The following is a 72089-nucleotide window of genomic DNA, read 5'->3' on the forward strand; positions in this document are numbered from 1 at the left end:
TAAAACGATTTGCATGTGTAGGTCAGAGGTGGGAATCCGAGTCCAGCTGTCTTACATGTGATTGGTTGATTCCCCACTAAGTTGGACTTGCTATTTATAGTAAGTTCCACAATCAATATTCTGAACCGACTTCTGTTGCTCGTATTTGTTTGTTATAGCTTCACTTTGCGAACGGTGTTTGCCTACGCGCTCGTGAATTTGAGCTCTATTTGTTATAGCTTCACTTTGCGAACGGTGTTTGCCTACGCGCTCGTGAATTTGAGCTCTATTTGAAAACACTAAGTCTGACCCCAAAAGGTCTACGGATTTTAAATGACTGTTTACAAAAATTCTGACTTTGTAACTAAGTAATTAAAACTAAAAAAATTAACAAAAGTAAAATTAAAAATAAAATCGTGCAAATATGATATATGAAAATTAAATAGTGAAATTTGGGAACAAGATTTCACATGTTGTCTGTGGTTTAGCGAGAGAGAGAGAGAGAGAGAGAGAGAGAGAGAGAGAGAGAGTGAGGGTGGGGAGAAGGTGAGAAAGAAAGTGTCGATGGAGAGAGAGAGAGAAAAAAGAGACAATGAGGAAGATATAATAAGTGGTCATGTTCCCTTGAAGAGAAGACTGGATAAATAACCAACTTACCCCAAATAGAAAACAATAAAAATAAACTTTACATGCAGACTAGAAGGTTCCACTCAATCTCATAGGTAGAAAATTACCAAATTGCCTTCGACCTTAAAACACACATAACTTCTTCGTTATACGTCCGATTTATGTCCAGTTGAAATGTCCCACATTGACCGTATCAATGACAAAAGAATAGTTTAAATACCCTAATCACACTCCAACTAATACCGAGACCTTTTTTGATAAAACCCCACACCTAACGGATTGTGCAGGTGGTAATTACCAAGTTGGGGACAATATCGGTGTTGTTGGAAGTGGGCCGTATAGCCCGTCTCTCTGATAATTCTACATGGTATCGGAGCCAGGGAGCGAGCCCGTACCGTACTACCACGTGATGGGTGGGTCCACTTGGCCCCACGCGATGATGGTGGGTCCCTTGGCCCCGCGTGTAGGGTGAGTCCCCTTGATTCCACGTGGTTGTCGATGTGTGGATCTCCCACGTATGACCCACTAATTGGGTCCCACGTGAGGGGGCATGTTGAAATGTCCCACATCGACCGTATCAAAGACAAAAGAATAGTTTAAATACCCTAATCCCACTCCAATTAACACCGAGGCATTTTGTGATAAAACTCCACACCTAACGGATTATGTAGGTGGTAATTACCAAGTTGGGGACAATATCAGTGTTGTTGGAAGTGGGCTGTATGACCTGTCTCTCTGATAATTCTACATGTCCTATTTGCGCTCATGCGTTTGTGGTGACAAATATTACAAGAATATTGCAAGAAATGAGATAAAATAGGAAATGAGCTTAAAATTTCCACGTAGGATTTCCACTTAGCTCTTCCAAGGGCATTTTAGTTATTCACAACTTCAAAAAATATAATTAGGGATGGATCAAACAATATATCAACATATATGTTAGTTTTGCGTTTACCATTATCATGGTGCTATTTTTTGAAGTAATATTGTGGCATATAGTAAGTAAAATTATATTAATATCAATTGAACAGAAATTTGCCATCTCAAACAAGCTTTAGTTACAACAAAATTGTCGTACACTTCCAATGTAATATCCAAACCTTCGAATATTTATGAGCACAAAGGAAAAATCATTTTTTCTTATTATTTATGGAGAAGAAGATACGATCGGTGATGGTGATAAACATGCAAGGGAAGTCTTGCTTTTCCAAGTTCTACAAATTTTAGTTTTTAAGGTCAGCTTATGGAGAAGCAACATGAGCTTATACACAACGTCTCTGGAGTGTTATCCAGTAAAGCTGAGAATGTGAGCAATTTCGTGGATGCTGAGTCTATTTTCGGCCTAGATACTAGCCTTGTGTACAAGCACTTTGCAACTTTGTACTTGGTCATTGTATCCGATAGTTCTGAAAACGAGCTTGCCGTGCTCAACCTCATTCAAGAAGACATCGGGAGTCTAACCTGAATTTAATTCGCCAAACAACTTAAAGTGCTCTGCCATGGTTCTTCTTCCTCTTCCAGCTACGAATGTTATCCGCCCTCATTCAGTAACCATCTAAACACTGTTGTTTTGGTGGTGCCACTAGTACCTTTGGATTCATTTTCTGCAGCCGTTTAGTGTTGATTTTTGTATCCAATTTGGATATGTTCTCCGGTTTCTATGTCGTGAGTTAAAATATTTTATTTTCAAGATTTATGTTATGTTTAAAGCTTCCTACTTTGTTACACCATGAACGTCGGCAAGGAGGAGCGGGACTGTTTGAACATCACCCTTGAAGACAGTCTCGACCTCGAGGAAAGATTTGATAATACCATACATCTGGTGGGCAGACTTATAGCTAACCATGAGCCATTCCAAATTGTAGTCAAGGAAGTCTTTAGACCAGTTTGGAACAAAATGGGAATTGACCAGGTTCTCATACGAAAGCCAACGTTTATGCAATACAGTTGGAGAAGAGGCTGTAACTAGGAGGAGTCGATGAAGCTGTGACTTACCTATCATTCTCTAGAGTACATTGAGGCTAACCGGGCTATTTACTGGTTCAGGTGCAATGTATACCAAGGAACTATTGTATGGTGAAAAATGCTAGGTACCTGGTATTAAGGGTACAAGTGTAATACAATTAGAAATACTTAGTAATATAGTTAGTATGGTTGTTAGTATTTGGTTAAAGTAGTTAGGATTTCTCTTGTAAAAACATAGTGTGTAATATTCATTGGTTGGTTAATACAAAACATACTTCTCTCTCTCTAAAACTCTTTGTGTTCATCTTTTCTCTCTTAATCTTTTTTCTTGATTTTCTCTCTACTTCTCAAACATTGCAATATAGTTAACATGGTATCAGAGCCACCAGGCTCACGGATCCTGGTGGTCGATTCCTTTTCCCTTTTGCTTTTCATTAGTTTCTTTTTCTTCCTTTCTTCTTCATTTGTTTTTCGGATTGAGATTATGACTATTGGTGGTGTGATCTTTACTGCTTCCGCTAGTAATCTGTGATTCTAGAGATGAATTGTTTATGGTTTTCAACTATATCGCCTAAGGTTTCAAAATCAAGTTTCATAGGATTCCCATATCTTAGAGGGTTCAGATCTGGCAGTAGTAAGCAAGAGAGCAAGAGTGATTATGTTGGTGTCTTGGTGCAAGATTAGGCTTCTGAATTCTTGGTGGTGTTCCCAGATCAACTCTCTGAATTATATTTTTTGTAGCTTTGATCAATGCTCTGCTCTCTGCTGTGGAGGACATCTCAAAACTTTGTGCAGTCCATATGTTTGACAAAATGCACAACTCAAGATTTTTTTGTGCAGGTTATGTTTTCAGTTCCTTTTCTCTGAATTCTGAACAATTAGAATGAATCTTTTTTGGGTTTTTTGGTGGTTGTTAATGGTTTCGTGAGCAGCCGGTATGCCTATCTCGACATCAGGTTCATCATTTTCACAAATCATCTTGAAAAATTATGAGCGGTTGTTTATAATGAGGATGCTTCCGACGATTCTTGGGAAAGTCGTGTAGCAACCTTGTTGACGACAACCTTGACGTCGAGCCACTTGGTCTTGGCTGTGATCCGTTGGGTTTTTTGTGAAGGTTATGTTTCCTGTCACCTTATCTGAATTCTTTGAAGAATTGGAATGATTTCTTGCTGCAATTACTCAAAAAAATAAATAAAATAAAATAAAACAAAAAAAATCATAAATGTCAAATTATGGAAATTGAAGGCCGTTTAGGCATTTCATCGTGCAAGCTCAACTGTGAGAGTTCTACAAAATGGTTCTAGTTGAATACCAAGATTTCTAAGGCAATATGTCATGTCTGATATCCTTTGGATGTTCATTGTCGTATGACTCAGAAAGTTTTGCAGTATCCAATTCTTGTCTCTCTACTTCGCTGATATTCTGCAATTCTGTTGAGGAGTTTGTGCAATATGTTTTCTTATCACAGCCTATAATTTCAGAGTCTTTGCAACTCAGTTGTTAGCATGAATCTACAGTAAGTCCGGTTATACGATGAAGTTTGAAGAAGTTGTAAACGGTAAATCCCACGAAGGGTAATCCCATGTTTTGAGTAGGTAAATCCCACGAAGGGTAATCCTACATAGATGTTGATTTTCAGTTGTTGAAATTGTGAAGGCCAATGTCATTGTTCAAAGAAGTTGTTTTTGGTAAAATCCACAAAGGGCGATCCCGTGGTGCTATAGTTAAGGCCGATGCCACACTATAGTTTGTTAATTTTCTGTTTTTGTAAATATTAAAGGCCAAAGCTAAGTTGAATGAGAGTGTTGACGGTAAATCCCACAAAGGGTAAACTCGCAAGAAATTGTTATAACCGGCATGAGGGTGTGCTACAACTTTATAAGAGGTTGTTCTTTGATTGCAGCTCCTGCGAAATAAGGGTGGTGTTTCTGTTTGTGATGATACTGTGAAATTGGTTGATTGCATTTCTGATTGTAAGAATGTCTCTGTTGAGAAGAAAGTATTTTTTGTTGGATTTAGCGAAATTAATTCTGGGTTTGCAAATGATGAATGTCGAAATGGAAGATAGGTTCTTCAGGGGTGTAGGATATAAAAGGCCGAGATTGGATGAGGAGTCTGTATTTGGGTTGTGTCACACGTGCTCCATCTGCTTAAAGGTGTTCGCAACAGGCCAAGCGTTGGGTGGCCACAAGAGAGTTCATTTCGGCAAAGACCCCGAGACAGGTGCAGAAGAGTCCAGAGTGCTGAAGCAACAGATTTCCGACATCTGCGATGCATTTTATCTTAGATATCCAATAGAAAATGGTGTCCTGAGATGTGATTCCATCAAAAGTAGCTTTTGAAGTTTCAAGTGATTCCAAGATTGCAGATGGTTCAACTCTGTGTTCTGTTTTATGATTTAATAGCAGTGATTCCAGATGTTCTTGCAATCTCAAACTGGGTTTCCCCAGTTGAGCTTGAGGGGGAGTATTAAGGGTACAAGTGTAATACAATTAGAAATACTTAGTAATATAGTTAGTATGGTTGTTAGTATTTGGTTAAGGTAGTTAGGATTTCTCTTATAAAAACATAGTGTGTAATATTCATTGGTTGGTTAATACAAAACATACTTCTTTCTCTCTAAAACTCTCTGTGTTCATCTTTTCTCTCTTCATCTTTCTTCTTGATTTTCTCTCTACTTCTCAAACATTGCAATGTAGTTAACACCTGGGAGCTAGAATGGGTGCAGTCTTAGAGGTGAATGATCCTTTGGAAACTAGCTTCAGGGGTTTTCTTCTGATAAGGGTTGATTTCAATGCAACCAAACCATTGCTCAACAGTTTCTTGGTGCCTTGTCGCATACTCGGTTCTTACACTATCCAACTGTTCTATGAGGGGTTCAGGATATTTTGTTACAGGTGTGGAAGGTTGGGTCACTCTAGCGATTGTGCTCGCCCTGCCCCACCACTGTCTTCAGGAGAAAGCCGGTTTAACCAGTAGTTGAGGGTTGAAGGAGCTTCAAGATCTAGTTCCTTCCTGTTTCCTACTGCTAAACATACTCTGAAATCCGGTGCTAACGAACGTCATTGGGGGCGTAAATGGGAGGTTGGAGAGGGTGGATTATATGGTTTGTTAGATGGCGAAATAGATATCCCAGCAAATAATTTCTTGGCATAGACGAGGGGGCAGGGCCGGCCTTGAGATTTCAGGGACCCTGTACAAAAGTCAATTGTAGAGGTGGGCACTTGAAACCGAAAATTGAAACCGAAACACGAACCAAATCAAACCGCACCAAATGGTTCGGTTTTGCGGTTTTAAAACTGTTACGGTTTTGAGACCAAACCGCATTGTAGGAAACGGTTTGGTTTTGGTTTTGGCTTTTGAAAACCGCACCGAAACCGAAACCGCACCTTAAATTAGATGTCCTGTTTTGATTAGTTGTTTGTTAGAGTCCATACATTTAGTATGTACATGTCATAATAATGATTATTTTTTTCCAAATTATACCCCTCATCAAGCTTGGCATCTCAATGTTTCTTTACAAGAAAAGACGAAATTTTTATTATCAGTAAAACTAAAAAAGAAACAATGAGCATCAAATAAGAGTAGTCACAGTAGGAAAGATACAAGGACCGAATCTCTAATCAAGTAATAAGCCACAACACTCCATTTGGGTACTTTTTCCTGCTCACAGAGTCTATCATCTATGCAATTAGCTAGCTAGAGTAAAGAAAAGAATTCTCATGTGGGTTATTACTGTATTGTGTGAAAATGAAACCGTGTTATGTGTAGATAAGTATAAATTTTAAATTGTACATATTTTCTCAAAAACCAAATCAAAACCATTTGAAAGCACACCGAACCGAACCAAACGGTTTGGTTTCATTTCGGGTTTGGCTTCAAAACCGCACTGAACTGCACCGCAAAAAGTTGCGGTTTTGGTTTTAGTTTTAGTTTCACTCAAAACCGCACCGAACCAAACCATGCCCACCCCTAGTCAATTGGAGGCCCTAAAAAGTACTTAAGAATTTTTATTTTTTATTTTTTTGTTTAAAAAAATAATTTTAGTTTTCATTTGAGTTTCTTTAAATTCTAATAGCACAAACAAATTCAACAAATAAACAAGTGGAAAGGTGGCGTATTGTTTTTCCTTAACTATTTAGAGGGTCAAGGTTTGAATTTTCATGTTATTATGTGAAATTTTTATATTATTTTGTGGAAGCTTATGCATTTAATAAAAATAAACTGAAAAAAAATATGGAGACAAGTTTCTAACCCATCACCTAGGCCAATGTAAAGAAGCGGTAATACCACTTGCGCTTAGACTTAAGTTTATAATATTCTACATATACTACTATATATATGTATATACATGCAAATTTGAAAAATTAGGGGCCCTTCTGATTTGGAGACCTTGTACAGTTGCACCACTTGCACCAAGGATGAGACATGAGCAGTCTGGCGTCTCTGGGATTCCTATCAACCCTTCCAACCCTAGGATAATTAACATTTTACGCTCTCATGATCCGTTTGTCTTGTTGGGATCAGGTACGGATATCTCCCCAGCCACACGTTTCGAATTGTAACCTAATTACAATCACATATGGCATCCAAATAGTTTTGGCACTTAATTCTCAAACGACACTTTAACTATTGTTGTTAATAGCCTATCTCTTGAGAAAAAAATGGTGTGACCCTAATAGGTTTCCACCTTGGGCCCTTGATAATGTGCAAAGGATATTGTGAGCCTCTGATCAAGTTCGGGCCAGCCCAATTAGGTTCATGGTCCAGGACTATTTTCCTCTAGGTACAAATATTCTAAACACCAATGAACCAGAACTCATCTAAGCGGCCAAATTGATTGCTGATTCTAACGGTGTTGATGAGGACCTGATGATAGCCACTCCTTATTCTAAAAAAGCGAGATTTTCCATCAGTCCAAAAAAGAGGCGTCCTCTCCACTTCTCCAACCTGAACTGTCGTGGTTCCAAACCACGGGGTAGGGGGCTCGGGGGACTGGGCTCTTCAAGGTCCGGGGTGGAATAAGACAGTGAGTGCTCGGGTTATTCCAATCTCTGCGATGTCGTTATCAATCCGTTCAAGAAATTGGAAGATGTTGATGAATGGGGTTTGCTGGGCAGGACCTATTGAATTTTGATGTATATTTGCTTGATATCAACAATTACAAGATGAAACATATATATAGGGAAGAAAAAGATCATAAGCCTAATTTTGCCTAACTTACCTATCTTGCTTGACTACCTAACTTGCCTAACTTTGAACAAGAAAATTGACTAGCCTACCATTATTCCAACATGTTTATTTCCTGCATTTTAACACTCTCCCTCAAGTTGGAGTGTGAATGTCGATGACACCCAACTTGCTAATTAAGACCTCAAATTGTGCCGAGTTTAGTGGTTTGGTGAACAAGTCTGCAGGTTGATTCGAGGTCCGTATGTAAGCTGTTTGCACCATTCCCATTTGAATCTTCTCACGTACTAAGTGACAGTCTATCTCTATATGCTTCGTTCGTTCATGAAACACTGGGTTCGAAGCAATGTGCATGGCAGCTTGATTATCACAAAACATTGTGACTGGTTGTGCATGATTTACTTGCAAGTCCTTCAAAATGTTTCTTAGCCATATAACTTCACAACAAGTAGTAGCCATAGAACGGTATTCTGCCTCTGCACTGGAACGAGATATTGTGTTTTGTTTCTTCGTTTTCCAAGATATCGATGCTTGTCCAAGGAAGATACAATAACCGGTTATTGACCTTCTAGTGTCTTTACACCGAGCCCAATCAGCATCACAAAAGGCTTGTAGTTGTAGTGAACATGTAGAAGGCAAAAGAATTCCCTGTCCAGGAGATTGTTTGATGTACTTGAGAACCTTATGCACCGCTTCAAGGTGTGGTTGTCGTGGCTTGTCCATGAATTGGCTCAACATATTAACCACATAAGTCAGGTCAGGTCGCGTGATGGTTAAGTAAATCAGCCTCCCTACGAGTCGCCTGTATAAAGAAGGATCATGTAGGAGCGTCCCATCAGTTTGTGTAAGGGACAGGTTTGGTTCCATTGGTAATCGTGAGGGCTTCGCACCAAGGAACCCAGCATCTTCTAGTATCTCCAACGCATATTTGCGTTGGCACAAGGCAATCCCTTGTTTAGATCTTGCAACTTCTATCCCTAAAAAGTATTTGAGTTTTCCCAAATCCTTTAGTTTAAAATGTTGGGAAAGGAAGAGTTTAGTCTCTTCAATTTCTCTCAAATTGTTACCTGCAAGTATCACGTCATCAACATACACAAGTAATGCCATGAAACTGCCTTGACGGTTTCGGACGAACAATGAGTAATCTGACCATGATTGATGAAAACCAGCAGTCTTGAGAGCACTAAACAGCTTGATAAACCATTGTCTCGAGGCCTGTTTTAAACCATAAATGGATTTGTGTAATTTGCATACTCGTGTCTCCCCCTTTCGTCCGAACCCAGGAGGCAGGGACATATAAACCTCCTCGTATAAGTCACCATGCAAGAATGCGTTGTTCACATCAAGTTGATGAAGATGCCAGCCTCGTATGGAGGCAATACTTAGGAGGACGCGGACGGTGGTGAGCTTGGCAACTGGAGCAAAAGTTTCCCGATAATCAAGCCCCTCAATTTGACTGTAGCCTTTAGCAACGAGACGAGCTTTGTAGCGTTCAACACTGCCGTCAGGTTTAAGCTTCACCTTATAGATCCATTTGCAACCGATGGGATGTTTGTGAGGTGGTAAGGGCACAAGAGTCCAAGTGCGATTGTCATGAAGGGCAACAATCTCTTTTTGCATGGCGTCACGCCATTTTGGATCCTGAACAGCCTGCGAAAAACTGGTGGGTTCTTTGATAATGGTGAGGGTTGTGAGAAAGGTTTTGTGAGTGAGGGATACATGGTCATAAGATAAATAATGAGATATGGGGTGAGATGTACCTGATGACTGGACCATGCTTGTGGAAGATGTGGGAGCAACACGGGAAGGGAGGGCCACCTCAACATGAAAGTCCTGCAAAAATGTGGAAGTTTTGGTTGGTCGAGTGCTACGACGGAGTGGAGGTGGTTGGTCTGGTGATGGAGTGGTTGGAGGTGGTGAAGAGGGTAGAGTATGTGTAGGGTATGTGGAGGTGGGTAAGAGTGGTGAAGGTGTTGATAAGGTATCTGGTGGTGGAGTTGTAGTAGGTAAAGGAGATGAGAGTGGTGTGATGTCGGTAAGTGTGGGAGAGGTGGTGTTTATGTCTTCGGGTGCAAGGCTTGAGTGCGACTCAATGGGAGAGGTCAAGTCAAACGTGATGGATGAGGGTGTAATGTTTGATGGAGACGGGGCAGCGGAAGTGGTATGATTTTGGAATGGAAAATGATTTTCAAAAAAAAACAACATCCCTAGAAACAAAAGTCTTATTGTGTTTTATATCAAACAATTTATAACCCTTTTGACCATAAGGATACCCAAGAAAAATGCATTGGATTGCACGGGGGTCGAATTTAGAGGGCCTTTGGGCGTGTGTAGAAGCAAAACATAAACTACCGAAAACCTTTAAATGGGAATAGTTAGGTGCTTTGTAAAACAGTTTTTCGTAAGGTGTTTTACCTTGGAGAAGTGGAGTGGGTGTTCTATTGATGAGGTAAGCTGAGGTTAAGATTGCATCCCCCCAAAAACGTTTTGGCAAACAAGCTTGAAAGAGCAAAGCCCGAGCAACATTGAGCAAATGTCGGTGTTTACGTTCGGCAACACCATTTTGTTGTGGTGTGTTGACACAACTAGATTGATGTATGATGCCTTTGAGAGCATAAAATTGCTCAAGCTTAAACTCAGGGCCATTGTCACTTCGTATGATTTGAACTCTGGTAATGAATTGAGTCTCAATCATTTGAATGAATCCGACTAAAATGTCTTTTGTGTCAGATTTATGTTTCATCAAATAAACCCAAGTGCTTCTAGTGTAGTCATCTACGATGGTAAGGAAATACTTGGCACCTGAAATAGAAGCAACTTGATAACCACCCCAAATATCAATATGCAATAATTCAAAACATGATTTGGTAGAAATAGAGCTCAAAGGAAAAGGTGATCTTGTTTGTTTGGCCAATGGGCAAATTAAACATTTTTCCAAATCACAAGCCTTATTGTTAAATAAAGGTAATAACGAAGTGGCTTTATGAGATGGGTGTCCTAGGCGTTGGTGCCAAAGCTTTGGTGAGACGGTTTGAATATTGTTGCATGTTCCTTTCTTTGATGGGTCGAGGTAGTAAAGTCCATCCCTTTCAGTTCCTGTCCCAATCATCTTCCCCGAGCGAAGGTCCTGAATGACACAAAATTGGGTGAAGAAAATGGTGACATATAAGGAATCATAGGCTAGTTTACTGATAGATATTAAATTCAACCTAAAGAACGACACACATAGGACATTTTCAAGGATAAGATTATGAGAGAAAACAACTTGTCCAATGTGAGTGACTTTGGCAACGGAACCATCTGGCAGTTCAACTGTATGATTTTCAACAGCTCGTGAGTGTGTAAGGAGACTAGGACTGCAAACTATGTGATCCGTGGCACCACTGTCCAGGATCCAAATACTTTTGGTTCCTTTACATGGAAAAGAGAAGGCTTTACCTGAAAGTTCTTCATGACTAGGAGGATTACTGACTTGATTGGCAAATGATGATTTGTTCTTGTTCAACATCTGAAGGATTTGCTTGCAGTCCTCCTGAGAGAACGGGAAATTAGGCACTGTCTCTTGCTTGTTACTTTGTGAAACTTGATTGCCCTTTGAAGAAAAGAGACGATTGGATTCGGTCTCTGTGGCTGCTTTCCGTTTTCGACAGAAATCGAAGGTGTGGCCTTTCCATCCGCAAAAAGTGCACTTGAGATGTGCACGACAATTTTTGGTGATGTGATTGGTTTTATTGCACTTTCCACATCGCATCTCCTTGTCTTCAGGTGTAGGTTCTCGCGACAGATTCTTCACTGCAAAGACAGCAGTTTCTAGTTGTGTGCTTTTTCCATTGGAAACCTCTGCCTGGCGTTCATGTCGAAGGACCAATGCATATGCCTTGTTCACCGTAGGCAGTGGTTCGAGAAGAAGAGTATTGTTTCGAACCGTAGCATACGATTCGTTCAGTCCCATAAGGAACTTCATGGTTTTCTGAGTTTCAACATATGAGTTCATCTCATTCTTTGTTCCACAACTGCATGCTGGAATGGAACACAAAGTATCACGTTCATCCCATAAACTTTTAAGTTTAGTGAAGTAAGAACTTACACTCATATTGCTTTGGACGCAATCATGAATCTCGTTCTCAACATGGAACAGCTGAACTATATTCACATGTGAGAACCTCTCCTGCAGATCGGTCCACATTTGTCGAGCATCCTTGTAGTTGATGACACTCCCTGAAATCTCCTTTGACATGGAGCCTAGTAGCCATGTCTTGACCAAGTTGTTGCAGCGATTCCATTGCTGTAGCTCCTCAAAATTATCCTCACTTGGTTTGTTGATCGTCCCATCAACAAAACCAAGTTTGTTCTTGACCGTTAAGGCCATACTCATGGATTGAACCCATGTGTTGTAGTTATCTTCCACCAATGGTTGTGGTACGAGGATTGCACCAGGTTGATCCGAGTGGTGGAGATAGAGCGGGTGGTTGGGACTTTCCCATTTTGAATGAGAGGCCATGCCTAGAATGGTTGACCTCGTGGCTGCTTTAGAGTTGTGTTTTGTGGTTTTTTTTTTTTTTTTTTTTTTTTTTTCAGATCACAGCTCTGATATCATATTGAATTTTGATGTATATTTGCTTGATATCAACAATTACAAGATGAAACATATATATAGGGAAGAAAAAGATCATAAGCCTAATTTTGCCTAACTTACCTATCTTGCTTGACTACCTAACTTGCCTAACTTTGAACAAGAAAATTGACTAGCCTACCATTATTCCAACATGTTTATTTCCTGCATTTTAACAGGACTAGACGTTCAATCTTCATTGGTGGTTCAGAGGCTTCTACTGCAACCCTATTACGACTGATTGCATTTACTCCTAGAATCTTCTTCAATCTTTGGCATTTTCATGTTCCTTACCATGGGTGGTGGGAGGAGACTTTAACAAGCTGCTGAGTGTTAGTGAGAATAAGGGTGGACCTACACGACCGATCAACCAAATCCTTGAGTTTAGGGAGACGGTTAGTGACTACAATCTTCTGGATCATGGGTTTACTGGTAACCAATTTACCTGGCTGACCACTCATTCGGGGGGAATTAAAGAATGATTGGACCTGGATTTGGCCACTCTTGATTGGAAATCCCTGTTCGCTAATGCTACGACATTCCACCTTGATCCTAGCAAATCGAATCACATTATAATTATTCTCTCCATGGATAGGTAGCCAGCGCATAGGAGAAATGTCGTTATGGTTTCAGATTCGAGGAGATTTGGGCTAGCCATAAGGATTATGAAGCTATTATTAGGGATGCCTAGGATTGTCTGGTGGTTGGAGTTCCAATATTCCAAGTACTCCAAAAAATTTAAGCTACTAGGGTTGCCCTCCTCAAATGGCAACATGTGGTTTTCAAGGGGTGTCAAGATGAGATTAATGTTGTCCGCTCGAAACTTGGCTTCATCTTAGCCCAACCGTTATCAGAAGCTACCATCGCTAAGAAGGCTCACTTGGATCATTTGGACGTCTTAGTAGGTTTGGAAGAAACTCATTGGGGTTAAAGGTCTTGTGTATTATGGCTACTATAAGGGGACATGAATACTTGAATTTTTCATCAGAGAGCTAAGAACAGAAAGTTCGACCAATAAGTGAAAGCACCCAAGGATGTAGCTCAGTTCCGACCCATAAGTTTTTGCAATGTTTAATTTAAGATTGCATCGAAGGTCATGGCTAATCGGCTTAAGTTCATCCTTACCCGTATCACTTCACTGGCCCAAAGTGCGTTTGTCCTGGGAATACTTATCTCGGATAATTTGTTGCTTGCCTCAATGATTTCTAACTTTCTTTCTAAGAAATGGCATGGAAAGAAAATGTTCTTATCCTTGAAGTTGGATATTAGTAAGGCCTACGACATAATTGAATGGCACTACCTCCGAAGCATCCCAACTAGACTAGGTTCTCGTTAAAATGGATTGATTTGATGATAGAGTTCGTTTCGTCGATTTGATGATAGAGTTCGTTCCCTTTCGTGGCCTCCATTAGGGGGATCTTATTTCCCTACTTATTTTGTTTATGTGCAGAAGGTTTGTTCGCCCTCATTGCTAAACGGGAAATGGAAAGTAAAATTTAGGGCGTCTCTATTTGTTTCGATGGCCCGATTGTGAACCATCTTTTATTTGCTGATGATAATCTGCTTTTCTATCGAGATAATGAGGCTGAATACGTTTAAATTGCTAAGATCCTTAATTCATATGAATGTGCTTCGGGCCAGAAAGTTAATCTCCTCAAAAGTGAGATTTGTTTTAGTCAAAACATCACGCGTCCGGTGCAATCTAAGTTGGCATACCTATTGGGTGTTCAAAGAGTGGACTGACATATCTGGGATGACCAGTAGATTTCATTACCGACTCGATTTCGGATTTTCTCACCCAAACCGGTGGACTGCTTTCTCCAGACGATTAACCAATTATTTGAACCCACTGCTAGAAAATGGAATTCTGAACTGTTGACTTCTCTTTTTTTCGAGACGGCAGTTAATTCTCTTTAGTCTATTCTCGTGAGCATAAGGTAGTTTGATGATTATCTAATTTGACACTACGAAACAAGACGAAGTTTACGATTAAGAGTGGCTACCACTTGGCTCGGGAGTGGATGCAACCGAGTTACTCTGGTGCTTCTTCTTCCTCTTATCCTAGTCTGCCCATTGGGTTCTGTCCAAGATTTGGCAGGCCAACGTTCCTCCAAAAGTTAGAGCATGTATATAGAAACTCTGTAACAACATTATCCTTACTAAATTGAATCTCGTCATGCGCCACATCATGACATATGCCGTGTGTGATGTGAAACCATCATGAGGAGTCAATTCTCCATTCATTAATGGAGTGCCCCTTTGCTAAATGCGCTTGGCTATCCTCCCACTTTGGGAGCTTGTTACATGGCTCTTCTCCTCCATCATTCCTTTTCTGGGTAATGGATATTGCAGAATTGATTAGACTGGCGATGTTTGAGTCTTTTATGATGATCTGCTGGGCTCTTTGGGGAGCAAGAAATGAGATGCTTAGGAATAGCAAGTGTGATCCTCCAGATGTCATTATAGCTCAGGCAATCCAGTGGTGGCACAACTTTATGTCAATTAATGAGGTGAAAATCTCTTCTTTTCCCTCTCGCCACTCTTTGGCAAAATGGTGTGTTCCCCTTCTGGATGCCTCAAGCTCAATATCGACGGCTCTTGAAATTGTGATAAGAACTTAGGGGGATTTGGGTTAATTGTAGGCGCTTATGGGGATTTTGTGGCCGCAAAGTGTTGGAAATTTTTTTTATGTCTTCTCACCTCTCCAGTCGGAAGCTATGGTTGTTAGAATTGGCTTGATTTGGGCGCATAAAAGAGGCTTTACTAATATTTTATCCGAATTTGATTCGCTTCAGATTGTCGATGCATTGCGAGACTCTTTGGTTAATTTGTCATTCGTCGGGCAATCAATCGAAGGCATCAAAATGCTTTCTCTGATAGTCACTGAAGCTTTTATTTCCCACATTCGTCGTCAAGCCGATGGGCCTGCTCATTGATTAGCTCGTCTCGGTCTTACTTTGGATCAGTGTTGTGAATGGGTAGGGTCTTCTCCTAGTATTATCGTAGATATTCTAGCTGAGGATTGTTCCTCATCCTTGTAATCTCTTCGATTCATTGTATGACTTTGTTTATGAATAAAATCTACTATCGTTTCCTTAAAAAATAAAATAAAACTAAGTTGGGCTATCCCTATATTACTAATTGATTTTAAAGTGGAACCTAAACTTCTCCATAGTATTAGAGCATATTGCCACACATATGAAGCTCAACAATCACACATGCTCCATATTACCTAATTTGTGTTGTCCACATGCTAGGCTTGAAAATTCGTCACACGTGAGGGGCGTATTGAGATTGAATCTCATATTGATGAGAGGAGAGACCTTGCATAGGCTTCTAAGTAAATTAGGCTACTCTTCAAATTGCCAATTAATTTTATAGTGAAACCTTAACTTCTTCAATCTACAAATAGCAATAAGATTATACACAAGACATGATCAACACAATATCACCGTTTAACTTTGTCAACTGGCTTAGACTACTGTCTCAGAACTTGTATACCAACTCTTTGTTATTTCTTCAAAAGCAATCAGTTATGAATATAAAAGAGAAGTCACACGAGTATAGAGACATGTGGTATACCACTTCATGTTCCGTGTACATTGAAAAATCTCTCATACTTGAGGGGAAAAAATTGCTATACGATTGTTTGACATGATGATGACATTCGCAAATTAGACAAGTCAAACGAGTTTTCTAATGTTAGTGCAATGTGTGAAAACCATTCCCTCGATTTGGGTCTATGTGCTGCCGCTTTCTATGGTGTTATTTACATAGTTGTTGGGTTCATCAGTGTCAAAAATTTGTCCTTGCTGGTTTTCCCGTGGTGAAGATGACATAAGAACTTATTTAGTTGGTTTGATGGGTTATTTGGGGATTGTTTGGATTTTGATATATTCTCTTTGGTTTTTGTGTGATTAGGATTGGTTTTGATTATGATTTGGAATTTGTGTGGTTATGTAATTTTATTTAGTGACCATTTGTGTTGTAATGGTGTCGGTGGTGCTCTTGCTGCTCAGCTTCATAGCAATGCATTTGGTCCATTCCTGGGGTGGCTATGGTAGTGTAGCTTTGTGATGTTGGTCGTCGTCTGCGCATGCCTCATTTTCTTCATATCTTCTTAACAATCGAAATTATTGGACTTTTATAATTTTACTTAAACATGTTCCTCTCAATGAAGTTCATGTTAGAAATAAGTACGAAAAACGGTTACTTATAACACCATCTGACTTTCATGTTACAAATACCGCATCAGATGCTAGGTGGTATTACGATTACACAATTTTTTTGTCTTGAATAATGAACAATGCATAATTAACGAGTAGTGCTATACTTATTATCTATTTGTACCATCATCTGTATTATCTTTCCAATAGAAGTAGAGTCCAACAACATATATGAGTTTTACCTTTATTAGTTTCATCTCTATTACGAAGATAGTACAAATGATTTGACGTTTTTGTTTGCTTTTTGTTACAAAGAAGGGTTTTGATGACACGGCCCAATCCTACCTCGAAAATCGGGCAAAATCTCGCCTATGTTTAGGAGTATCACGGTCTTCTAACCTGGAAGAATATGCACATTTATAACTTACAAGCTTCTCATAGACGTATATCATAATAGAAATTCAAAGCGTAAAAGGAAAGTAGTTGCCATCCTAAAATGGGAACTTCATTACAAAATATAGATAACGTAACTTCCCCACATTGTTGGAAACTGCCAGAGTTGCTAGAAATGCCTCGACATACACACGAACTACTAGGTCATGGGGGCGAAACACTCGAAAAATGCTAACTTAACCCCCATTTTGAAAAACATATAGCCTGCACTAGTTTATGCTAACATGATGCATCCCACGCACCTGTAAGCTGGGAAATCACTGATGCCATTCTTTCATCCTGCTATGCAAACGGACACTCTTTTTGAAAATGACAAGTTTGTCTACAAATGAAGCACTGAGTGGTGCCCTGCCTGCATTCTCCCTCATGAGGTCGGTTACAAGGCCGACAAAGAGGGTAGTCAACTCTACCGTAACTGTCTGATTGCACACTGCATGAGAAACAAGAACTCCCTGATGATCGCCCTCCTGATCGAGGGGTACCAGATTTAAAACCTCTGCTAGAGGAACCATAACTCTGACCACTTCTTTTGAATGACGGTTGCTATCTCGAGCCACCCACAGGAAACTGGCCCCTCGGTCACCTGGGCTCAAAACTTACTTCACTTGGTCCTTTGCTAAAAGATTGCTCAATGCTCAGGGCCACTTGGAACTCTTCCTGGTAAGTTTGGTAAACATATGAAGAGGTTATGCTCCTAATGTTCCTGTTGAGACCAATATGGAACTGGGCCAACATCTGTAAAAAGTGCAAAGAATATTTTGCAGAAGATTAATTTCTTCAATTGATACTAAGAGACTTTATACAAAGAGAGTACTTGCTGAAGAAGTAACCTATCCTACATTCTAGGGTTTACAGATAATCACAAATAAATTACAAACAATTTACAAGATAGTTTCCTAAAACTAAACCAAGATATCAGGAATGATATCATTGACTTCTCAACACTCCCCCTCAAGTTGGAGAGTGGATATTGAGAACTCCCAACTTGTGAATGATCTTTGAGAAAGTTTCCTTCCCTAATGGCTTCGTGAGTACATCTGCAAGTTGATTGGAAGAAGGAACAAATCTCGTAACAACTGAACCGTCTTGTATCTTGTCCCGGATGAAGTGACAGTCCATTTCTATGTGCCTAGTTCTCTCATGAAAAACTGGGTTAGCAGCAATGTGAAGAGCTGCTTTATTGTCACAATGGAGCAGAGCCGGTCTTTGATGCAGTATACCTAGATCTTTCAATAAATATCGTAGCCATGATAATTCACAACAAGTTCCAGCCATGGCTCGATACTCGGCCTCCGCTGATGATAAAGACACAGTCTTTTGTCTTTTTGACTTCCAAGAAATCAATGAAGAGCCCAAAAAAATACAATACCCCGTAGTTGATCTTCGTGTTGTTGGACAACCTGCTCAGTCCGAGTCACAATATGCATTTAAGGCCAAATTATTTTCAGAAGAGAAGAACAAACCTTGTCCAGGTGTATTTTTGATATATTTCAAAATCCGAAGGGCTACTTCCATGTGTGGTGTGCGAGGCTCATGCATAAACCTACTCAACACATGCATGGAATAGGTTATATCCGGCCTAGTGATTGTTAGGTATATCAGACGCCCCACCAATCTTCTATATTGTGCCGGGTCTTTGAGAATTGCACCATTGTCTGATAACTTAAGATTTTGTTCCATGGGAAATTCAACGGGGCGAGCTCCCAAAAGACCTCCATCTTTTAATATTTCTAAAGCATACTTTCATTGGGAAATAAAGACTCATTTCTTAGAACGTGATACTTCGATCCCAAGAAAGTACTTTAGATTGCCAAGATCTTTGATTTTAAAACGACCATTAAGGAACTGTTTTAGGGCATCGATAGCATTCGAATCATTCCCCGTAATCAAAATATCATCAACATAAATTAGGAGGGCTGTAAAAGACTTGCCTTGTTTCCGGGTAAATAACGAGTAGTCAGCCTTGGATTGTTCAAAACCAGCGGATTGAATAGAGTCAGAAAACTTTGCAAACCATTGACGGGAAGCTTGTTTCAACCCATATAAAGACTTGCTGAGGCGACAAACCAAGTTCTCCCCCTGTCGCCGAAAACCTGGAGGAGGAGTCATATAAATTTCTTCATGAAGGTCACCATGAAGAAAAGCGTTGTTAACGTCTAACTGATGAAGAGACCACTGTCGTGAAGCAGCAAGAGCCAATAAACACCGAACAGTGACCATCTTGGCAATAGGAGAAAACGTGTCATGGAAGTCAACACCTTCAAGCTGGGTATAGCCCTTGGCAACCAAACGTGCCTTATAGCGCTCAATGGAGCCATCAGAACGGTGCTTAATCTTGTAAACCCAACGGCAGCCAATGAGAGTTTTGCCACGGGGAAGGGAAGTAAGAGACCAAGTTTGGTTAGCTTCCAATGCCTCTAATTCAGAAGCCATGGTAGCTTGCCAATGAGGAAAACGAGCAGCTTCCTCGTAACTCCGGGGTTCAACCTGTTGAGTAATATGGGCAAGGAAAGATTGCTGTGCAGGTGAGAAACGATGGTAAGTAAGGTAATTAGCGAGTGGATACCGTGTACCTGGAGTGTGACCAGACGACGAAGACGATGGAGGATGTGGTTAGGTAAGCTTGAGAGTAGGACAATCATAATCACGTAACTTGGGTGGCGGAGAAGAATGACGGCTAGAGCGACAGAGCACCGGGGCAGGAGCAGGCGCTGACGTTGGGAGGTCAGGAACAGCAGATGCAGGAAGCGGTGCAGGAGGTGTGGGAGAGCCGGCATCAGCAGAAGGGGACGACTCAAGTGGAATCATAGGGTCGGGGGGAGGGGGGTGACACGAGATCAGGTAAGTGAGGTGAAATAAGTGGGACAGGTGAAGACACAGGTTGAGGGGAAGAAGAAGGCGAGGTTTGATAAGGAAAGATGTTTTCATGGAAGACAACATCACGACTAGTAAAGATTTGGTGAGTGGTGAGGTTATATAACTTGTAGGCTTTCTGACCAATAGGATATCCTATAAAAATGCATTTGTGGGCACGAGGAGAAAATTTGTGATTCACATTAACATCAGTGGCAAAAGCAAGGCAACCAAAGACTCTAAGGTGTGAAAAAGTAGGAGGTGTAGAATATAAACGTTCAAAAGGCGTTTTCTTGGAAAGAATAGGTGTGGGAAGACGGTTAATGAGATGAACGGCTGTGAGCACACATTCACCCCAAAAATGGAGGGGAAGATTAGCTTGAAAACGCAAGGCACGAGCGGTTTCAAGTATATGGCGATGCTTGCGTTCTACGACCCCATTTTGTTGAGGCGTATAAACGCAACATCCACAGTGACAAACAACTTTTTTGTCAGAGGATGATAGCAACGATATCCTTTCTGATTAGAGGCATACCCCACAAACACGCACCGTAAGGCTCGAGGTTCAAGCTTACTCCTCTGCAGTTTATGGAGATGAACGAAATCCACACAGCCAAACACGTGAGGTGGAAGATTTGGAACTGTAGGAGCATCAACATGTGAGGAAAGAGCTTGAAGAGGTGTTTGAAAATCAATTGATCGGGATGGAACGCGATTAATGAGATACGCAGCCGAGGTGAGAGCTTCTCCCCAATAGGATGACGGAAGACGCCCCTTGAGTAAGGAAGCACGAACAACCTCCAGAAGATGACGGTTCTTGCGCTCTGCAACCCATTTTGTTGTGGAGTGTATGGACATGTAGTTTGATGAATAATACCATGATGATCCAGAAAGGCACGAAGTTCAGAGTTCAAATACTCGCCATCATTATCACTCTTGAGACCCTATATTTGTGACTTATACTTTACTTGCACTATTTTGTGAAATTGTTGGAACAAGGAAGTAACTTCACCTTTTGACTTCATCAAACAAACCCAAGTCATATGTGTGCAATCATCAACAAAAGTAACGAACCAATAATCACCACCAAATGTAGCAGTTTTAGATGGTCCCCAAACATCAGAATGGATTATCATAAATGGAACAAAACTTTTTGTCAAACTAGATGGAAACGAAGTACGATGACTTTTAGCTAGTTCACAAACACCACATTTAAAGCTAGAAACGTCATTCTTAACAAATAGGCTAGGAAACAACCTTTGTAAATAACCGAAAGAAGCATGTCCAAGTCGACAATGCCACAACAAAACCTCCGAAGCTTTATTTGGCTTCCCTTGAAATCCTTTCATAGTAAGAGCTTGAGTCAACATCTGGTACTGTTCGATGTCAACTCCAAGTAGTAAGGCCTCTTTTTTCTGATACCATAACCACTCTTCTTGCGATTCCCAATATTCTTAAAAACACAAAAAGAAGGCCAAAAAATAACAAGACAATGTAGGGCGATGGTTATTTGAGCAACATATAATAAATTATAATCAAGACAAGGAACAACAAGCATGTTATCAAGATTAAGGGCATTTGAAAGGGAGACAGCACCTTCCCCAATAATGGGGACAGGATTACCATTGGCAACACTTACAACAGTTTTGGTGGATGGTTTTTGGGTTTGTACTTGTCTAGAATCACCAAGTCATATTTCAGTAGCACTGGAATCAATTATCCATGCATTATTCATAACAGATGCATAAACTTTTAAAGCTTTACCATCGTTGTTTGTATTGCAGAAGCTACCTTAGCTTTGGCAATCAATGCACACGACTCATTACAGCGGGGATGACGAGTCCAACGTGTCATTGCTCTGCATGAGTTGAGTGCAATGTCTGAGGTGATTGATAGGGCCAAGATTCCAAACCAAAGAGGTCAACAATGTGAAACCTTGGAAAACAAACAGTAGCACAAAAAAAAAAATAAATAAATAAATAGAAAACAATTTTTTTTTTTCCTTTTTTTTAATTTCTCTTTTGTTTTCTTTTTTTCTTTTTCTTTTTTTCCTTTTTCCTTTCCTTACGCTTGGGACTTCCTTCGAAGCACAACAAAGCAAGAAAATTGCAGATCACAACAAAAAAAGTTTTGCAAAACACGGGTTAGGCTGTAGATTGGTAAGATGGTTAGCAACCGTTTCGCGGGTCTCGTCTCTGGTGCAGACGGAATTGCAGACACAGGTGGTGGTTCTCAATCGGGATTTGCAGCGGTAATTTCTGGGTTTTGGACCTCGATTTGTGGCCACATGATGCAACAGCAGGTAATGGTGGGTGGCTACAACGATTGACTCGGTGAACTCGGCTTAGCAACGATGGCGTCGCTTGTTGGTCTGGGTGGATGCGGGAATCGGCTCAGTGAACTCGGGTCAGCAACGACGGCGTCGCTCGCTAGTTTGACGATGTGCTGGTGGTTCTCGGTTCTGCGCACGGTGCACGACTTATATATATATATATATATTTTTTTTTTTCTAACCTAGGCTCTGGTGCCAAGAAGAGAATGCTCTTTTGGAATAATTGTGTGTTCTATTCATCTCTCAAGGAGGGGTTTATAAGATGTTACAATCCTATCAATAAGGAAAGAAATAATTTACATAAAAAAAAACATATTAAACTAAGAATCCCAAAATTACAGGAATATACATAAAAAGTCAACACTCTCAAATTTAACTTCTTTATATTACTCCTCTCTGTTCGTTATCCATGGATTTATTGTTCAGAATTATAAAGATTAATGAGATAATCTTAATGAGTGATCTTGCCCCTTTGATTAGTTTCGTTTGACTAATCATTTGTATTATTCTAATAGATTTTATCTTATGAATGAAGTTTTAGGACATACTTCTAACAATTATAATTTTAAGTTGTGCCCTTGTTTGTTAGTTCGTCCACACGTAGATTTTGGTGGATTAACAATGACCATTTTAGTAATCCAAGACTCCACGCTGCATGTGTCTGGAGATAGTCGCCATGGATTTCTCTAAAATATGCCTTCTTTCTAATTTACTGCATATTTTCTTTGAAATTGTTTAGAATCTTCTAAATTCGTACGAAATTTTTTTATTATAATATTATTTTTGTCGGCGGGGACCTGGGGTGTGGGTGTGAGCGGGAGTTTGGGCTCCTCAATATACAAAGATGCAAAACAACCAATGAAATTGTAAATGTTAATGAAGCTTTTGCTGAATTGGAGTTGTGACTTTGGACTTGGACCTTAATTTGTGACAGCAACATCGTAGAAGAATAAATCAGAGTTTTTTTATTTTACTTTTTTCTACACGTCATTGGTGCACTAGGACTGAAACTGTGAAAGTGTCGACGAGAGATGCCGTTGAATATATGTTGATGACTGGAGAGGGAAACATGGGGAGAGAGAGAGAGAGAGAGAGAGAGAGACGGAGGGAGCAAGAGAGAAGAGAGAGAGCTTTGGCACGGAGAAAGGAGTCGATGCGCGAAGAGGAAAGAGCCTGAGCGTGTTTCTAAACTCCAAATTAGTACTGAGTTTTTAGAGTGTGTTAATTAGCCGGTAATTATTAATCTAATAAGGATATCAAACAACTGACTCCGTATTATTAGTCAAGTCTAATGCTTTATACGATGTGCCAAACAAGACCTAAAACATAAAAGATATGAATATAAACTTAAGAAAATCAATAAAAACACTCGAACAATCACCCATTTTAAACTGATATACAAGAGCACAAGAAGACGACCTTAATAAAAAAGAACACAAGAAGACGTCCCCACAGATGATCAACCGATCAACGTCTGTGTGTAAGGTGCACGTGTCTAACATAAAAGAGAGGGCGACACGGCCCCTGCTGTGGAGCCACGGAGATCCAACTTTTCACCCGCAGAACGATGCGACTTTATAACAAATCAATGCGCCAGCCTTCCTCTTTATGTTTTTGACAAAAGTCCACAATTTTTTTTTCATTTTTAGCACAACTCCTCTTAGACCATCTCCAATCAAATGATTCAGAGGATCAGAGGGTTAAAAATAATTCGAAAATCGTCTTCAACTAAGGGCTAAGCCAAAGAGATCGTGGACACTACGGAAAAAAAAAGGGTCAAACCAGCTGATTATCTTCAGCCAGCCAACCGGCTGGCTGGCTGGCTGGCCCACTTAATTTTTTTTTTTTTTTTTTTTCCTATTTGCCCAGCTCACTTTTTTTATTTATTTTTTATTTATTTATTTCTAATTTTTTCTTACACCATTTCTCACATATTTTTCACCATTCCATACTATTTTACCTCATTTTATTTCAATTCTTCACATTCCATACTATAACCCTTTGGTCCTCGATTGAAGACGATTTTTTTGTGACGGCTAAAACGAGCCCTATAACCCTTTGGCCTTCGGTTGGAGATGGTAAGAAATATGGCCATGCACTGTTCATTAAAATATTAATTTCTTGAATGGTCAAAGGGTTAAAACGAGTCATTTGGCCCCCCTTCGGTTGGAGATGGCCTTAGTAGTTTTAAAAAATGGCGTGCAGACAGTTAGTAATACGGTCTAATAATATTTCTTTTTATTTGTAAGTGAGTGATTTTATGTTCGATTTTCTAAAAAGACAAATTTGAACCACATTATTGTTAGTCTGTTGTGAGGCTTTAACTCACTTTTCCACTCTGTTAGTGTAGATAATATCGTTTGTTAAAAATAAAAAAATAAAAAAAAATGTGGCGTGTAAAAATTACTTCTGATATTTTTGACGAAATTCACGTGAAGAAGAGGAAACAGGACAAGTTTTGGAATAATTGAGGACAACCAATATCGCATATTGACCTAGCAAGATTGTACATGAATAGTTAAGAAGATAAATTCACACGGAGTATTGTTTGGGATTGGAGCTTAATGTTTGGAGTTGATAATCACGTTAGTATTTTCATGCACCAATAAAGCTAAACCTAGCTTATGATTCCAACTCCCTCTTCATTTTTACACACACACAATTAAACATAAATTCGAGAAACAATGTTTAATTTTCTTTCAACTTGCAAGGCATGCTAAAGATTTTTCATTTATTTCTTGCATTGGATCAGATTAAAGATGTAGAGTAGTGTATTTTGTGCCGAGTAGTATTAATTTGCGTACTTGTAAATCAAGTTCTTCGTTAACGGGACAGCAAACTAACCGATAACAAGGTTCAAGTTCAGCTTGAGTTCGCACATTAGCTTAGCCATTCGCAACGGGTGGCACATTAAAAAATAAGTATGCGGCCAATACGACACGAACGAGGAAAAACAATACCTATTGCAGTCTTGCACATGACATAAACAAGCAAAATACGTAGTCCAAGTAAAAGGTTCTTTATCTCCACCCCCATACCAACAAATGCTTCAAGCATGTAACATGACAAAATTGTTTGGTTTAAAGTTTGATCAGATTACAACTCATTGGATTTTGCAAGTTTCAAATTTCAGCTGCCTTCCTTGAACCAAAAAGAGGAAAGCAAAAAACAAAAAAGGAAGAAGTTCAATTAGATGATCTTTATCTTTACTTCTTTACAGTTGCATTTTCTTGATGATTTGGAACCTGCAAAACTGGAAAAACGTAAGTAAATCACGGATTCACGATCCATGAACAAACCAAATCAGCAGACGAAGAGTTCTTTCAGAGTGAATTCCTAAATTACAGTCACAGTTACATTCTTTTAAATATGTACAAGAAGCTAACAGGACCCAAATCTAAGTATGAAGTAGAGTTGTAACCGAAGTAGTACGAAATGGAGTAGTTTTCGTATTAACCAAAACTAAACATTTGACCTTTTGCAATGGCAACATGCTACTATATTAAATAATAAATTTGGCATACGAGTTTGCGCCAAAGGAAAACCCTATGTCAGTAAATGTGTAATTCAAACAGAACATAGAAGCAACAAAACATAAATGATCATAACTGAATTAACCTATTCTCACAAAATATTTATGAAACTTAAATACCAGTATATACATAAGCGAAAGCATTTTCTCGTCAAATAGTTCTAACTTGTTACTAGAATGTCAACCCGAATCAAATTTGAATTATGGTCTTAATTTATAGTAAAACAACACAATATCTGGCGAAAAAAATATTAGCTATGCTTATGTCGGATTCCAGCATAACATGTCAGACAATGTTTCAGGAAAAAAAAAAAATAGGGCAGATTATGATAGTACCTGGTTTTCCCTCCCGAAAAACAGCACTTGTGACAATAAAAGTCTGCATTCCTTGACAATGGCTATGATTCGGGTATGAAGCATTTGTAAGTTCAAGGAATAAGCAGCCTGTATTTGGAACTACATCAGGCAGGAGCTTTAAATATCAGCAGACAAGGTGAAAAATTCAAATCAAACAGTGATGTACCAGTTGACAGCCAGAGTGCTACTTTTGGAACATCTTGCTGTAGGCCTTCTTCTCTTTATCACGTCTATCAGCAATCTGCAAAAGAAATGTTTAAAACATAGTTGATTGTAAGTTGACTGTAACATCTATTGTCGCAGAATTTTTCAAGTCTGGTTTTATATACAAACCTTCTTCTTTGCAACAGCATACTCCTTTTTAATTCCAGCTGAACATCAAAAGTAAACCATAGCAAGTGTTAGCAAAAATGTAAACCTAATAAAAAAAACATTCTCTCACTTCGTCCTTTCAAGAAACTTCTTGCTACTTGTATTTAATACTGCTAAATGCTACATATTGAAAGTATACAAAAGGTTGGATCCACATTGTTCAATTCCATTACCAATCACTTTTATTTTATTGCTCTATAGAAAAAGAAAGCAAACATTTATCGTATACTGTGTTATTATCTATAGAGCACCCCAAGAAAACACTTTTTTTTTTCTTTTTTTTTTTTCCATTTTTGAATGACAGCTACAATGCTATGCTCCCTGAAATCAAGTAGTTTGATCTACTAATGCTTGGCTCATGAAACTCTATCGGGCTAAAGCTCCGGGCTTCACCCCATGTTTTGTTTAGCCAGTAGTTTATCGTAGATGTGAGGGTTCTTCCTATCGCGTAAAGTCAAACCAATAAAACTGGTATCAAGATACATCATCAGGCTTATGAGAAAGGACTGTCCATACCATCATTTGGCTCCAAATCCAATGCCTTTTTGAAGCTTTCAACTGCAGCATCAACATCGTTAAGCGCCATGTATGCCTGATATGCACAAGGAACAGTCATTCGGATTCAAGAAAGCATTGGAATTGATATCTCATAGTTAACTACCAACCACACTAGTAAAGGAAAAAAAATTAAAATTTTACTAGTAAATGACAACACAGGCCAGACCACACAGATAAGAAACGGGAAGTATAGAATTAAATGCACCAGGAAGTGAACTAATGCACTGCCATGAAGCTTAAATCGATCAGGGCCACACTGGCAAGCATGTATAAACTCAAGATACTAACCTGACCTTGTCGAAACAAAGCTTTAACATTATCTTCTCCATCCCGCATTGCAAAGTCAGTGTCTAACAGTGCTCCTTTCAGATCCCCCAACTTCAACTTACAAGCCTATAACAACATACCAAGCTTGGTTATTAGTTAAAAAAAGGCACTAGGAATACAATGAAATCGGGCAAGAATAAAGGTATTAGGTAGGGTTTTAGAAGGAAAAAAAAGAGCATGAGAACATCACCCCTGCACCCCACCCTCCAAACAAAAGACAACAGTTCATTTAGGAAGACTTTCAGCAGTACTTTAATTAAAAAATATTAGTTCAATGACTAAATTGGAAAGTTAAGTAATATGATAACTTGAACACAACGGAACTTTGTTGAGCCTTGATCACACAGAACAGTGCTACATATTACTGTAGTCCAGCCAACAGTTTTTTGATATTTAAACCTTTAAGAGACCCTTTTTTTGACAATCCAAATTCAGATAATATTGTTGTTCTGCCAGTATCAAGATAGCATACTACTACCTCCTTGCAATTTTAACTAATAAGCTCAAAATACAATACTTTAAAGCTAACACAAAAAGATAACTTGCCACTCAATACTACGGTCTGGTCGTATTCCTTTTCACTTGTAAGTGAGAGGTCTTAGGTTTGAATCTCGTGGAAGACGAATTTGATACCAATTTTGGTTGCTCATTGTGTGGCTTAGCCAAACTCCCCCCCCCCCCCCGTTGCACTAAAAAAAAAATAGATAACTTACAGAGCTGTTTGTGAAAATCTGTGACTTGGTCTTTCTCAAACTTGAACTCTTCTCTGCAGAATCACAGGGAAACGAAGTAAATCATGAGATGGACTGGAGGCCTTGGAATAGGTAGCAAACTTGTATTCCAATATGACTAAGGAAATAAATACATAACATAATTTGAGAAAAGCAAGTTCACCACCTTCATCAATTCCATCTTTCTCCCAGCATATATCCAGATAGCGTAAGGACTTGCGATATTTTTTAAGAGCCGTCTTATAGTCTTGTTTCTGTGAACAGTAAATAACACCTTTTTCAGTATAGATATTACTGTTTTTGTTAGAGGCTTGGTCAAAAGCATTCTAGAACAATGTTTCCTTAACAAATAGGTTTCCTGATATATAACTCAATATACCAAATTAGAAGATCAACGAAAGGCTGTAACTAAACATGACGCCTCATTACCTTGTAATATTCATTTCCGAAACCCTTAATTGAATCTACAGAAGTCATCCACCAAGAAAGATCTTCAGGAGTCTCATCAAGGTCAGCAGGCCAATCAGGATAAACATCACCATCCTTGAAAAGATTAGACATTCCATCATCTTCTCCCTCAGGGATTTCTCCACAATCGCCAACTATAACATCCATACTGGGGCAATCACCATCAGCTGTGGTTATGTGCTCAATTGAGCGGACAACTCCCATTCCTTTAATTACCTTCCCAAATACAACGTGTTTCCCATCCAAATGAGCTGTGCGAGTTGTCGTGATGAAAAACTGAGACCCATTGGTGTTCGGACCAGAATTAGCCATGGATAACATGCCTTTCCTTTCATGTTTCAATTCAAGATTTTCATCTTCGAATTTCATTCCGTAGATAGATTCTCCACCAGTACCATCTCCAGCGGAGATATCACCCCCTTGTATCATAAACCCTTTAATGACACGATGAAAACGAACTCCCTGGCATGACACGGAAACAGCATATGATCATAACATCAATACACTTATCCCAAGGGCAGCTTTAAGAAATGCTATACAAACTTTAAAAGCACATTGGGTACCAAAAATAAACAAGCTTGATTTGTAACCCGATTGTTCGGCCTTCTTAACAAACTTTCTCTTAGTTTAGACAGTCTGACAAGGGCAAAAACTCATCATTGTAGCAAACAATTAACCCTTTTTTATCAACACCTGCAATTCTTTGTTAAAATGTCCAAAAATTGCAAAACAATAGTAACTAAATGAGACTTTTCAAGAAAGTAAATGAGACCTATGGTAAATGAACTTCAGAATACTGAAACTGGTTGTACACAATCCCAATCACAAAAGCAAAAAGATTGCAGCTTTGCATGATATATATGCTTAATCAAAGATTAATCAGGTTATTAAAAAAAAAACCCAATAAAAAAAATTCAAAATCCAATAACTTCTGCATATCAATCAAGAACATCTCAGTATCTTGCATCACAAAAACAATAAATAAAAACAACCCAGATAAACAAACACATAGCAAAACACAAATACAGAAAGCAAACAAAAAGAGAGGACCTTGTAATGGAGAGGAACACCAGTGTTGGGGCCAATGCCCTTCTCACCAGTACAGAGAGCTCTGAAATTCTCAGCGGTTTTGGGTACCACATCGTCGAAAAGCTCGACCACTATTCTCCCATCGAGCTCTCCTCCGATGCTAATGTCGAGAAAGCATCTTGTCCTCCCCATCTCTCTCTTTCTCTCTCTCTCTCCGAGTTCTAGCTTTTCTTCTTCTGTCTCTCCCAGTTCTCTCTCAAACTCAAAGTGTATATAGTGGGAAACAGAGTTTAGTAAATCCCTATTTATTTCTGTCTCTCCTCCTGCCCGAGCCTACTTTTTCAATGCCGCTCTATTTTGATTGGTTTTTTCCTTTTCTTTTCTTATTTTTATTTGCCACTTGCTATAGGGCCCTTAAATTGTCATGTCATTATATGAGATGTTCTAATTTTTGGGGAAAAAAATAAGTTGTGATATTTAGGGTAAACAATAAGTTCTAAATTTTATGGACAAAGAAATAAGTTCTGGATTTATTGAGTTCGGGGTGCTCTATTGAGTTTCGATTTTGATATAAAAGCTTTCGCGTTTAGCTTAAGTGACGAGAGAGGTACGTAAGGAATTATATTTTATGGTAGGTCAAACGGTAGGTGCATTGCATTTATATGTTAATAATTTAAGAAAAATACACTTACGAATATAGAAAGTACATAACTCGTTTTGCAATCGAACTTAACACAAGGGTTGAAGCTTTCGCTAAAATTGGGTTATCCTAAATTTTGGGTGCTCGAGGAGAGCAATTAAAAGGAGTCTCTTGAGTTCTTTGGTCATCCATTATCTTGTACCATTATAATAATGGTTCAAAACGGAGTTGTAGCTGTCATAAATTTACAGCAATGATTATATTTCAATCGTAGTGTGTTGTACTACACATTCATATAATTTATCGCTTTCAGTTTTTCATTATAGTAATCTAGTATTATATCATGTTTAATAAATGAAAACTGTTATTGACACTCCAAAAATATTATTTGACATTCCTTACAAGTGTATGTTTATTTCTAAATATAAAAAATTTGAAGTACAAAATTAGAATTTTAGAATACCAATAACAATTCCCTTACAAATAAGGGTTTGCAAGTGTGTTGTATGTATATAATAATGTTAATAATTGCAGAACACTATACCTATGAATATGGAAAGTGGGTTGATGTAAGAAGGCTTGTTACAAGTTGATCACTTCATATTTATTCATACAGAATAAACAAGTCAACAAGCTAGAAAAAAAATATCTAAAAGTCATTGGTGAAGAAAAATGTTGCCAAAATGTTACGACATAACATATAATAAAAATAATATATTAATATATAGTGTGTGTGTGTTTTTTTTTTTTTTTTTTTTTTTTTTGAAAAAAAACAAATCACTAACCAAGTGTGGTAACTTAAAATAAACTAGCGATATGCATAATTACTTATACATCATTTGTTTTAAGTAAATTTGAATGTATTTAAAAAAATGCTAAGAAAAGTAGTATATAAATTTATGATTTATATTTATATATTTTAATAGCGATTTAGATTTATTTTGGGGCGTTTTTGTAACATCCCACATCGCCCAGGGGAGTGATCCTTAAATGTATATTCTCATCCCTACCTAGCATGAGGCATTTTGGGAGCTCACTGGCTTCGGGTTCCGTGGGAACTCCGAAGTTAAGCGAGTAGCGTGCGAGAGCATTCCTAGGATGGGTGACCCATCGGGAAGTTCTCGTGTGAGTTCCCAGAAACAAAACCGTGAGGGCGTGGTCGGGGCCCAAAGCGGACAATATCGTGCTACGGTGGTGGAGCGGGCCCGGGAAGTGATCCGCCTCGGGCCAGGATGTGACAATTTGGTATCAGAGCCTAACCCTGGTCGCGTGTGTGCCGACGAGGACGTCGGGCCCCTAAGGGGGGTGGATTGTAACATCCCACATCGCCTAGGGGAGTGATCCTTAAATGTATATTCCCACCCCTACCTAACATGAGGCCTTTTGGGAGCTCACTGGCTTTGGGTTCTGTGGGAACTCCGAAGTTAAGCGAGTAGCGCGCGAGAGCATTCCCAGGATGGGTGACCCATCGGGAAGTTCTCATGTGAGTTCCCAGAAACAAAACCGTGAGGGCGTGGTCGGGGCCCAAAGCGGACAATATCGTGCTACGGTGGTGGAGCGGGCCCGGGAAGTGATCCGCCTCGGGCCGGGATGTGGCAGTTTTGATATAGGTATTTGAATTTTGAATTTTTTGAATCAAACATGTGTAGCTTTTAAACTTTTAATCAAACAATTTTCTACTAATTTTTAATTTAAAAATTATTATTGTATAATATTCATTTTATGAATTAGTTCACAAATTAATATCACAAATCTCTTAAAACCACAACAAACATCCTATCTTATCTTATCACAATTCGTTTGAAAAGAAATTTTTTTTAACTCAAGTATTATTTCTTTTGTTTTAAATTCTAAAAAACATCAAATTTCCTATACAATTATGAGATATAACATGCATGTATATTAAATATAACATAGCAATCTTTTGGTACGTTATTTTATTTAATTCGGGTATATATTAGTACTTGGGTACGTTATAAAATATTACTTTTGGTATGTTATGCAATTTGGTATGTACTAAGTTATTAGTACGTTGTGTTATTGTTATTTTGGTAGGTACTAAATGTATTTGGGTACGTACCAAGTTATTTATACATTGTGTTATCCTTATTTTAATTATAAAAGAACTCTTATTTTTTTATAATATGTATAAACCGTTGAGTTGAAAATTAAAAAAGGATTTTTATCACAAATGGTACCTGAAATTGACTCTCACCATCAAGATGGTCCATGAAATTGAAAACCAATCAATATAGTCCCTGAAAATAGGCTTCGCAAATCAATGTCGTCATTTCGTCACAATTATGTTAAAAATTATGTTAAGTGCTGATATGATACATAAATGGGCTCCACAAAATTTATGGGTTTTTATCACAAATGGTCCCTGAAATTCACCCACACCATCAAGATGGTTCCTGAAATTGAAAATCGACCAATGAAGTCCCCGAACAATTATGTAAAAAAGTTATTATCTAATGTGAGTTTAATAATTTAATAATTAATTTAAAAAAAAAGTTGTCTAAATACCCTTTTGTACAATGGAGTTTTTTTTTTTAATTTTTTATGATAATAGGGTCTACTTTGAAGAGAGAGCCCTTTCAGAAATTCTCAAAGGCACAGGTCTTAACCAAGGCTTAAGAGGGGTTCGGAAATAGTTTTCAACCAATAATAGATGTGCTTCGATTAGAACCTCATTATTTCAAGGTAGACCTTGCCATTCTCTGGGTCAACATACCACCAAGGGAGTGCCCAACAAGCTCTCCGAGATTATGGTTGTGAGGATGTTGATCGTCTAAATGTTAACGGTGATGTCACATACGTTGTCACAAATCCAAGCCATCTCCAAAGGTGATCTTGATTCAAGTCCAATTCAATGAAGGGTGTCGAAGTATGTAAAGATGGGTGTATTGATTTCTAGAGAAGAGACAGCGAAGGTTATCATAAATAGAGGTAGAGGATTGTGGGCTGGGATCATAGGATCTACACTAAGAGGAGGGGGTGAGCTTAACCTCATAATGAGCTAGCAATAATGTGGTTCAAACTCACACTTCACGAGAATCAAACCTAAGACATCTCACTTAGAAGTGAAGAGAAATATCACTAGACCATAGTAGTGGCACATATAATTGAAGCCTTAAATTAAGAAAGGGATGAGATTCCATAAAAATAGCAATAAATTAATTAATACCTACAAGTGGACCTTTACCACAGTAGTGGAAAGGTGTTGAACCTTTGTATGACGGTGTGAGTTCAAACCCTGTCGATGACTAATCTAACAATTAATCTAACAAAATCTATCATTTGAAAAATAAAATAAAAATAAAATAAAGTTAAGAATATACTAATCTAACAAAATCTATTACTTTGACAAAAAAAATAAAAGTTAAGAATAAACTTGGAATATTGGGTTTTGATCAAAAGATGAGAGCACTTTAATCAAAGTTGGAAAGTAATAAATGTTTAATCTATAAATATATCTAACAGTCTTCCTATAATATGGTTAATTACACTTATAGCCAAATTTTTCTGCCCCCTCGCAATTAAATTATGGCTCCGTCACTGTAACCGTGCATGAACATGACAAGCACTGTGTGCACAGCTCCAAAATACACCCGTCATGAATTGGTTGGCTATGATTTTCTACGTTTGAAACACAAACTGAAACATAGTATGTTATTCGTTTAGGTCTAGACAATCGACTATTTATATGCATGTAGGTTGTGCGTTTACGTCCGTTGAAGGCTGCGTCGAAGGGGGTTTTGTCTTTGTGTCTCTTGTCTGTCTGAATATTACCAAAGTGGTGGAACCAACGATTTTGCCAATGCCAATAACAATCAACTAAACTAGTATTGTCTTCTTCTATAAAAAAAGTGGGTTCTAATGGAACCATTGGAACCCTAGAATTTTACATTCATTTTGTCTAACTTTTCATTACTTTATTGATAATTCTTTATGTTATCTCAACATGTAAGATCCTCCCCACTACAATATCCAAAGGAAAAATTAGGTTTTATTTATTGGTAATGACATTTCATTGATTGAAACTTTGTGTCTTTTAAAATTTTTATTCAAATCCTTTGAATTATTTTAACCACTGTTTTAAAAATATCTGTCTAGTGTTGTATTCCTTTGAAGTGCAAATATAAGGATAGTTTAATGACACAAGTAAGAGTGTTGAACTACAGAGACAAATTAGACCTCTACAATTACTAGTTTTATGTGAACCCTAACTAAACAAAGAACATGCAAATTGAATTTAGATTTTTGTTTTGAAAGCTAAATTAAATTAAAACTGCAAGCAAAGACAAAGATGAATGATAGATTGATTTAAAAACAATGGGAATGGATCAAACTAGGAATATCGATTTCACCATTACAAGCCAATTCCATGAAAATTAAGATAAAACATATTCAACTCTCCAATTTGCAACTAGGGATCGTTTTACTTATTTATGATCATCCATTTGATGTGTGGTTGTGATCAAGTACTCCATTAAGAACAATAAAACTTCAAAGAACCAAAGAAATCACAAGGCAGGATGTTTGCATGGCATTTTCTTCAATCATTCACATGTCAACCAAGATAAAGCATGATGTGTACTATAACCTTGATCAAATAATTCATAAACAACCCTAATGGTGATCAAACATTAAGAATAACAAACAAATTAAACTATAAAATTAGTAAATGAAACAAGAACATAGATTGGTAATTTGAATACTTTAACTTAATAACATAGAGTAGTTTTGCAAGGCTACATCGAAATCCCCAGCTATGAACTTAATCACACAACATGATTACAAAATATATAAACATCAAGAACAACATGAGTGAATTTAAAGTTCATAGAAGAAACCCCCTTGAAGCAATTCTGATGTTGAACTTCTCTAAGAACATGGCGTCTGCATGGTTTCTTTGGTGGCAGCGGATGGTGAATCGAGAAAGGATTTTGTTTCCAGAAGAAAGGCCAAAGAAAGAAAAGAAAGAGAGAACTCTGGGCGTCCCCAAGAGGAAGCTTGTGTAAAAGTGGCTGAAAAGCTAGGTTTTATGGTGTTAAAAGGGCTGTTACAGATTGCCAAGACATCCCAGTAGTTGAGCATTTATTTCAAATGTTTTTTGTCTGTTATTGGTGGCTTAAAGGGCCTATATTGACCACCATATTCAATTTGCACTTTTGATTTTCTCTCTACATCAGAATCCTTATTGAATTATCCACTTTCATCACCATTTTGCTTTATTTGCCCCCAAATGAAGTCTAAAATGCAATTAACTGCACAGAAACACAAAAGAAGGTAAAACGTAACTAGTTTAACTCAAAAATATCACAAAGAGAACATGAATGGGTGGTATAGATGTATGAAATATATAAGTTATCACCTAACGAGGCCTAGACCCTGCCTAGATGCGAGGCAGTTGGTCACTATCCTGATTAATGCGTAGGCGTTTGAAATTTAAGAAATGATGCCTAGACCTGTTGATGCGCCCACCTAGACTACCTAGGCACCCGCCTAGCCCTCTAAACCTGCTTAGGTCATGGCTCACTTAGATAGAAAATAGATAACTTTCATTTTGCATTTTATTTTTTTTCTATAAATTGTAAGAGACTTGTTGCATACTTAAATGAACACACATTATATCCTTGCTCCCCATGTTTCCATTATGTTCAAATACTTCATAGTATATATGTCATTCTATTTTGTAGTTTATGATGAAATTATATATATTTTAAGTATAAGCAAACACTTATTTACACGACATATATACTTAAATCCGCCTAGGCGCTAGGCCCCAGCTTGCCGCTCGACTGGTGCCTAACATATTTTAGAACCTTGATTTAACATCATCATTTTAGATTATTAGAAAAATGGTCTCTGAGATTGACGTACATAACTCCTCACTTTGGTTCCTGAGATTTGAAGTAAATAGAAATAGTTCATGAGTTTGTCCGCCATCAATCACTTCCTTTTGTGAATCTTTTTTTTAAATAAGGATCAAAATGACAAAAATGCCCTCAATTTAATAAATAATGGGCCAAATGATTTAACAAAAATTGAGGGTAGTTTTGTCTTTTTATCCTTATTTTAATGGAGATTTTTTCACGGAATGAGCAAAATAATTGATTGTGAACAAACTCATGGACCACTCAGAGACCAGAGTGATGAGTTATGTAAATCTTAATGGCCAGTTGGCTAAAAAGCCTATTATAAATAAGATTTCAATTGAGTGTTTAACTCCTCTATTCATGCAACTAATTATAATTCTAAATTAATTAGAATCTACTGAAAAAAAAATAAAATAAGTGGGAAAAATATATTTTATATTATGTATCCATATATATATATAAAATATGTACCGATATCATTTACCTATATGTTTTTTTTTTTTTTTTTTTTTGTTCTGCCAGGATGTACCTTTATGTCAATAAATATTGTACCCACTTCTAAAGATGGATACAAGTGAGGTTAACCCATATGTTTTTTTGCAGTCATCATATAAACTTTTTATGAATCCATGTGAGGTTTAATTATTCGAAGAATGTATCCATGTTATTTGGTACATTTTTTTTGTTAAGAGAATGTACACAATGTATTATAATAACTTATTTTTTCCTTGATTTGATGAATGCACCATAGTATATATACACAAACTTTTTTTTCTTTTTTTTTTTTATTTTTTTTTATCAAAGATAGATTTGTTAGTCTAGATGTTAGATGAGGGAGTCAATGAATACATACACACACACACAAATTTTTTTTGGAAAAACCATAATTTTGTATTGATTTTTAAGTTTTTGGCCGGCTTCTTTCTAGCCTAGTTGATTAATTGCGCTAGCATAATTCCTCAAGATTCTGGGTTTTAAGGTTGGCATTGATTGATGGTCAAGATTACGATGATGAGGATTTGGAAGAGTTTTTTATTTTTTATTTTTTTTATTTGTCTTTACCGAGAATTAAACATAAAACTTGTGATTTATAAATAAAGAAGAATACCACTAGACCATAATATTAAGTGACATTTTTAAGAGTTAGGCTATCCTTAATATTTTAAATCACAAATTATAAAACAGCAACAAAAGCAAAACAGAAATTAGGGGTTAATTGTGGAGGAATTTCTACAGAAAGGCATTTAATTGTTGATTCATAGGATATTATGTTTATGGTCATAAATATTCATATTATAATTCACTATGTAAAGGTCTATGCAAAATCAATAAAAATATGAGATCATTTAGTCATTAAATTGGATAAAAACAGATGGTTGAAATCGGTAAAAAGATTACGAGCCGTCTATCTATTTGCTATAGTTGATTAGCAAAACGATTTTGGTTTTAATTGATTTTTAAGAGAATTTTTTTTTGCAAAGTGTTTTATAATATGAACAATTCTGATCATAAGTAGGAAGTTCCATGAATTGACCATGATGTTTTTGTAGGTGGTTGGACTCAAATTAGGCAATTGGGCTTTAGATTGGTTCAATGCCTTAATAAACTCATGTGTGGCTATTCCATATTGGGTATGTCTAAGGTGCGGACCATTGCGGACAACGATCTACCTGCTGAAAAGGGACAAGCTCACGAGTAGAATCGGGTTGTTATGACCCGGTGTAATTAATTTTTTTTTTAATTTGTTTATTTAGTAGTGTATTTTTGTCAGAGAGAGAGAAAGAGGGAAGAGGGAAAGGGAGGCAGAGAAAGGTTTCTCCGCACATTGAAGAGGAGATCAAAAAAGCGGTAGAGAAAGGGAACTGGGGTGAGAGACGGATTTGAGGTGGATTGAAGCTAATGTTGCGACTGTGACCCGGTAACCTTATACCTTTTTTTTTTGTCGGGGAGAGAGGGAGAGATTAAGGTTGTCTTTGCCAAGAAAGAAAGGTACAAAAAGGGAGCTGGTGAAGGGATGGAGGGTTTGATTTCAGTGTGGATTGATTGGGAGTCGATAAATCCCGTACCTTTATTTCTATTTATTTTTTTTTGGTTGGGTTTATTTTGTGGAGAATGAGAGTTGTCTTGACGAGGAAATAGCGGTAAAGAGAAGAAGGGGATGAAGGGTATGAGTGCTCAGTTTCATGGGGATTGAAGCCATGCTTGGATTGGAGGTGACAAAGATGGTTCATCTAGAACCCTTGAAGAAGCCAAAATGTGAAGGTGGTTGTATGAAGAAATCTAGAACCTCTGTTATAATCCATTCCATTCCACTGTGGTTTTTATAATTCTGGGATTTGAATCCATAATGGTGGGTGGTTACGACTGGATTTTTGGTTGAAATTGTAAAATTGGATTTTAGATATATTGGTGTAAAACTTGTGCTAGGTTGTGCTAAGTTGTGTTGCAGTTGTGTAACTTAGTAGCAGGTAGACATTGAAGTGCAATTCGATGGGGGATGAATTTAGAATTAGAAGAAATTATTGTGGAAATAGAGAATATAGACGCAGGTGATTAATTAGGTGTAGGAAGAGTTTAATTTGTTATACTAATGGTAGACGATGAGTTGAAATCCAAATTGAAAATGAAGTTTGATTCATTGGATGAAGGGTATACTTTTTACAACAATTATGCACTTGATGCGGGGTTTGGGATTCGAGAGCATAGTAGTAAAAGGTCCAGTATTGGTGAATGTTGATTAATGAAAAAATTTGTTTATTGCAAACAAGGCAAGAAGCGAGACGATGTTAATCCCAAACCTAATAAGAAATACAATAGGGGAGATACTAGAATTGAGGGTAAGGTGAAAATTGCGCTAGATAAGGGAAATGGTTGTGAAAAGTTTGCTATAACAGTTTTCAATGTAAGCCACAACCACTTTATGTCAAGTGCGATTGTAATATCCCTCGTTTAATTAAGAGTGAAATATGATTACTATTGTTTTTAAACAAAATTTTAGTCTGTTTGGTTTTTTATTGGTTTAATAGCTTTTCATACTTCTTTTTTTATTTATTAGATTTCTCACCACTTGCAACATCTCACATCGCCTAGGGTAGTGGATCATGTAAGACTTATTATATATATTCTCATATCTACCTAGCATGATGCCTTTTGGGAGCTCACTGGCTTCAGGTTCCATCGGAACTCCGAAGTTAAGCGAGTTTGGGTAAAAGCAATCTCAGGATGAGTGATCCACTGGGAAGTTACTCATGAGTTCCCAGAAACAAAATCGTGAGGATGTGGTAGGGCCCTAAAACGGACAATATCGTGCTACGGTGGAGTCGAGCTCGAAATGTGGTAGAGGCCCGTGCCATACTACTACTATTATTATTATTATTATATCATTTACTACTATTTACTACTACTCCTATTATTATTATTATTATTATTATTATTATTATTATTATTATTATATCATTTACCACTATTTACTACTACTACTATTATTATTATTATTATTATTATTATTTTAATTATTATTATTATTATATCATTTACTACTATTACTACATCTATTATTATTATTATACCATTTACTATCATTTACTACTATTTACTATCATTTATTACTATTTACTACTACTCCTACTATTATTTACTATTATTTACTACTACTACTACTACTACTACTACTACTGTCACATCCTGGCCCAGGCCTCCACCATATCCTGAGCTCGACTCCACCGAAGCACTATATTGTCCGCTTTGGGCACTGACCACGCCATCACGGTTTTGTTTCTGGGAACTCACGCGAGAACTTCCCAGTGGGTCACCTATTATGAGAGTGCTCTCGCGCGCTACTTGCTTAACTTCGGAGTTCCCATGGAACCGGAAGCCAGTGAGCTCCCAAAAGGCCTCGTGCTAGGTAGAGATGAGAATATACATATAAAGCTTACAGGATCCACTCCCTTGGGCGATGTGGGATGTTACAATCCACCCCTTCAGGAGCCCGACGTCTTCATTGGCACATACGCGGTGATAAGAGCATATTCATGCGACTTAAATGGCTTGTTCTCGTGCATTTACGTTATGTTTCTTTAGTTATTTTAGTCCTTTATGCTTCTTTCGTGTGTTTTTAGGTTCATATGGCTAAGGAAGCAAAAAGATGCATTTTGGAGCATTTTGGAGCAAAATCGGACTTGGAATGGATAGCTTATGTTTGGAGAAAAAGGGATGGACGAAATTGAAGACCAACTTATCATCACCACATATCATTCATTTATCACTTAACATATCATTCATTTATCACTTATCATATCATTCATTTATCACTTATCATAATCATTCATTTATCACTTATCATAATCATTCATTTATCACTTAACATATCATTCATTTATCACCTATATAACCATACACTTATCACCTACATAACCATACACTTATCACCTACATAACCATACACTTATCACTTATCACAACAACAACCTTGCACATGCTTTCCCATTTCATTATTCATTCACTTTGCATTCATTCAATTCAGCCACATGCACTTGTTCTTTCATCATTGCACCACCAATTCAACACATGCACCCATCACCTGACACAAACATCTCATTGCCGTGCATTACCCTTCCCTTTCCAGCTTTTCCCTTTGCATTTCCCTTTCATTTCAGCCACATGTATCCTTCAATTCAGCCACACTTCCACATGCATTCATCATCATTCACCCTAGTTGTCCCTCACATGCTTTTCCAACAAAGAATTCAGCCAACACATGCACCCATCACCCAAAACAAGTCCATGCCGTGAGCTTCCTTTGCATTTTCAGCACACTCCACATGCAATTCCAGCTTTCCAACCTAGCCACATTCACATGCATTCACTCATAATCATTCACTAACATTGCAGCCACATTTCCACCCACTTCCTAGCTGTCATGTTCCCTCTCATTTACCTATAAATAAGCATCCATTGCAGCCACAATTCATTCATTCCATTCACAACACAATTCACAACACAAACACTTCCCCTTTGCCGTGCATATCCTTCCATTTCTGTGCAGTTTTTCTCCTCCATTGCAGCCACTATCCAACCACTTCCCATCCCTCCAAAACACTTCACATAATCCCCAAAGCTCACCTTAGACCTTGTGCTACAACAACGAGGAAGAGAAGAGTGCCTAAACGTTCATACAATTCAAGTTTGAGTTGTTGGAATGTTTAGGTGTTTCTTTGATTTCAAAGTTTAAATTCAATTCTCTTTGTTTTGTACGTATGAGGAATGGAAGAGAAGAGTGCCTAAACGTTCATACAATTCAAGTTTGAGTTGTTGGAATGTTTAGGTGTTTCTTTGATTTCAAAGTTATGAGGAACTAAACCCCCTTTAGCTAGGGGGTGATTCGAAACTATGTTTATATTTGCAATATGAATTGATTAACTTTCGTTGGAATTTCATAAGTTGTGGATTCAATTCATTTAACCGTTTGATTGATAACTTATTTATGTACGTTTATTAAGAATGCGCGCTTAATTTTCATGCATGAATATGACGCTAGAATATAAGTGAGTTTCACCTAATCGTTACAAACTTATATTCACAAGTAGTGGAGGTTGCTTATAAACAATCGCGTTAAATGAATTCTTGGCACAAGTTTCATGCTCATCATAGTAACGAATGCCTCATCAATACTTATAGTTTTCATAATGCTTAATGATCTTTGATTGTATCTTTATTGTGCTGTTCACGTAAAGGACTTTTGGAGAATGTTGTGAATTGCGTTGCGCAAACCCATCCAATTCATTAACTTAAGGAAAACTTGACGGTTAATTTAAGCGGACCTAATTAACCCGGGGTGTTGAGTTTCATAATTTATCGAAAGACCAACTGAGAATCAATCTTGTATGCAAGTGTAACATGTGTGGAGAAGAACCCCTTGGCTATTCCATCATCCATATTTTATTCACATTCATATTTACATTCTGTTTTAATTGCAATTTGTTCATTTAGTTTAATTTTGTCAAAACCTAAATCCCCCTTTACTTTAATGTCAAATTAGTTAGAAATCAATTTAGTTTGTGTTTTTAAGAGTTTTGAGTCTTTTGAACTTGTTAGAATCTGTTTAGTTTATGTTTTAAAGTATTTTTGAATTCTTTGAGTCTAGTTTAGTGTTTTATATTGTTTTTACGTTTTTAAGTCAGTTTCCAAGAGATTAACAATCCCTCCTAATCCCCGGTCCAGAACGATCCCTACTTATACATATACTACAATTTGACGAAAAGAGGGTTTAATTTGTGTGCGTATAAATCTCGCATCAAATTTTGGCGCCGTTGCCGGGGATTAGCAACTTTGCTAATCCCTTGGTTCTTTTCTTTTTGGTTTAGTTGTTTTTGTTTTAGTTTCTAACTTAGTGTTGTTTTCTTTGTTTGTTGTTAGTTTTGATATTTGATTTAGTTCTCTTTCTTTGATTTTAGGTACTAGAGAAGTAAGATATGGATTTTGCTAGCATTCAAGCTCAATTGGCAAATCTTATTCTCAATTGTCGCCGTATGCCGAAAGGACCACAATGCAGAGTGTCCCTACATTTGGTGCTTCATATAGGCAAGGATTTCAAGCCAATCAATGTCCACAAAGAGATTGGAGCGATCATTCAAACTCTATGTGGTGGGAAGATCAACAAGTTCAACGTGAAGCATATTGGCAACCATATGAGGAGTTCTATTCAAGACCTATGCAGCCACCACAACTTCATATGCAATATGCTCAATTAAATTCAAGTTCGCCAATAGATTATAATCAAATTCTTAATGAAATAAATTCTTTGGCGTAGGGGTCACAAAATCAAGCCAAGGAGGCTCAACAAGAAGCATATTGGCAACCATATGAGGAGTTCAATACAACACCTATGCAGCCACCACAACCTCCCCCACAACAATTCCAATCAAGTTCAAGTATGTCCATGGATAATGATAAAAATTTTCAATTACTAACCTCTTTGACGCAGGACGAACAAAATCAAGACAAGAAGTTGGGTAAATTGGATGAGCAATTTGGGCAGATTATGGAGTTCATGAAACAAATTCAAGAGCAAAGTGAACTCTCCAACTCAACTATTGAAAACTCGAAGGAAGATTTTGAAATCCATAATGCTATCACTTTGGGAAGTGCTATGGAGGTTGGAGCTGACCTAAAAATGTCCAAACATAGCCTAGAAGTGGATGAGGAGCTGCTAATTGAGGAGGAGGAAGAAGACATGCACACGGAAAGGGTAGACCAACCCTTGCCGCAGCCCCCTAAGCCCTCTAAACCACCCACCACAAGTAAGGACGTCCCAATTCCATGTTATTCTGATGTTATTCCACCCAATGTCCCTTTTCCTAGCAGGTTTTTGATTCCCAACCAAGAAGAGAGTAAAAAGGACATCGTGGAAGCCTTCCCAGAGGTGCAAAATGCTATTCCAATTCTTGGTGCAACACAGCAAGTTTTAGATGGTGTTGAATTCTTCAAAGGACTTTGTACACCAAGAAGAATGATTCAAGAGAAGGTAGTGGCTGGAGAAGATGTAGAAGGCATCAAAGAGGACATATTTGAAACCACAATTCCCAAAGAAGTTGGATTTTATGACACGGGACAAGTCATAACTTTCGAAGGGGTGTTTATTCTGGAGTTCATTTCGGAGCACACAGGTAAGCCGCCTCCCCGAATTTCAATTTTCTTTTATACTAATTTGTTGTTGATGATTCAGGCACCCAATCTTGAATTTAAACTATTACCGGATCATTTCAAGTATCACCGCCCATTCAAAGATAAAGTCCATGCCGATTGATTCAGAATGAAAAAAAAATAAATAAATAAATAAATAAATAAATAAATAAATAAAAGAATGTAACTTTCACAAAGGTTGTTTGCTTGAAGCCCCACTACGTGGCAATACTCTTGAAGCGGAAGGCATCGGAGCAGAAGACATAGGAGCGGAAGGCATCGGAGCAGAAGACATAGGAGCGGGAGGCATCGGAGCTAGAGCATTCCAGGCCTCAATACTTGGCCAAGCGCTAGATGGCCCGGGAAAAAGGTGCCTCTGGAGATAAGCCGCAAGCCTTTGACGGTCACCTTGAATTCGACCTTCAGATTCTTGCAGCTCATCAAGCTTCTTCTTCATGCTCGACGAATAGTTATTTGCAAGCACATGCAAACTTCTATTCTCGTACTTAAGCTGTTTGATCTCCTGCTTAAGACTTTCCACCTCTGCCATCAACGATTCCACTTGGCGGGACCGAGCAAGCAGGCGTTGGCCCATGTTGGACACAGAGCTCGCACATTGAACACTAAGAGCGAGGGACTCTTGAACGGCCAACTCATCGGACCGTCCTGACAGCAGCCTACTATCTTTTGGAGTGAGGAGGTTCCTAGCTACTATTGTAGCTGTTGTGGCGTCCTGCATCATGGAGTCTTCACCTGTAAGAGGACCGTTAGAAGATAAGAAAGAAGGGCGCCATACGTTACCTTGACGCGGCGCGCCCGTATCACTGCTGAGACTCAATTTTAAGCTAAGGTTCGATGGGTTTGCCATTTTTCAAAAGTGTTCAAAGAGAAGGGGCGGATGGAGTAAAAATTTCAAAGGGCCGGAGACGATTTTCAAGAATGGGCAATCTTCAGAGTGTGTATGTTGTGGTGATCGATAGCTCTATAAAAAGCCAAGGCGACGCGTCCACCGATTCAAAAAGCCGGAATTTCCGGCGTAATTTAGGCGACGCTTTCTCGGCTTTTCAGAAGACGCGTTCAACTTTGTCAAAAGATTTCTTCTTTTCAGACAACACGTGGAGGCCATCATCGCAACTACACATCTTTAGCCGACAAGCGCAAAAGTCGGCGACGCTTTCTCTGCTTTTCAGAAAACGCGTGCAGCTTTGTCAAAAGGAGCCGCATCCGCACTACTACGTGTCGTTTAGAAAGCAAAGGGGCGTCGTTCAGAAATCGAAGGGGCGCCCGCTCAGAAATCGAAGAGGCATCGTTCAGATATCGAAGAGACGTTTGTCGACAAGGGTAAAAGAACAGTACCACCACTTGCTTTTGAGAAATCCCTATATATGTCGACCTTCATCTTTTGTGGCAAGGCAGACCTGAAGAAAATGCCCAACTCTTCCTCACCTCTGAGGGCGCACTCCCAGCAAAGCCTCTTGAAATACTCAATTTTTTCTCCCCCAAAGATGATACCAGATGCCTGGAGTACAGATGACCCAGGAGGAAACGGTAGATTGAAGCATGTGCTGATTCATTCACCGCTTCTTCAAAAGCAAAGGTATCTCATATCATCAAGGTCAAAAGCAAAAGTATCTCATATCATGCTCTTTCCCTGTCTTTTTCTTTGTCCTTGTTCTTACTTGCATGGCAAAGTAAAAGAAGCAATCAGCCGGCACTTGGAGTCAGTCTTCCGATCTGGAGCCAACTGCCTAGAATCTATTCCTGGTTGCTTACCTAGCGTTGCTCTCGAGTAGTCATCTTCAACGGTTGATACACTTCCAGAGAAGGGACCACTTCTGCAAAGATTGAACAAAGAAACAGATAAAAAGGGTAAGCTCAGACCTTCGGGGGAGACCAAAAGAATCCTGCTGCCCAGTTCAAGAGTAGCACAAAGGAAAATCAATGATGGGCGGAAACCAGTTCAAGAGTAAGCCTGTGGAATCACAAAGATCAAAGCCTCAATGCAATCACCAAGGAGAAGAGGGAATTTACACTCCATAACCAGATTTGCATCCCTAAACTCTTCTCTTTGTTAATTACATTCTGCCATGTTTAGTATATTTAGTTGCTGTTTTTATGTTTACTTTTGTTTGGTGTGATTTTAAGCTTAAAACATTGAGGACAATGTTTGATTCAAGTGTGGGGGGGGTAACTAAGTATATTTGATGCAAATTCGTTGGATTTTATCACCCTTAACTTCAATCGTTGTTCCTTGCTGTTTTAAAATGTTTTTAAGCTGTTTTAGAGTGTTTCAGTTTTTTTTGTTTTATAACTCCGAAAAGCACATAAAAATTTGAAAAACATGTTTTGAAAAACCTAAAAAGAGTGTTTTGAGTCGTTTTTGTGTGTTTGTGTCTTAGGGTACCTTCCAACAAAATGACAAGGATTTAGTTTGTAATTGCATGACTGTTAAAGAGAGTTATAAACATGGATGAAAGTTTGATTTACTCTTGGTATATGCTTGGTTATGGTTATAATGTATGACTTCACATGCAATCATAAAAGAAAAATTTGTTTCTGTAACATGCTTGAAGGAAGGAACTCAAACAAACGCTACAACCCTGTGAGACTCGAGCTATTACCTTCTTTGGAGAGTTATAATCTGTGATTCTGTGGTTTCTAAAGTTGTTGCATGATCTCATTATTCCTTGCTTGGTTGCTACTTAGAATGCAATTGTATCATGATAGAACTAAATGCTAGAACTTATATCCGTTTCATTCAAAGCATGACATTGAATTGCATAACATATATCAAGATGAAGTTGTGTAGTTGCCATCATAGCCAAATAGCCTTATTTCCCATATTACGTATATATTGAAAGTTTTAACCCCGTTGAGCCTCGTTTAGCCCATGTTCTTTGTTAACCCATATCATCTCACCTAGCCTAGATTAGGACCATCCGTACCCTTGTTCTTGAAGCATAGTGAGCATGACTTAAATGAATTCCTTTTGAGTTACATTATGCAAGAAAATGAGTGTGGGGGAGTAAAAGTTTGTTCTTAAGTTTATATGAGATTCAAAAGAAAAAGAAGAAGAAAAGAAAGAAAAGGAGTGAAAATAAGTAAGAATGAACTCACAAGCGTTGATGGTTGAAGAAAGGGTCCAAAAAAGTTGAATATGGCCCTAAGTTTTGTGAGCTTCCCCCTTGAGTGATCAAAGTTGATTTTTGCATTCTAAAGGGAATTCTAAATGTCTAATTCATTACTTTGCTCACTATTGCTTAAAGAACCCTTGTTTTCCATACTCCTTCTTTGTTATCCAAACACCCCAAGCCCCGTTACAACCCTTGACTTCTATCTTGAGTGTTATATGTTTCAATTTGTGGAGTTTGAACTTGGTATGAGCATATGGTGTCACTGGTTCTCGCATCTAAGTAGTAGCATTCCATTCATGAGATCATACCTAAACATGCTTATTAACTCCAGAAATTGCTCTCTTTATGATACATATATGTGAGTGTTCGTTTTCATGTTTACATCAATCTTCTCACATGTAACTAGATTAGGGTGTGTAGTCAGAAAATCTGAGTGAAAATTGAGTGCATATCTTGTAAGGAATTGAGCAAATTCTCTAAGGCATGTTACTACATTCAAAACATGGTTTTAAATGCTTAATTGTGAACTAATATGTGGTGACTATGATTAAGTATGTACTTAAGTGTAAGGATGATCAAAATCTGTGGGAATGATGATTTTTGACATGTCATGTGCATTGGAAATCCCTAAGGCAACGTTGGAAGGTTTAAGATTGTCTTTGGTTTGTTTCGTTTCGTTTTGTTTTTCTGTTTTGCTCGAGGACTAGCAAAAGCTAAGTGTGGGGGTATTTGATAGGAGCATATTCATGCGACTTAAATGGCTTGTTCTCGTGCATTTATGTTATGTTTCTTTAGTTATTTTAGTCCTTTATGCTTCTTTCGTGTGTTTTTAGGTTCATATGGCTAAGGAAGCAAAAAGATGCATTTTGGAGCATTTTGGAGCAAAATCGGACTTGGAATGGATAGCTTATGTTTGGAGAAAAAGGGATGGACGAAATTGAAGACCAACTTATCATCACCACATATCATTCATTTATCACTTAACATATCATTCATTTATCACTTAACATATCATTCATTTATCACTTATCATATCATTCATTTATCACTTATCATAATCATTCATTTATCACTTATCATAATCATTCATTTATCACTTAACATATCATTCATTTATCACCTATATAACCATACACTTATCACCTACATAACCATACACTTATCACTTATCACAACAACAACCTTGCACATGCTTTCCCATTTCATTATTCATTCACTTTGCATTCATTCAATTCAGCCACATGCACTTGTTCTTTCATCATTGCACCACCAATTCAACACATGCACCCATCACCTAACACAAACATCTCATTGCCGTGCATTACCCTTCCCTTTCCAGCTTTTCCCTTTGCATTTCCCTTTCATTTCAGCCACATGTATCCTTCAATTCAGCCACACTTCCACATGCATTCATCATCATTCACCCTAGTTGTCCCTCACATGCTTTTCCAACAAAGAATTCAGCCAACACATGCACCCATCACCCAAAACAAGTCCATGCCGTGAGCTTCCTTTGCATTTTCAGCACACTCCACATGCAATTCCAGCTTTCCAACCTAGCCACATTCACATGCATTCACTCATAATCATTCACTAACATTGCAGCCACATTTCCACCCACTTCCTAGCTGTCATGTTCCCTCTCATTTACCTATAAATAAGCATCCATTGCAGCCACAATTCATTCATTCCATTCACAACACAATTCACAACACAAACACTTCCCCTTTGCCGTGCATATCCTTCCATTTCTGTGCAGTTTTTCTCCTCCATTGCAGCCACTATCCAACCACTTCCCATCCCTCCAAAACACTTCACATAATCCCCAAAGCTCACCTTAGACCTTGTGCTACAACAACGAGGAAGAGAAGAGTGCCTAAACGTTCATACAATTCAAGTTTGAGTTGTTGGAATGTTTAGGTGTTTCTTTGATTTCAAAGTTTAAATTCAATTCTCTTTGTTTTGTACGTATGAGGAATGGAAGAGAAGAGTGCCTAAACGTTCATACAATTCAAGTTTGAGTTGTTGGAATGTTTAGGTGTTTCTTTGATTTCAAAGTTATGAGGAACTAAACCCCCTTTAGCTAGGGGGTGATTCGAAACTATGTTTATATTTGCAATATGAATTGATTAACTTTCGTTGGAATTTCATAAGTTGTGGATTCAATTCATTTAACCGTTTGATTGATAACTTATTTATGTACGTTTATTAAGAATGCGCGCTTAATTTTCATGCATGAATATGACGCTAGAATATAAGTGAGTTTCACCTAATCGTTACAAACTTATATTCACAAGTAGTGGAGGTTGCTTATAAACAATCGCGTTAAATGAATTCTTGGCACAAGTTTCATGCTCATCATAGTAACGAATGCCTCATCAATACTTATAGTTTTCATAATGCTTAATGATCTTTGATTGTATCTTTATTGTGCTGTTCACGTAAAGGACTTTTGGAGAATGTTGTGAATTGCGTTGCGCAAACCCATCCAATTCATTAACTTAAGGAAAACTTGACGGTTAATTTAAGCGGACCTAATTAACCCGGGGTGTTGAGTTTCATAATTTATCGAAAGACCAACTGAGAATCAATCTTGTATGCAAGTGTAACATGTGTGGAGAAGAACCCCTTGGCTATTCCATCATCCATATTTTATTCACATTCATATTTACATTCTGTTTTAATTGCAATTTGTTCATTTAGTTTAATTTTGTCAAAACCTAAATCCCCCTTTACTTTAATGTCAAATTAGTTAGAAATCAATTTAGTTTGTGTTTTTAAGAGTTTTGAGTCTTTTGAACTTGTTAGAATCTGTTTAGTTTATGTTTTAAAGTATTTTTGAATTCTTTGAGTCTAGTTTAGTGTTTTATATTGTTTTTACGTTTTTAAGTCAGTTTCCAAGAGATTAACAATCCCTCCTAATCCCCGGTCCAGAACGATCCCTACTTATACATATACTACAATTTGACGAAAAGAGGGTTTAATTTGTGTGCGTATAAATCTCGCATCACGCGGCCATGGTTAGGCTCTGATACCAAATTGTCACATCCCAGCCCGGACCCCCACCACATTCTGAGCTCGACTCGGCCGTAGCACGATATTGTCCACTTTAGGCCTTGACCACACCCTCACGGTTTTGTGTTGGGGAACTCACGTGAGAACTTCCCAGTGGGTCACCCATCATGGGAGTGCTCTCACGTGCTACTCGCTTAACTTCGGAGTTCCCATGGAACTTGAAGCCAATGAGCTCCCAAAAGGTCTTATGCTAGGTAGAGATTGAGATATACATATAAGGCTTACAGGATATACTCTCCTGGGCGATGTGGGATGTTACAACTACTTGATAAGCTTATATTTATATATATTTTATATCAAATTCACTTGTCTTTTCTTAGTTAGTTCCTTATATTTTTGAGTTATTTACTTTTTTTTTTTTTGTGTTTTGTAGGATTTGTCAAGCAAAGGAAAGAAAAATAGCACAAGTGGAATTTTAAGTAACAAATTCGTCAAAACTGTCTGTGCAGGTCATCTGACTTTGGAAGCAACTTGCGGACAGCTCAGAAAGAATTAGAGAATGAGCCTTATACGGTTGGCAAGTTATAGATGTCTATTTTCTGGAGCATTTTACGGATTGTTAATATCATTTTTCTAGAAGAAGTTATGGCCGTTTTAACACTGAAAGGTTCCCAAGAGGTTGAGCAGTTTGTAACTGACAAGAAAGCATTGAAAGCAATAAATCCAATAAATCTAGCAGCCAAAACTAATGCAATCAAGAACAAACCAGCTGACACCTATTCAAATATCAAAGGAAATGGAATTAAAGATGAGGATTAAGAGGGAGTTATTGACATAAAGGCTACCCAAGGAGTTACAATTGTTTCACCATTTCCTCTCACTTATTGTCATCACTAAATGGCTATTAGTGGGTGAGTTAAGGAGAAGAAAATGATGCAGCAAGAATTGGTTTAAAAGCAGCGTTGGGGAAGGAAGGAAAGGTGAGGAAGCCTTAGTTGATTTCTTTCGGTTCTATTTTCTCAAACTCATGTCTATCTTTTGTTTTAGCTTAAGGATTGTGTAACTAAATTTTTAGTGGTTAGGAGCTGTTTGAAGCTCCGAATATGATTGCAAGTTTGTTATGACATTTCGTTTGAATTACTTTTATGAATGGATGAAAATTGGTTCACCACTTGTCTCATTGATGAATTCTTTATGTGTTTTCTATGGATGCATACTTAGTAAGCATATCTAGGATTCTAATGCTATGAATATGTGTGTGCCTGCCCTTGTCGAATAAGGACCTACATATGTTCTAGAGTAGTACTTGTTAATTACGATTAACATGTGAACCAATTTCTAGGATAAGTAAGACAACACCAATACTTATGATGCCTTGTGATGACTCAAACTCTTTTTGTTCTTAATGATTTCTACTTGTTAAATCTATGAACACGCCATTCTAGATTGCATGTTAGGAACTAAGTTAAGTTGAAAACGCCATTCTCTTAACAACCCTATATAAATCAGATTAAGGTGTGGTAGAAATCAGGTGGGAAAAGGTTTGCACAATCCTAGGTGAAAAGGACTAAGGTTCCACGGCAGAGACCAAGGAAGAAAGGGAGAAGGATTGCAGATTCTAGAGATTCTAGAAGAGAGAGAGGCGCCACCTTTGTAGGAATTCTAGAAACAATGTGTTTTGTGGCAGAAATTGCGCTTCTAGAAGGGATAAAGGGCAAATTTCTAGAAGAACTTAGGCTAAGGGGTGCGGCACCTTTGTAGGAGAGGGATTACAACTCATAAACCTTCAAGAAATGGCACATATGCGGCACATAAAGGATAAGGCTTCTAGAATCTGAGTTATGTGTTTAAATGTATATCTAATCCCTTCTAAATAGTTAGAATTAAGGCACAAACTGATTTAGATAAGATAAGATAAGATAGGATAAGGTTGGTTAGGATAAGATAAGATAAGGTTGGATAATGTTCCTTATTTCTTGCTCTTTCCTTATCTTCTTTGTATTTGAACTTCTTTCTCCAGATTTGTAACCTTTCGTAGCCTCTCTTTTTTTGTTTGTTTCATTATTCATGTACTTGAAAATAATCTCTTATTAAACATAAAACCCATGTTTAGTTTAAATAAAGGTACAAGGCATAAGGAGTATCATCACATAATTCCTCAAGCTCTTCTCCCTTCTCTCTCTAAAATTGGTCTACAACACGTGTTGTAAAACTAAAATTTGAGAGAGAGAAAGTAGAGAGGGTGAGGCAAGGGAAGTGAGAGAGAGAGAGAGAGAGAGAGAGAGAGAGAGAGAGAGAAAAGCACTTGAGGAATTTTGTATATTATTCTTCATCCCTAGTGTTTTTATTTATACTAATGATGATGGGCTTTACTTGCCCTTAAAGTAATACAAGTTATACAAGGAAAAAATTTTCTAGATCCTATAGGATTTCTACTTCTAGTTTATACAATCACACTTGTTGTAAAATACTGTATATTGTTGATTAACTGTCAAACTAAACCGTTGATAAAATAAAGCTTTGTTAGATTTTTTATTCAGATGAACAATTTGCATGACAATATAATATTCTAGATATTTTCCAAAAACAATGTTACCTTTCATGTATCATGCTGAAAATTAATTAGTTAGTGCTTATATTCATTAATAGTAGAATATGCTAATTTGGTTCTCCCTTCAATTGCAAGAGTGAGATAAATACTTGGACGCTAAACTAATTATTCGTTCGTTTATGGTTCCATTACCAACTAGTCCATGACTAGAATACTATGCTTTCATAGAGAAAACTGAACCATTATTATTATTAGTTCACAGATCCACATTTCTTCCTTATTTGCCCGTTTTCCCCAGTCAGTACGCCAACATTACCAAGTTTCACCATTGATGCTGCAAAATCGTTATTGAAAAGGAATGGGTTCCCACTGTAAGAGTTCACCATTGCAGCAGTATTTGGATCATTCACCAATGCCTGATCAGATTCTAGAAGACCTGTGTTTTGAACCAGGTTTGTGTAATAGGTATTGTCAAATTTGACATTTGTGGAATCAAGAGGAGCAACATTGCTGTTTGCTTCATCTTTCTTTGGACATATTCTTCTCAAGCTTGATAGGGCCGAAGAATCAAGTGTTGGGTCAGGGTTGCCCAAGCCGTCGAAGTTGAAGAGCCTTCTCTTGAAGGTGAAGCATTGAGCAAACCCTAGGGTGTGTCCACCTTCAGAAAACAAAAGCAAGAAAGGCATTCATGTCGATAATATTAGGAAAGTACTCATGTATAAAGCCTACAAACGTTTTTTAGATAACGACATTGAAGGATTTGGCTAAACCCCATAATAATCTAGCAAGACTTAGGTTTGAAATTGCTATTCATGGGAGTCAAACCTAAAAATCCTTTCCCTTTCCCTTTTAAGTGAAGATGAATACAACTAGCTAGATTGTAATCCTACAGTGGCAGCCTCTGCAAACTTTTTTATCAAAAATATAGCTGGAAGGATACTGAGCCAACAATAAGCCGTAATTAAACATGGTTTAGTGCTCCTTTATTGCTGTCTTAGGGTCCCTAGTGTTTCTAAGTTTGTAACTAGTTTTATCTGTGTATATTTCGCATCATCTCTTTAGATAAACTATCTAACACTATGTAGCTAGAACTAAAATAAAGAGATGGTTTGGTTGGAAGAAAGTAAAAAAAAAAAAAAGAACCTGAGAGGACTACAACATCTTTAATGTCAAGACCCTTTGATGTGAACTTGGCAGTGATATTCGCTAAAGGCTCAAAAGGTGATGGTATTTGTTCATTAACTGCCTTCACACTTGCTGTCGTTGCATCTCTTCTGCCCAATGGAACAGGCCAAAAAGGCCCTCCTGCCTAACCCAGAAGAACGAAAATAAAGTGAGACTAAAAATATAAAACTACCATTTCTATACATTTCATATGATACAGCAATGTGTCAAGTACCAGAACAACAGCTTCTCTTGCTGCAAGAGTCAAAATATCGGCACACGAAACAGTTGATGGGCAGAATTTTTCGACATCTGCTTTTACACTGTCGATCACTTCGAACCCTCGAAGAGAATTGTGATTTGCTGGAGCATTCTTCTCGCCCTTAAAGTCATCTGTATCATCAAGAAGCACTGATCCGTCACATCCCTACGAAAGAACAAAAACTTTGATACGTTAACACCGTGTAACAACAGAGTTGGTCTAAACACTAAAGCATCCTTTTTCAGTAAACACAAAAACTCATTGTTATGAAATTTAATGTTAATTCGTGATCATTGCAAGTAACTTGTATCAATTGCTTTTAAAGAATAAGGGTAAAGGAGAGTACGAAGAATAATATTTACTTTCTAGCATGAATTTGACAAAATGTGGTTGCAAAGGGCATAAAGATGTGGAAAAGTCTGAAGAAGGAAAGAAAAGCTACATTGACAATACAATCATGAAAGTGCATCCGAAGAAGGGATGCAGCCATCCTGGTGTCGTTCTTGAGAGCTGCCCAAATATTGTACCGGACAATCATTGACAAGCGAGGACACGATCTGTCGTAGAAATTGTAATCGAGCTGGCTAGTATACGAAAAGGGATACATATGAACAAAAGGACACAAAAACAAGAACAAGCATAAAGGAATGGTGAAGCAGGAGATGATTTTGTGAGTCATAGCTTGTGATCAGTGTCGAAAATTTGCTGTAAGATTCATTTGATGACATCTAAGAGGAGGTTTCGCTGTTATTTATAGGCGAAAACGGTGGAAATTCAAAGTGAATTCATTGGTTAAACTCAGAGTGGTAATGCCACTATGGTAGTATAAACTTAATGGCCAACTCTGCAACTAAGTAATCATATTGGAGTATTTTCCGGAGGGCATAAGCCGCCATGATATCATCCATTTCCTATTTTTTATAACATCTTTCTTTCATGCTAACAAAACAGAAATTCCATTGAAGGGGGTAAGCCACCATGATCTCTTTTTGAAGCAAAAAGAATGTTGTAGTGTCATGAGAGATATCTTTTTTGGAAGATGTCATACTTAAAACAGATGATCGACATGAGCACTACAAAAACAGCCAAAATCTATCAATGCACCGGCGTATGAACCTCTTATTGAGAAGCTTTTTATATAAAATTTGCTGGTGATGATTTTGGACAGTGCAAATTGAAAGACTTTCGTTCAACATTTCGCTATTGCTTGTAGTTTGAGATTGTTTCCAAATAAATACAACTACTAGAAAATGAAGTTTATGTAACATACACTTTGCATACAACAAACCTGCGACTCTGGGGTGAGTATTAAAGAGATCAGCTCATACACATTTGTCCAAGTTTAGCAATTCTGCAAATACGAACCACTAAAGAATTTTATTCAACTGAGGAGGAAGTAGCATCTTGAATAAAATCCATTTGGTTATCACTGAATTTCCTATTATATTTGACACGAATCCTGTTGTTAGTCCATAACATTCTTATTTACATAACGAAGAAATTTATATATTCGAAACCACATATTCTCAATCAATCATATAGCTAAGATAAATTAGTTTAATCCAATATTCAACATACGCAGACACTAAGATTTCTTCCGGTTATCTAATGTAGCAGAACAATTGCAAATAATCTTTACGCATGAAAAAAGCAGAACGAAAGACGTGTAATGATCATAGATATTAACTGTTTGTTTTTCAAGAACTCTTAATTACCAACTTATTACAACTTAAAATTCTATAACTTGATATCGGAAGTGCATGGACTAGTTGAACTTTTTATATAAATTGGTGAGGAAGGGGTTTCAAAAAAAAAAAAAAAATTGGTGAGGAAGATATAATTTAGTCCAAATAGTTGCGCATGCTATTTAGGTAGGAGAAGAATCCAAAACCTGACTAGGATGTCATATACAATGATGCATGGGAATTAAGTCAATGTGCAAATAATCAAAGGTAGTGCCTGAAACAACAAAGTGCTTAATGTTTAATTATCATACTAATATCAGTGGAATTACAAATGTCATTGAGAGCAAAGCTAACCAAAGTATTTAAGTTGAAGTGTTTAACTAAGCACTTTGCATTATACAATTTTGTTTTCTACTACAATTTCATCATACTAATATCAGTGGAATTACAAATGTCATTGAGAGCAAAGCTAACCAAAGTATTTAAGTTGAAGTGTTTAACTAAGCACTTTGCATTATACAATTTTGTTTTCTACTACAATTTCACTTCTGATCGTCTAACTTCAAAACATAACTGGAAAGGATGTATACTTGGGAAGTGTAGATGTCTCACATCGATCTGCGAGTTATGAAACTTTGAATGAGCTTACGAGAAGTTGGGTTAGTCCTGCCATTGCTTGCTGGTTTTGGGGTGCAATCTTCATGATATATTAGGGCAAGGTTCGTCAGAGTATGAAGCCTAACGAGCATATGTATTTCACATCATTCAGTTAAACCTCAACTTTCTTCATATGTATCATTGCATAATCTTTTGTTGTAAGAGAAAAAAATCGGAGACCTAGCAAAATCTTTTTTTTTTCACTAATGGCAGGCATAGCCTATCAGAGAGGTGATTTGTGTTAGCTGATGCAAGTGAAAAAAAATACAGAAGATAAACACAATTACACAATAACCTAAAGTAATTTTGGAAAAGCACTTAGATATGTTGAAAATTACATACAAAGTCTTTATGTATAAAAGGATTTCTGCTGTTGCTTTTGCGCAGGATTTATTCAATGCGTGTAATGATTGTTGAACTGAAGATATATATTCTGGAACTAAGATCCTCTTTGGATCTAAAGATTCTGGGCCTAAGGATCAAATGATCCGGACCGTTGAAAATTGATCCAATGGCTACAATTATTATAACTTTTAGAGGGGTCTCCTGTTTGTAGCCGTTGGATCAAATTTCAATGGTCCGGATCATTTGATCCTTAGGCCTAGGATCTGGGTTCTATATTCTGCATATCTAGATTGACTTATCCAAAGGACATTGTCGATTTATACTTCATCGTCGCATAATGAAAATGTTGAGATTGTGTATCCTACGTCAGGAAAAGAATGGACTTTGCACATGCTTATAAGTATTCGATTACTCCCCATGCATATTGCTAATTAGTTTTATAGTGCAACCTCAAACCTTCTTCATAAGCAACTCATAATCTCTTGTCTTACACAAATTCTATCATGCTTTGGTGCAAGAATGCATCAAATGAATGAAGAATTGGATATGCAACCAAAGATACAACTAAGAATCTAACAGCAAAAATTTTAATATATACTATACATGTACATACTATAAAGTCCTCATATCTTCAACACAACACCAAGAGTCAACTACCCTTAGTAAGGTTTAGAAAACATTAAAAAAAAAAAAATTAAAAAAAGCAGTTAGGTTTCACAAAAGTGCTTCTAGCGAACGAGCCCTAACTGTCACCACAGAGCAAAAAGATAACGTTCACATTTCATGTGATTTCACAATATGAAAAGGCTACAAAAGATGGGTAAGCAAAAGTTGGAGTGGTGGGCAATTGAACTGAACCATGATTAAAAGCAAATTGAATACCGAAGTTGTTTTATTTATTTATTTTTATTTAAGCTCTCAATCATGGAAATTCAGAAATGACACTTACTTATATGAAAATTTAAATTTGGGAATTGTAGGTCCCAAATTTCAAGTTTTTTTTTTCTACACAAAAATTCTAAATTTCTATATTTAAAAATCTAAACAAGAAAATTAGTACATGTCAATTTATAAATTTTGACTTTTATTTAAATTTCAAATTTAACTCCTTCATCCAAACATATTGTAACACAAGTTTAAATTGAAATGTTATGCAACTTGTGTGCAAGGAGGAGGGGTGTACGAGGTTGCAGCTGTCTCGAGGTGATAATATAATAGATAGGAACGGTGGACAACAAGGCCTATTAGCTCAGCTGGTTAGAGCGTCGTGCTAATAACGCGAAGGTCGCAGGTTCGAGACCTGCATGGGCCACTTTTTTATCTTTCTTTGAATAGACAGAAAGTGTGATTTTTTATCTTTCCTTGAATAGACAGAAAGTCTGCTTTAAGAATTTGAAGGGTTAAGATCTGTTTTTATTTTTTTGAAAGAAGCTATAAAGGAGTTCTGGCGAACGAACCAAGAAATCAAGAAAAATAATATTTAATTTATAATCTAAGAGAAGAATAATATTAAACAATATTCGTTTATAATTTTTTTGTTTTTAGTTTTTTTTTTTTTTTTTTAGTGTGCTGATATGAGAAAAGTTACGGCGAAAGGAGGTTCTAAAGAAGGGTGATGGGGAAAATGGGAAAAGATAAGGATGAATGAATGAAACAAAATCTTGAAAGTGAAAACAAGATAGAATATTTTTTTCATTTTTAGTTTTCATTTTGCGTCTATTTCTTGCACATTTCTTAGACTCTTCTTCATCCCTTCATATTCTATGTATCCCTATGTATTTCTACGCTATCATTAACACCAAAAGTAATAGTGAATAATGAAATAATTATCAAATAGGCTTGTGGTACAAAAACCTTTAAGTATCCTTCATCCGCCCATTTGGTTAGAATGAATACTTGGCTATTCAAGGTTTTGAAAAAAATCCTTCTTAAAATGTTTTGCAACCGATCTATGAAATTTCGTGCTTATAATTATAAATTATTATGTAGAGATGGTTGAGAGAGAGAAAGAGAGTTCATCCATCAACTTCATTATTCAAATAGAATTGTACAAAAGAGAATTAAATTCCATCCCAAAAGCAAAGTACCTCTATAGGGAGAAAGAAAGAAAAAAAAAAAAAAAAAAAAAAAAAACAAATGTGATCACTAAATGATCACTGCCAAGAGCTAATGACATCCCAAAATTTTGTTTACCGTATTATACACCTCAATTAAAATCAATAATCAAATTACCCATTTCACATACATAACCAAAATCCCCCTTCTTCTCAAGACTCCTTAATTAGGGTAGGCAGAGAGCCATATGCGTATTCTTCTAGTAACTAAGTAGACCTTCAGCAAAATTGAGCCACCATCAAAATCACTCACTCTCCTACGGCGAATTCGTGGCGCTTACTGGCTTGCCTCTTCCCATGGTGAAACCCCTACTCCCATCTGGCATTCTTGGACCCTTGGAATTCTGTTTTGCAGATGACTCACACTGGATGGTGCTGCTTGATAGCGGAGACGGGGCAATCAGGCCACGACTACTCTGGCTCTGCCCGCGTCCTCGGCCCTTACCGCGCCCCCACGCCCATCCTTTCTTGGACCCCGCTGAATTTTCTTCACCCTACGCAAACAGATTTTCATGTGAGATAAAGATGTTATTATACCACATTTTGTACCACACCTTTAATAGAAGTGTGATCCACTTGTATAGGTGGATCTCGCCTCTATAAAGTACGGCACATGATGTAAAAGGAAATGTAATGACATGATAACGTGACTGGTTATGCAATAAAGGACTTACATTAGGACTATCAATGACCAATTCAAGGTTGCTTGGGTGAGAAGTTTCTTCTGCACAATCATATAATGGCTCTTCATCCTCTAAAATGCCATCGAAATCAGACTTTCTGTTCTTCAAAACAGACTTTGGCTGAAAATTATGGTGTACCAGAAGCAATGAGGCCTTGTCAAATACATTTAGGTCTACATAAATATGTAGAAGTTATACAGAAAACCACATCCTTTGTTGTTTTGTGGACATACCGAGCGTCTGAGCAGCATCCTTACTCGGAGACCTTTTCTCCAGTTCCTTTCATCACTCAACTTTTCAACCTGATGAATGAAAAATGTTAAGAATACAAAGGATGGAATCTGAAGTTATAATGGCATTAAACATACCGCTCTCTCTGTTATGTCTGTTGTTTCATACTCCACAAGTGCATGAAGCTGCATAAAAATGTAAAATGAGAAGAAAAATTCTAAGAAAGTTCTTGTGAAATGATATAACTATTAGAACAAAATGGTTAATTTACTCTTGTACCTTGTTGCTGATAATGAAATCGCCTTTCGAGCGAGAAGAATTGGATTCATGGGGATGGCATATTCGGATGGTTTTCACGCTGTTCTTGACAGAAAGTGTAAATATGCAGTGATGATCCTCTCATAATAGATAACACAAAAAAAAAAAAAAAAAGAACATGGAAAAACTTGGTACGAAAAATCCAACCTTCCAACCACACTGAATATCTTCTCTAGGTTTTGATGAGAGTGATCTTCAGGCAAATTCTCTGCCACAACCGTGCGAGACTACAAGAACGGAAAAAGAACAAACACACCATAAAAAGATTCATGAGAAAACTTAAATCGATGTAGTTTAATTATAATTAGTAAGCATCTGTTTGTACTTTTTACCTGCAATTCCTCTTTGTCCTTTTCAGTAAAAGGATGCTTACGTCGAACCTTCTTGCCATCCTCGTTTACAACCTTCAATAAAATTATTAAAGAACAAGGATGAAAGCTTGAAGACCAAATGAGTAATACTATCTGGGAACGAAGAATGACAACAAAACTATCAGCAATTTAATCAGACAATTTACCAGCTTTAAAGAAGACCGGAGCGCTTGGGCGAGAATATGGTTGTTACTAATAAGTGACTTCATTTTTTTGGTGGAGGCAACAACAGATATTGGAACTGTTATAAAATACATAATTATGCATGAATTAAAATGTGGAACAAAAAATTACTTAAATCTGCAGAAAGTAGTTTCTGAAATTGCCTACCAAAGCCTTCGGGATCTTTACTTATGTGTTTCGCTAAGGATTCATTTGCCAGCAGGCTCATGTCACTGAACTGGTACTCCACCTGTTTTGTGCAAAAAAATCGGTTCAGAAGGCGCTGTCACGGTCCAGTCCTAATTGTTTAATGATGATGGGCATCGGTAAGGATAACAACAAATCCATATGTTAGAAGAATTTAACATCTCATGCATTGCAAATTTGAAAGAGTGAAATGATGGCTCATAATTTCTAGAGGATCTCCAACTGTTTAAGACATTTCGATACAGGTTTCGTTATGGGACATCGATAGCATTGGACGAACGCTTTCAATGGCTTCTTATATTAAACTGGATAAGATCCACAACGAAAATCCTATTTCCAAAAATTAAGAAACTGCGTGGCAAGGGAGAGAACTGGGCAATCGGAATTGGAGGTTTTGAACCCACTTCATGCCAATTGGTGTTGGTACCATATTAGACAACCACTAAAGCTTGAAAATTCAAACGATTAGTGTAATCTCACTTGTAAAAGCCATGGTGGGAGTGTAATAAGTGAAGGTCCTAAAAGGAAGATCCCAGTTTGCCCAACATGATCCAAAAATCCAGACATATATTTTATCTAATTCCTTATAAAAAATAAAAAAAAAAGAAAAAAAAAAGAAAACAGATCTACGTACATAATTTCGCAAAAAAATCAACATGGTCAATAGTCTACATTCACAGTCTGACAGACGACATTTCCTTGACGTACAAAACAAAAGGAATAAAAGAATTAACAATCAAAGACACATCACCTGCTTGATGATCTTCTGTTGAAGATCATCCGGGATCGCGTTCTTGGACCGATTGGAAAGCGGATCGATATTGGGATTATTGGAGATCAAGTAAGGAGGCAATTCTTGGTCCTCAACGTAAAACCAATCAGGGGAAGCAGTGTCACCAAGAAAGTGAAAGCAGGGATAGAAATAACCAGAAATTGGCATCTGGGCATGTGATCTCGGCACAAATTCAGGTGCCTGTGCATTGAATTTGAACGATGGACTTCTTGGGTTTCCTTTCACCCCCATTTCTGGGACCTCTTGGGTTTTTTCCCCAGGTGGATGTGCTTGCGCCATTTTTTCGCCCTTTTATCTTCTTCAGTTCGCTCCGTCTCTAAAGATGCCACTCTCTCTGTCCTCCCTGGGTTTGTATAAAGTGTGGATTAAGGTTTTGTGTCTTCTCTCTCTCTCTCTCTCTCTCTCTCTCTTGGGGATTATTGTTTGTAACTGTAATTTTATATTGAAGCCTTGTTTGGCGCCCAAATATTGGGTATCCGTATTTCAATGTGGGGATCTGTAGGAACTGATTTTTCTTACAAAGAACCGTTGCTTGTGGGTTTGACTGGTTATTTTGAGGTTTCCATTTCCCCACGTGTCATATTTTCTCTCTTTACAAGTCCTACAAATTTGTTCCTATAATTTTACATTTATGATCCACGTATCTATTTTGTCCAGGACATTCTCTTAAGAGACGGTGTCGAACATCAGATGGGATATTAATTACGTTCCTAAAATTGTAAATTTTGATTTAGTAAGGTTTTCTCTACACAAAATTGACATATATAGGGAATGCACTATTGATTAGTATAACTGCCATCTCTCGTGTCTTTTTATTCTTCTAACAAAAAGAGAAGATAATTCTTGTATGGTGACAGAAAAGAGAATATTATGGGTATATGACTGAAAGAAAAACAATTTAATTTGAAAATAAAATCAAACTAAATAAAGGCCTTAGAAAAAAATTGGAGTTATTTAAATGAACATGTTGTGAAACCAACGATATGTGTGCAATAAAATATAAAATAAATAAGACATAATATTTACAAGGTTCGACAAGTGAGCCTACGTCCTCAGGACAACAATAGTACTTTCCTTCATTATCCGAAATAATAGGAGTATAAAATAACTTTCTTTTAAAGGAAGTGGTTTGGTAGGGTTGTTAGGTTGAAGGGCACTTTGCCTCTCTAGCCTTGGTATAACTCACTAATATTTTTCTTCTGCATTTCTCCTCTGTCTTTTCTTTCCTCTTCTCTTGCTGTATATCCTCCTCTCTTGCTTGGATGATTATTTTATAGGTAAAGTTTCTTTCAACCTAACAACCCTTCTAAACCTCTTCTTTTGCTGTATATCCTCCTCTCTTGTATGGGTCATCCACTCAAACCAAATAATAGATGCAAGACATGTGGGCATCCATAGTCACAACACTGCCCTTGAATGGCCACAAGTCTTCTTTGAAATCTTATCCCCGAATTTCACTATTTGAATTTGGATATTTCATAATTTCATTTTGTTTTATTTTTGTTATTATCTGAGCATTAGCTACTTAATTATAAAGTTTGAATAATTATCCATTAAAAATCCATAGACCTCTCGAGGTCACTCTTAGTATTTTTGGATAAAGCTTGATCCCACTATGCGTAGGCAAAAAACCTTTCACAAAATGAAGTTATAATGAAGGAGAAATAAGCAAGCAAATACAGGGGTAAAACGGTCATTTGAACCTCCATAAATAGAAGTGCCAAGTTTGTTGGAGGGATTTTTCGATTTTGGAAAGTTGACCTATGTGCTTGATCCGACTAGGTGACGCGACCCGGTTCTGCAAAGATTTTTTCCAACGTCGATTCATGTCATTTTCTAGCTAATTGATTATCACCACCACTACCAAAGTGTAGCCCTTGACCCACATATCACAATCCACCCATATATCCCTTTCGTTGGCCTCGGTACACGACAAATCCAGGCTACAATTGTACTTGGGTAGCAGCGAGTTTCTCATCGATCTGCGGTGAATCCACTGAACGAAAATGGTCGCCACCTGGGTTGGACTTGCCTCAACCCCAACTTTAAGGACATGGCCTCTAGTCATCCATCGGACGTCGGACGGTGGCGTGCAGTTCACGGCCTTCCAAGGCTTCTTCGGTGATTTTCACCTCCTTCCGCCTACCTTTAGGAGTCGACTCAGGTATGAATTTTCTTTCCGTTGTCTTGTTCTACATTGCTATGAAGTTTGGTGGCGTTTGGTGCTAGTAAAAAATTATGGATCTTGTTCATCGAAAACCGCCACATGTAGCGGCGCATGGTGGCAATGCTTAGGCCGGAACTTTACTACTGACCTGTTGACTAAGAGTTAACTTTGGTCAACATGTTTTGAATCATTCTTAAGGGCGAAAGTTAACATTACGGGAGGCCTGATAGAGATTAGTGGATCTACTATAGTCAACAGCCCATCTTGGGTGATAAGCATCTCGGTTAATTAAGTGCAAGTGGCACCTTATCGAGATTTACGTAATTATTGAGCTCTAGATGACAATAATGATATTTGGTAACTATTAGTATGAAGAGATAAGCCGGAAACCATATATTAGAATTATTTTGTAGTACTGTATATCTGTGTGCTTAGATATATGTTGGTCATGTGGAATTGTGATAGGAGCATATTTATGCGACTTAAATGGCTTGTTCTCGTACATTTACGTTATGTTTCTTTAGTTATTTTAGTACTTTAAGCTATTTTCGTGTGTTTGTAGGTCCAAAGGGCTAAAGGAGCAAAAAGATGCATTTTGGAGACTTTTGGAGCACTTTCGGGCTAAGGACGGATAGCTTATGCTTGAAGCCAAAGTGTTGGACGAAATTGAAGACCTAATTGGAGCCAAAGTGTTGGAACCTTGTTCTCTTTAGTTTTAGGACATTTAAACCTTTCCTAATCCCAATCATGCCATGCATAACACACATCCATTCTAACACATTGTCATTGCACATGCATTTCCTTCATTAGTTAACCCACATGCACTTATCACTTATCATCACCACATATCATATCACTTAATCACTTATCACTTATCATCACCACTTAACCACTTATCATATCATAACCACATATCATATCACTTATCACTTATCACTTAACATATCATCCACCTACTTCACCTACAACATCCACCTACTTCACCTACAACATCCACTTCACCTACAACATCCACCTACTTCACCTACAACATCCACCTACTTCACCTACAAATGACATAGCCATATGTTCCCTCCACTACTCCTATAAATACCCTTGCATTCATTCATTCATGGACATCTCATTTCATACACAACACATTACAAACACATTCTCCCTTCCCTAGCCGTGAGCTTCCCATCCATTCCCTTATAATCCAAACACCACTCCTCATCCATTTCCATAATCCCCCAAACCTCACCTTAGACCTTGTGCTACAACAACGAGGAAGATAAGAGGGCCTAAACGTTCATACAATTCAAGTGTGAGTTGTTGGAATGTTTAGGTGTTTCTTTGATTTCAATGTTTAAATTCAATTCTCTTTGTTTTGTAATATGAGGAATGGAAGAGAAGAGTGCCTAAACGTTCATACAATTCAAGTTTGAGTTGTTGGAATGTTTAGGTGTTTCTTTGATTTCAAAGTTATGAGGAACTAAACCCTTTTTGGCTAGGGGTGATTTCAATACCATGATTATTTATGTGATATGAATTGATGAATTCCGGTTATGAACTCTTGATTCGTGAATGCAATTGGCTTAACTATTTGATGATTAACTTATTTGTGTTTGTTGATTGAGGGTCGACACTTAATTAGCATGCATGAATATGTGGCTAAAGTTTAAGAAGGTTTCACATAATCGTTACTAACTTATACTTGAAAGTAGTGAAGGTCGCTTGTCACGATCGCGTTAAGTTTAATTCTTAGCATGAGTAACATGATGTCATAGTTGCAAATGCTTTGTCAATGCTTATGGTTTTCATTATTCTTAATGATCTTCGATTGTATCTCTATTATGATGACATGTAGGGAACTTTTGAGAATGTTTTGGGTTGTCGAATGATGCCATCCAATCCAATAATATAAGGAAAATCTGAGGGTTAACTAGTGATGTCACGGTTAATTTGGGGCATTGTCGTTCATAATTCAATGAAGGAATAACTGGAAATTGATTCATATGCATAAATATCATGTGTAGAGAAAGAACCCTTAGCTAGCTTCCCATCCATTCATTTGCGTCAAATCCATATTTACAATTTGTTTTGTTTCCAAGTATTCATTTTAGTTTAAATTCGTCCAAATCCAATTCCCCCCTATTTCGTTGAAGTCTTAGTCTTAATCTTTCTTATTTTTAGTTTTGCTTTCTTCGAGCATTAAATAGTGTTTTATATTGTGTTTTTATGTTTTTAAGTCAATTTAGAAGGTTTTAGCAAGCCCTCCTAATCCCCGGTCTAGAACGATCCCTCACTTATCCATTCTACTACAATTGTCAAACGAGGGTTTAATTTGAGTGTCAAGTAATTCTCGCATCAAATTTTTGGCGCCGTTGCCGGGGATTAGCAACTTTGCTAATCCCTTGGTTCTTTTCTTTTTTTTTGTTTAGTTGTTTTCGTTTTAGTTTCTAACTTAGTGTTGTTTTCTTTGTTTGTTGTTACTTTTGATATTTGATTTAGTTCTCTTTCTTTGATTTTAGGTACTAGAGAAGTAAGATATGGATTTTGCTAGCATTCAAGCTCAATTGGCAAATCTTACTTCTAAATTGTCGCCGTATGCCGAAAGGACCACAATGCAGAGTGTCCCTACATTTGGTGCTTCATATAGGCAAGGATTTCAAGCCAATCAATGTCCACAAAGAGATTGGAGGGATCATTCAAACTCTATATGGTGGGAAGATCAACAAGTTCAACGTGAAGCATATTGGCAACCATATGAGGAGTTCTATTCAAGACCTATGCAGCCACCACAACTTCATATGCAATATGCTCAATTAAATTCAAGTTCGCCAATAGATTATATTCAAATTCTTAATGAAATAAATTCTTTGGCGCAGGGGTCACAAAATCAAGCCAAGGAGGCTCAACAAGAAGCATATTGGCAACCATATGAGGAGTTCAATACAACACCTATGCAGCCACCACAACCTCCCCCACAACAATTCCAATCAAGTTCAAGTATGTCCATGGATAATGATAAAAATTTTCAATTACTAACCTCTTTGACGCAGGACGAACAAAATCAAGACAAGAAGTTGGGTAAATTGGACGAGCAATTTGGGCAGATTATGGAGTTCATGAAACAAATTCAAGAGCAAAGTGAACTTTCCAACTCAACTATTGAAAACTCGAAGGAAGATTTTGAAATCCATAATGCTATCACTTTGGGAAGTACTATGGAGGTTGGAGCTGACCTAAAAATGTCCAAACATAGCCTAGAAGTGGAAGAGCTGCTAATTGAGGAGGAGGAAGAAGACATGCACACGGCAAGGGTAGAACAACCCTTGCCGCAGCCCCCTAAGCCCTCTAAACCACCCACCACCAGTAAGGACGTCCCAATTCCATGTTATTCTGATGTTATTCCACCCAATGTCCCTTTTCCTAGCAGGTTTTTGATTCCCAACCAAGAAGAGAGTAAAAAGGACATCGTGGAAGCCTTCCCAAAGGTGCAAAATGCTATTCCAATTCTTGGTGCAACACAGCAAGTTTTAGATGGTGTTGAATTCTTCAAAGGACTTTGTACACCGAGAAGAATGATTCAAGAGAAGGTAGTGGCTGGAGAAGATGTAGAAGGCATCAAAGAGGACATATTTGAAACCACAATTCCCAAGGAAGTTGGATTTTATGACACGGGACAAGTCATAACTTTCGAAGGGGTGTTTATTCTGGAGTTCATTTTGGAGCACACAGGTAAGCCGCCTCCTCGAATTTCAATTTTCTTTTATACTAACATGTGGTTAATGATTCAGGCACCCAATCTGGAATTTAAACTATTACCGGATCATTTCAAGTATCACCGCCCATTCAAAGATAAATTCCATGCCGTTTGATTTTATTTATGTAAAAAAAAAAAAAAAAAAAAAAAAAAAAAAAAGAAAAAAAGAGAGAAAGAAAGATACTAAACATGGAGAAAGGTGGAGCTTCACAAAGGTTGTTTGCGTGAAGCCCCACTACGAGGCGCAGAAGCGGAAGGCATAGAAGCGGGAGGCATCGGAGCGGAAGCCATCGGAGCGGGAGGCATCGGAGCTAGAGCATTCCAGGCCTCAATACTTGGCCAAGCGCTGGATGACCCAGGAAAAAGGTGCCTCTGGAGATAAGACGCAAGCCTTTGACGGTCACTGTGAATTCGACCCTCAGATTCTTGCAGCTCATCAAGCTTCCTCTTCATCCCCGACGAATAGTTATTTGCAAGCACATGCAAACTTCTATTCTCGTACTTAAGCTGCTGGATCTCTTGCTTAAGTCTTTCCACCTCTGCCATCAACGATTCCACTTGGCGGGACCGAGCAAGCAGGCGTTGGCCCATGTTGGACACAGAACTCGCACACTGAACACTAAGTGCGAGGGACTCTTGAACGGCCAACTCATCGGACCGTCCTGACAGCAGCCTACTATCTTTTGGAGTGAGGAGGTTTTTAGCTACTATTGTAGCTGTTGTGGCGTCCTGCATCACAGAGTCTTCACCTGAAAGAGGACCGTTAGAAGATAAAAAAGAAGGGCGCCATACATTACCTTGACGGGGCGCAACCGGATCGCTGCTGAGACTCAAATCTAAGCTAAGGTTCGATGAGTTTGCCATTTTTTTCAAAAGTGTTCAAAGAGAAGGGGTGGATGGAGTTAAAATTTCACAAAGGGCCGGAGTCGAGTTTCAGGAATGGGAAATCTTCAGAGTGTGTGTGTTGGGGTGATTGATAGCTCTATAAAAAGCCAAGACGACGCGTCCACCGATTCAAAGAGCTGGATTTTCCGGCGTAATTTAGGCGACGCTCCCTCGGCTTTTCAGAAAACGCGTTCAACTTTGTCAAAAGATTTCTGACAAAGCTGAAAACACGTGGAGGCCATCATCGCAACTACACGTCTTTAGCCGACAAGCGCAAAGTTCGGCGACGCTTTCTCTGCTTTTCAGAAAACGCGTGCAGCTTTGTCAAAATGAGCCGCATCTGCACTACCACGTGTCGTTCAGAAAGAGAAGGGGCGTCGTTCAGAAATCGAAGGGGCGCCTGCTCAGAAATCGAAGAGGCGTATTCAAAGATCGAAGAGGCGCCACTATTTCAAAAAGCCGGAATTGCGGGATCAAAACGTTTGTCGACAAGGGTAAAAAGTACCACCACTTGATATTATCTCTATATATGTCGACCTTCGTCTTTTATGGCAGGGCAAACCTGAAGAAAATGCCCAACTCTCCCTCACCTCTGAGGGTGCACTCCCAGCAAAGCCTTTCAAAATACTCAATTCTTTCTTCTTCCCCAAAGATGATACCAGATGCCTGGAGTACATATGACCCAGGAGGAAACGGCGGATTGAAGCATGTGCTGATTCATTCACCGCTTCTTCAAAGCAAAGGTATCTCATATCATCAAGGTCAAAAGCAAAAGTATCTCATATCATGCTCTTTCCCTGTCTTTTTCTTTGTCCTTGTTCTTACTCGCATGGCAAAGTAAAAGAAGCAATCAGCCGGCACTTGGAGTCAATCTTCCGATCTGGAGCCAACTGCCTGGAATCTATTCCTGATTGCTTACCTAGCGTTGCTCTCGAGTAGTCATCTTCAACGGTTGATACACTTCCGGAGAAGGGACCACTTCTGCAAAGGGGAGCGAGTAAGGCAAGTGAAAATGATACATTGAAGCATATGGAGACAAACATAGGCTGAGTTATCCTCCAACCCTTTTCAATACGAATTGGAAAGATTGAACAAAGAAACAGACCAAAAGGGTAAGCTCAGACCTTCGGGGGAGACCAAAAGAACCATCCTGCTGCCCAGTTCAAGAAGTAGCACAAAGGAAAATCAATGATGGGCGGAAACCAGTTCGAGAGTAAGCCTGTGGAATCATCAAGATCAAGCCTCAATGCAATCAACAAAGAGAAGAGGGAATTTACACTCCATAACCAGATTTGCGTCCCTAAACTCTTCTCTTTGTTAATTACATTCTGCCATGTTTAGTATGTTTAGTTGTTGTTTGTGTGTTTACTTATGTTTTGTGTGAATCTATGCTTAAAACATTGAGGACAATGTTTGATTTAAGTGTGGGGGGGGGGGGGGGGGGGGGGGGGGGGTAACTAATGTTGTTAATTTAAATTCGTGGGATTTTATCACCCATAACTTCAAATGTTGTTCCTTGCTGTTTTAAGGTGTTTTTAAGTTGTTTTAAAGTGTTTTAGTGTGTTTTGTTTTATAATTCGAAAATCCCATAAAAATTTGAAAAATTGTTTTGAAAAACCCAAAAAGAGTTGTTTTAAGAGTCGTTTTTGTGTGTTTGTGTCTTAGGGTACCTTCCAACACAATGATAAGGATTTGGTTTATAATTGCATGACGGTTAGAAAGAGTTATAAACATAGAGAAAAGTTTGATTTACTCTTGGTATATGCTTGGTTATGGTTATAATGTATGACTTCACATGCAATCATAAAAGAAAAAAATTCGTTTTTGTAACATGCTTGAAGGAAGGAACTCAAACAAACGCTACAACCCTGAGAGACTTGAGCCTATAACGTTCTTTGGAGAGTATAATCTGTGATTTCTTGTTTTCTAAAGTCGTTGCATGATCTCATTATTCTTTGCTTGGTTACTACTTAGAAGGCGTTTCATCATATAGTTCCAAATGCTAGAACTCATGCCCATTTCATTCAAAGCATGTTATTGATTTGCATAACACATATTCAAGAAGAAGTTGTGTAGTGACCACCACCATAGCCAAATAGCCTTACTTCCCATACTTCGTATATGTTGTAAGTTTTAACCCCGTTGAGCCTCGTTTTGCCTTTATTCCTTGTTTACCCACATCACCCCTTACCTAGCTTAGAGTAGGACTTTCCTATACCCTTGTTCTTAAAGTTTAGTGAGCATGACTTAAATGAATTCCTTTTGAGTAACATTATGCAAGAAAATGAGTGTGGGGGAGTAAAAGTTTGTTCTTACGTTTATATGTATGTTTTGAGATTCAAAAGAAAAAGAAGAAAAGAAAAAAAAAAAAAAAAAAAAAAAAAGGGAGTGAAAATAAGTAAGAATGAACTCACGAGCGTTAATGGTTGAAGAAAGGGTCCAAAAAGTTGAATATGGCCCTAAGTTTTGTGTGATTTTCCCTTGGGTGTTCAAAGTTGACTTCTGGGTTCTTAAGGGAATTCTAAGTGCCTAATTCAATACTTTGCTCACTATTGCTTTAAGAATGTTTGTTTATCCTTCACCTTTCATTGTTAGCCAATACCCTAGCCCCCCCCCCCCCCCCCCCCCCCCCCCCGATTTACCGAGGTTTCCCCCGTTTGTTTCGGATTTTTGTTACTACCCTTTGACTTCTATATTGAGTGTTATGTATTTCAATTGTGGAGTTTGAACTTGGTATGAGCTTATGGTGTCACTGGTTCTCGCGTCTAAGTAGTAGCATTCCATTCATGAGATCATATCTAAACATGCTTATTAACTCCAGAAAATGCTTTCCTTATTATAACATATGTGAGTGTTCGTCTACATGTTTACATCAATCTTCTCACATATACCTAGTGTAGGGTGTGTAGTCAGAAAATCTGTGTGAAAAACGAGAGTACATCTAGTAAGAAATTGAGGGAATTCTCTAAAGGCATGTTACTACATTTGAAATGTGTTTTAATTGCTTAATTGTGAACTAGTATGTGGTGACTATGATTAAGAATGTACTTAAGTGTAAAGATGGCTCAAATCTGTGAGAATAATGATTTTTAACTTGTCATGTGCATTGGAAGTCCCTGATACGATTGTTGGAAGGTGTAGGTTGTGTTTTGTTCTTTTTGTTTTGTTTTTCTGTTTTGCTCGAGGACTAGCAAAAGCTAAGTGTGGGGGTATTTGATAGGAGCATATTTATGCGACTTAAATGGCTTGTTCTCGTACATTTACGTTATGTTTCTTTAGTTATTTTAGTACTTTAAGCTATTTTCGTGTGTTTGTAGGTCCAAAGGGCTAAAGGAGCAAAAAGATGCATTTTGGAGACTTTTGGAGCACTTTCGGGCTAAGGACGGATAGCTTATGCTTGAAGCCAAAGTGTTGGACGAAATTGAAGACCTAATTGGAGCCAAAGTGTTGGAACCTTGTTCTCTTTAGTTTTAGGACATTTAAACCTTTCCTAATCCCAATCATGCCATGCATAACACACATCCATTCTAACACATTGTCATTGCACATGCATTTCCTTCATTAGTTAACCCACATGCACTTATCACTTATCATCACCACATATCATATCACTTAATCACTTATCACTTATCATCACCACTTAACCACTTATCATATCATAACCACATATCATATCACTTATCACTTATCACTTAACATATCATCCACCTACTTCACCTACAACATCCACCTACTTCACCTACAACATCCACTTCACCTACAACATCCACCTACTTCACCTACAACATCCACCTACTTCACCTACAAATGACATAGCCATATGTTCCCTCCACTACTCCTATAA

General features: G+C 37.8%; 4 protein-coding genes and 1 non-coding gene across 9 annotated transcripts; 1 reads left to right on the forward strand and 4 right to left on the reverse strand.

Annotated features, from left to right (window-relative positions):
* Positions 1-10586: 10586 nt before the first annotated feature.
* On the reverse strand, positions 10587-12281 carry LOC137728105 (uncharacterized). Its single transcript, XM_088694780.1, has 2 exons — positions 11203-12281; positions 10587-10891 (listed from the first exon to the last, which is right to left on the reverse strand). Exons 1-2 carry the CDS (start codon positions 12263-12265, stop codon positions 10854-10856), a joined length of 1101 nt encoding a protein of 366 aa, XP_088550906.1. The 5' UTR covers positions 12266-12281; the 3' UTR covers positions 10587-10853.
* A 12899-nt stretch (positions 12282-25180) lies between these two features.
* SQN (peptidyl-prolyl cis-trans isomerase / cyclophilin-40 (CYP40) / rotamase) lies at positions 25181-29932 on the reverse strand. 5 transcript variants are annotated; one of them, XM_068465334.2, is made up of 10 exons: positions 29576-29932; positions 28487-28987; positions 28224-28311; positions 28040-28092; positions 27288-27392; positions 26958-27033; positions 26403-26440; positions 26236-26310; positions 26049-26156; positions 25181-25425 (listed from the first exon to the last, which is right to left on the reverse strand). In XM_068465334.2, the coding sequence occupies exons 1-8, from the start codon at positions 29744-29746 to the stop codon at positions 26254-26256; spliced, it is 1089 nt and encodes a 362-aa protein (XP_068321435.2). In that variant the 5' UTR covers positions 29747-29932; the 3' UTR covers positions 25181-25425; positions 26049-26156; positions 26236-26253. The 5 variants fall into 5 exon arrangements, with proteins under 5 accessions (XP_068321435.2, XP_088550909.1, XP_068321434.2 ...); XM_088694783.1 differs by having other exon boundaries at positions 27293-27392; positions 29576-29839; XM_068465333.2 differs by having other exon boundaries at positions 25181-25433; positions 29576-29839.
* Positions 29933-52461: 22529 nt separating this feature from the next.
* LOC137724383 (Peroxidase superfamily protein) lies at positions 52462-54608 on the reverse strand. Its single transcript, XM_068463127.2, has 4 exons — positions 54325-54608; positions 53856-54047; positions 53600-53765; positions 52462-53114 (listed from the first exon to the last, which is right to left on the reverse strand). The coding sequence occupies exons 1-4, from the start codon at positions 54559-54561 to the stop codon at positions 52708-52710; spliced, it is 1002 nt and encodes a 333-aa protein (XP_068319228.2). The 5' UTR covers positions 54562-54608; the 3' UTR covers positions 52462-52707.
* Positions 54609-57807: 3199 nt separating this feature from the next.
* TRNAI-AAU (transfer RNA isoleucine (anticodon AAU)) lies at positions 57808-57881 on the forward strand. Its single transcript has one exon. It is a non-coding gene; the product is annotated as a tRNA-Ile (tRNA).
* Positions 57882-58564: 683 nt separating this feature from the next.
* LOC137722863 (la-related protein 6C) lies at positions 58565-61904 on the reverse strand. The gene is made up of 10 exons (XM_068461969.2): positions 61407-61904; positions 60617-60698; positions 60433-60527; positions 60248-60319; positions 60063-60142; positions 59877-59955; positions 59735-59782; positions 59600-59668; positions 59358-59486; positions 58565-59177 (listed from the first exon to the last, which is right to left on the reverse strand). Exons 1-10 carry the CDS (start codon positions 61725-61727, stop codon positions 58941-58943), a joined length of 1212 nt encoding a protein of 403 aa, XP_068318070.2. The 5' UTR covers positions 61728-61904; the 3' UTR covers positions 58565-58940.
* Between the last annotated feature and the right edge of the window lie 10185 nt (positions 61905-72089).

Source organism: Pyrus communis, chromosome 5 (genome assembly GCF_041283825.1).
Source record: "Pyrus communis isolate YQ-2024b chromosome 5, ASM4128382v1, whole genome shotgun sequence".
Classification (NCBI taxonomy): Eukaryota; Viridiplantae; Streptophyta; class Magnoliopsida; order Rosales; family Rosaceae; genus Pyrus; species Pyrus communis.

Coding starts and splice junctions, on each gene's coding strand:
- LOC137728105 (XM_088694780.1), bottom strand. CDS start 12,265: ATGGCCTCTCATTCAAAATGGGAAAGTCCCAACCACCCGCTCTATCTC. Junction 10,892..11,202: donor TAGTCATGAAGAACTTTCAG/GTAAAGCCTTCT, acceptor TGTGTCATTCAG/GACCTTCGCTCGGGGAAGAT.
- SQN (XM_068465334.2), bottom strand. CDS start 29,746: ATGGGGAGGACAAGATGCTTTCTCGACATTAGCATCGGAGGAGAGCTC. Junction 28,312..28,486: donor TCGGAAATGAATATTACAAG/GTAATGAGGCGT, acceptor TACTGTTCACAG/AAACAAGACTATAAGACGGC. Junction 26,311..26,402: donor ATGCTGTTGCAAAGAAGAAG/GTTTGTATATAA, acceptor TTTCTTTTGCAG/ATTGCTGATAGACGTGATAA.
- LOC137724383 (XM_068463127.2), bottom strand. CDS start 54,561: ATGACTCACAAAATCATCTCCTGCTTCACCATTCCTTTATGCTTGTTC. Junction 53,766..53,855: donor CAAGAGAAGCTGTTGTTCTG/GTACTTGACACA, acceptor CTTCTGGGTTAG/GCAGGAGGGCCTTTTTGGCC. Junction 53,115..53,599: donor AGATGTTGTAGTCCTCTCAG/GTTCTTTTTTTT, acceptor TGTTTTCTGAAG/GTGGACACACCCTAGGGTTT.
- LOC137722863 (XM_068461969.2), bottom strand. CDS start 61,727: ATGGCGCAAGCACATCCACCTGGGGAAAAAACCCAAGAGGTCCCAGAA. Junction 60,320..60,432: donor TCCGGTCTTCTTTAAAGCTG/GTAAATTGTCTG, acceptor ATTTTATTGAAG/GTTGTAAACGAGGATGGCAA. Junction 60,143..60,247: donor AGGACAAAGAGGAATTGCAG/GTAAAAAGTACA, acceptor CCGTTCTTGTAG/TCTCGCACGGTTGTGGCAGA.